At 39.0% G+C, this 60,948-nt stretch overlaps 2 protein-coding genes across 3 annotated transcripts; both read right to left on the bottom strand.

Annotated features, from left to right (window-relative positions):
• Window positions 1–1,192: 1,192 nt before the first annotated feature.
• Window positions 1,193–21,654, bottom strand: DCUN1D1 (defective in cullin neddylation 1 domain containing 1). 2 transcript variants are annotated; one of them, XM_080624366.1, is made up of 8 exons: window positions 21,532–21,654; window positions 12,123–12,339; window positions 10,148–10,316; window positions 9,441–9,571; window positions 4,971–5,053; window positions 4,622–4,718; window positions 3,132–3,197; window positions 1,193–1,738 (listed from the first exon to the last, which is right to left on the bottom strand). In XM_080624366.1, exons 1-8 carry the CDS (start codon window positions 21,532–21,534, stop codon window positions 1,644–1,646), a joined length of 861 nt encoding a protein of 286 aa, XP_080480492.1. In that variant the 5' UTR covers window positions 21,535–21,654; the 3' UTR covers window positions 1,193–1,643. The 2 variants fall into 2 exon arrangements, 1 of the variants encoding a protein (XP_080480492.1); XR_013957470.1 differs by having other exon boundaries at window positions 1,659–1,738; window positions 2,850–3,197.
• A 7,119-nt stretch (window positions 21,655–28,773) lies between these two features.
• Window positions 28,774–50,984, bottom strand: MCCC1 (methylcrotonyl-CoA carboxylase subunit 1). The gene is made up of 17 exons (XM_080624365.1): window positions 50,395–50,984; window positions 49,890–49,985; window positions 49,601–49,722; window positions 47,832–47,979; window positions 47,176–47,297; window positions 46,143–46,254; window positions 45,784–45,865; window positions 44,596–44,723; window positions 42,711–42,894; window positions 42,111–42,220; window positions 40,655–40,871; window positions 39,523–39,609; window positions 38,918–38,967; window positions 36,527–36,664; window positions 34,501–34,608; window positions 33,377–33,448; window positions 28,774–31,821 (listed from the first exon to the last, which is right to left on the bottom strand). The coding sequence occupies exons 1-17, from the start codon at window positions 50,554–50,556 to the stop codon at window positions 31,702–31,704; spliced, it is 2,058 nt and encodes a 685-aa protein (XP_080480491.1). The 5' UTR covers window positions 50,557–50,984; the 3' UTR covers window positions 28,774–31,701.
• Window positions 50,985–60,948: the final 9,964 nt, after the last annotated feature.

The following is a 60,948-nucleotide window of genomic DNA, read 5'->3' as shown; positions in this document are numbered from 1 at the left end:
ATGTACGATAGTCTTCAATCATATTTAAACATATGCACTGTTTGTGGTGTCCTCCTTCACATGCTAGGTGGTCTGTGCAGCATGGTTGGACAAGATCAGCTCCATTTTGTACTTGCGAACATTTAGAATAAGCAGTAGGCAAGGCGTAGCAGTTCTTAGAAACCCTCCCTCTCCCCCCCGCCCCCCCAAAAAAAAACCCGCTTACCAATAATGTGCATTTTATGCAGAAGAGTGCCATGCTGCTTTTCTCCCCTGCTTAAAAGCACATTTTAGAAATGTCTTACAAATAATACACTGAAACAATGCACGAGAAGACTTCACCATGGCAATTTCACTGGAGCTTTATTGCCTCTGTTGGTAATGAGAGGGATTGTAAGAAGTTACATTGGAACTTACAGAGATATGTAAATGATGGTTTTTTTACTAAATATAATCTTGAAATTAAGTGTTTTATATCAGGGCACTTCTAATTTTGTACATATTTAATGTATAAAAACAGGTTACAAACGTGATGTTTGCCTTTTCTTTCCTTGACATTTGGCAAAATTAAATCAATCCATTTAAGGGGAGATCATCAAATTGAAGACATAAGCACTTATGAATTAAAGCAATCCAAGTAAGCAACTGGCTGCATTCTTAAAAAAAAAAAAAAAAAAAAACACCACAAATACAGAAGGAAAAAAAACCCCACATGGCCACATTGAGCACATTTCAATGCAAAATATTCTCTGTAACCAGGCATTTTGTCCTTAGAACAACACCCTGTTAAATCAATGTTTCTTTCAACTTTTGAAAAACTTTTTTTTTGAAAAACTTTTAAGATGCCATCATAGCACAAATAACCCTTTTCTGCAACATAATTAGTCAAAGTTTTATGTATTTCTTTATAATTACACAGTAATTATAAGCGTGTAGTACCAAACTGATGACAACACTATTCTGTTGAAAAGATCTTGCATTCAAAAGGAATATTCTTTAAAACACCACGGCATTATGCCACTACCCAATCTCAGACTTTTTTGAAGGACAAGTCTGTACTGGGACGAAAAGCAAGTCAGTTCTCTCCAAACACAGCATACTTGAACTAGTCAATCTGAAACTGTACCAAAACTCTCAAGACATAAAACAGCACGCATAGATACCTTGTAGAGCTTTTCCACCCTCCCGCCACCCCCCCCTCCACCCCCCGCATAATTTCAAGTCCCCATTTATATTTACACAAAATTGAGAAAGGAAATACTGAAAGCAGCAAAACACACTATTTTTGGCATAGCCAATTCCAGTAGCTGGAGAATGTTTGCAATGTTTTTGTGGAATAGTATTCTTGAAATAAATGCACAACTGGATATTCTTAACAGGGTACTGCTGCAAGGGGAGTTCACCTTATGCTCAGCTTCAGAGAATACGAATATTCTTTTAGCAGTTTAATAGTCTTTTTTTCATCTTTTAACATCTGCATAAATGCATTCTGCTGTTCTGTACAAGTGCCAATTACTCATTTCAAATATAATTCTGGCCTTACCATGGGACTGTTTAGAGCCTGGACTTAAACTTATCTATCCTTACTTGTGATGATAGCCTATCTTCTCCTGGCGCCTGTTCTTTTCCAGCTTGTTTTACATACCAGTATTTCTCAAATATCTTCACAAGTAACTGAGCCGTAAAAGACCATGTTTAGCACAAAAGGAGCTCTCAAGTTCTTGTAATATTAAAAATAAAGAATGGCAGCTGATAAAACCTGTTTTGAAAAAAATGAACTTGATTTAGTTAAATGTGATAAGAAAATAAGAAGTAGGATGATCAGCAAAATAATTTAAGCAAACAAAGCCAGTATAGTATTTTATATCTATCTGATCTGTGCTTGTTTGGGAAAGTTTGCCTCTCAATTTCTATATTTGGCAACCATAGTGATAAGTCAATTTAAAGAAAACTCAACAAAATAAAAAATAAAAAAAAAAAAAAGGATGTCATACATAATGGCAGTACCTCTACGTTATAAAGAGTTAACTTACTTCTCAGGATAATGAATTTGAAACCTAGATTCACATCAAACTCGCCAGCTTCTTGTAACAACAGGGCCATTTGTTTCATCATACCTCAACCATAAAAATTACATGTCTCAATTTAAAATACTGTATTGTGTAGCAAACATTTAAGACACAGATTCAGTATATTCAAGTTTTAAGATTTCCACAGAAATGAAAAACCTTTCTTTGACAGACAGATAAGCATTTCAAAACTGTAATGAAATCTGATTTCTTAGATAATAACCTAGAGAATATTAGATTCTATCAGGACGCTCACAGTTTATCTCAATGACACTCACTGAAGGCTGACTATAACATTAAACACGGGTGCTTTAAGTGCACAGTAGAGTCGTACTTCAACTGTTCTCACAGTCAGCTGATGTACAATCAAACCATTCAGATAGGCACCTAGATACCCCAGTATCAACAACCTTGGGTTTTCTTGGTTATTTCTGTAATTCTTTTTATCAGATACTCAAACTCACTTAGACGATACCTGTACTTTTCCAGAACAGAAAAAAAAGTTATCGGACCCAGTACACTTAAATATATCACTCTTACAGGAAGTGCTATCAATAAGTCTTTGCAACTAGCCCCAAGTGTATATTTAAGGATGCTTTTAAAAATTGTTTTGATGTTGGTCTGTGTAATTCAGATGCCATACAACAGTTGCCTTATGATGACCAGCATTGTGCTTTATGTGAAACCAGAAACCTCAAAATAATTAAAAAGCTTCTAGGATTTATGGGAGATGAAACCAGGGTGGTCCACCAAAAAAAAAAAAAAAACCAACAAAAAAAACCACCATAAAACAAAACCCACCAAAAAAAAAAAAAAAATCCATGATGAAATCCACAATGTTGGAATTTCAATGGGCAAGAGCGGTCCAGACTAGAAGAAAAGCCCAAACCACCAGTAGAAGAATGAAATATGATATGGTCCAAGATGTATCCTTAAAGGTTTGTCTCAACCCTCAGCCATATTGTGAGGATTGATCTTCAGTTCAGTCCAGCCAGCAGAAATTGACTGTGCAATTTTCCATTTCAGGTATTTGTACAGACTATGTACACTCTATAAGGGTCCTTTAGTGCTACACTGTCGTACTTTTTGTCCCAGCAATTTGAGGGCGTGCAAATTCCACAAAGTCATCAATAAGCACTGGCCATGCCCCTAAAAGAAAAAAACACACACACATAAGAACGGGGTTCAACAAGGCATTATTTTTAAAGCTTCAGATCTAAACAAGCTATTTACTTCCCAGTCTTAACTAAGCACAGTTTTCAGAAAAAAAAAAACCCAAACCAACACTGTAATTTGTTTTTCTTGCTTAAAATTTGAGAGCTGGTTAAAGACTTTTACTTCCTTTAGACCCAGTTAATATATATCCCTTTCAATGGTCAAAATTCCTTCATCTTTCTGAAAAAAAACTGACAAAAATTCTAGCTTAAAACTGCCCTGGGTTTAGCACTAGAACTCAAACTTGACCTCCAGGATTGCAGCAGATGCTTGAAAAAAATGTCGAACACTGGATGAAGCAGTCTATGTTGCAAGAAGCAGCACATCATAACATGCATTTCCTGCAGCACAATACAATGTTGCATGAATGCAATGCTCATCTGTTTGAATCGGCATACTTAGCCATACCTGAAAACAGCAAAATGCTCTCCGACAGGCAGCAAGAAAGTATAATGCCCTAGAAGGCTGGTGTTACACTATATACACTTTCATATTTCTTATCAAGAGGCAATTAAAATGTCTATCAATATTTTACATATTACAGGCAGCCAAAGATGTCCCCAGCCATGAGCATGACTGTCATGTGAACATTAAAAACAATTGTGGGTTGGTTTACACTTTCTCAACCATTTATTGTGGACAGCAGCCCATTTGCTCAATGATAAAGGAATGGTAATTGCCTGTATTTATGAAATAGTTGCAGAAGCTTGCTCCCTCTGCTCTGGAAGTGTCAGAAGTTTATAGCTTCTTCCACTCACTGAACTGATCTGCCACCAATGACTGAAGGTAATTACCTGTTCTTGGCTACAGATTGACTGGAAGAGGAAAGATCAATACAAAAATTTACAAGAAACACATATGGTAGGAAATAACAGCTTTAGCAATCCCTGTATGCTGCCACTTTAACTTCTACATTATTATGTTTCTTCACATAAACTGAAGCAATCCAACTTAAAAAATATTCTCAGCTAAGAAATGCGATAGCCAGAAGACCCTACAAGGAAGCATACAGGCCATGAATCAGTTACTTAGTTGAAGATGCCAAGAACTGTGCTGACAGAATATCTGCATTTTCTAAATAAACAATAGCAAGGTTTGCCTCAATAAGAAAGAATTAGTGTCTGAGCTCAGACAGAAGAAAAAAAGAAAATGGATTTAAGAAAGTTTCAGCATTTATTTTTTAAACCTGCAGTAACAAACAGATGGTAACAACATGCATTAAAGTAGCTCTATCCAGACATTACATTACCAGTGATATTTTAATTATGCTGCTATTAGACACGTGTGCCAAAGCAGATACACAGTAATAAACGTAGTATAAAACACAGAAGTTAATGAAAGAAAATGGAAATGTTTACCTTCCTCATCATAGTTAGACATATCATCTGCTATCATTGTACTAAAGTCTAGAAGAAGGTTCCAGGTATCCTTAGGAATTGATCTTTTATGATGTTCCTGTTCGGAGGGGTGGAAAATTCATTTAAAAAAAAAAATAAATAAAAATTTAAGCCCCCTTTTACACACTTGTTTTTACTATCTTGGACACATCCATATTCCCAGAACATATTTTGTTTGTACACACTATGTAAAGTGCAGTATCTGGGATCTGGGTCTCAAAATAGTCTATGTCATGTACTCAGTAATTTAAACATATCTTCCAAGTTTTGAAAATACTGCAATCCAGTTTATGTAAAGACTTAAACTTACCAACAAAAATTTGTTCCACAAGTCTAGAAATTTAAATCTTCCATTAAGTACTAGATTCCAGTAGGCAATGGCCATTTCTAAATCTGTAAGATCAAAATATATTACTTTTAGAGATACACATTTCAAATATATCAACTCCACAGATATCAAACACTAAGATGAACCGTACATTCATAAAGGTGAAAAGATTCATCATGCACATACTTACGGACCCTTTACAAAAAGGCAACCATAAATAAAGCATTATACAAATATCTTCTAGATTTTGATACTATCACTTGAATACAGAAGAACTGAAAATTGCCTATATTAATATCTAACATATCCAAAGCACACAAGAATGTCATATGCCTTTTGATATCTAACAATACTTTACTTAAAATTCAGTGAAATACTGTGCTTTAGAAATGCTGTTGACTTGAAAATTTGTAGTGTTCTGTAGCAAGATCTTTAATCTTTTTTTGATATATAAATTTACATAAAATAATTTTTTTATTTCATTCTTAGAGCAACCTTGTTACAGCCGCTGGTTTTGTATACATGGCTTTTGTCAAGCGTTTATTCAGGCTTCCTTTTAGAAAAAATAAGTACTGTACAAGCAGATGACTGGTTGGTTGGTGGTCTTTTTTTGGTTGTGTTGGGGTTTCTGGAACTGACACAGTTCAGGAACAAGAACAACCTGCTTCTGGGTCAGGCAACTGCATGCTGTTGTCAGCAGTAGGTGCTGTTATAGTGTAGCAGTTAGAAAAAGGGACTGGTTAGTCCAGCATGTAAGGAAAAAATCCCTCACTTCCCTGGTATTTGCCAGAGGCTAAACTGACATGCATTTACTGTTTATTAGTGGCGTACAGCAGCTTGTTAGCCGATAAAAGAAACTTACGTATCTAAGTTCTAAATCTTTACCTAGTGTGATCTCCATTACCAGGCATTAACAAGGACCTCTGACTGTGTAACAAAATGCTGCTGTGATCTTACTGAATTTAGTACCCATCACCAAGTACATACAGTAGCTCCAAAAGGCTACGTAGTCAAGTGACATCTTTTTAAACAAAAGCTCTTATCTATTTTGTAATCTTCCATGAGCAATCCTCTCATGAGAGCAGACAGAAGCACATGATCAACTGCACCTCAGGAAAAAAAGAAAACTAAAAAACCTGACAACCCAAGATGCTGGAACTATTTAAAAAAACAGGGAAGTGGATCTCAGAGATGAAATCAACAGCAAACAAAACAAAGCATGAACTCTGCATTGCTGGAAGGAAAATAGATGGTGATGGAGGGAGTTCCAGAACTTTTTACTATTTTTGATATTAAAAGTTCTTCTCAAACAAAATATTCACATTATAATGCTTCCTGACCAAAGTAAAGAATAAAATTCCTGAATTATTTTCCAGCAGCTAAAAAAGGGTGTGATTTCAGACAAAAGTGTAAGCAATGTACACTAAAAAAATGTAAGTTTCAAGAGCAGAAACAAATTAAACAGAGGTCACTACTCCCCAGGAAATGAGCTATATGTGAAAATGAGAACTTACTAAAAAAAGTGTAAAAACTAGGTATCCCTTTTTAACAGAAGATTCAGATACAAAATATGCACTTCAGCTTTCAACTGAAATGACTGTCTTTCTAAAATTAGATACACACTTCAGATTAAGCTGATCAGTTTCTCAAGGAAACAATTCTAAAACTAAGTTTTATTTAATTGTGATGCATTAATAGCAGGCATATGAAAAAATCCAAAATCCCTGCATATTTACAGTGGTTTCTAAACAAACACTATAAACAAACCGTGCATTTTGACATGCTTATACAATTTTGAGATTATTGTTGCAGCTAAGCAAAGGCCTTTAAAAAACAGATCTCAAGATGCTGCAACCTCAAACTCATTATTGTGAATCCGTAAAATATACGTAAAGCACAAAGACATAATGCCTTAGGACAAACTACATATTTTAAAAGAAATTTTATGAAATCACAAAATTGGAAAGATAAAATTTTACATTTTCAAATGTGAACGACTACTCAGGAAAGTCCTCACAGATCAAATATGAAAGTCTCAAAATATATGCTCCATTTTGAGTTTTATCCAGAGAGATGCAAACAATGTTTGAGACAAGTATTAGCTAAAAGGTATTCTCAACTGATACGCAAAGATCACAAGAACTTTTAAGACAACCCTAGTACTTAAAGGGTAGTAAGCAATTATGCAGAGTAAATGCATTTCCAGAACTATGCCTGAACTACTACACAATGTTTGGAAGATTAGAGACCAATATACATTAAAATCAATTTGCAAGTTCCTACAAGCTGTTATTTAGACACTCCAAAATTAATTGCCTAACAAGAAGCACTTGCTTTTCAGCACTGTACTTGTCCCAATATTCTTTTGCTTCAGGGTTTCCAGAATTATTCTGCCATATTGTTAAATTCATGCCTGAAACTGTGTACTTATTGGCACCAAAAGGGCTGGTAAGCATCCAGATTTTAAGCACAGTTCTACATCACTTCCAAATCCAGATTGGAAAAAAAAAAAACAAAACACCCAACAAAAAAAAGCCACACAACCAAAAAAACCCACCTTGTACTATGTATATGCTATATGGATCTGAGAAAACTGTGCTTGTCTTTGTCACTGTTAGAGCTTAACTTCCATAAAGCTTTAATATGAATGTGAAATAAAGCAAAGGACTTAGTTTTCCTGGTAAATAATTTTTACTGAAGTCTGTTCCATCTGGGATACTCAAAAGAATCATTTCTATACAGGATTATGGGGAAGAAATTCAGAGAAAGAATGCAAGCCTTCCTTATACCTCAGAAACGTGAAGAAGAAAATAAAGAGGTAAGTACAACATCAAACGTTCTGGTATTCTGAAACTTTGAAAATATTAAAAGTGACCATTTAATTATGATATCATTGTAATTTCTCATTTCACTTTTACCACCTTACAAGGCTTTTGAAAAATACTCCTTATGGTGTAAAGCTGTTTAAAAATTAAAACCAACATACAAATGGTAACCATAAAAAAAAAAAAAAAAAAAAAAAAAAAAAAAAAAACAAAAAACAACCCTGCAACTATTCATATTGCAGAACTGATTCTACACTGACACTCTCCAAAACCTAACTTCTGTCTTCTCACAATTCAGTTACTGTCCATATTTTCCTTGTTCTAGCAGCCAAAACAAATTAATACACCTTGTACAAGAAATAAGAATCAGCCCTTTTATTTATTTGCAGGATTCTGATCTGACTACATGCACACACCAAGTATTTTCAAACAGTTTAGCAGCGCTCTTTTAGCTTCTTCAAAGACAATGAAACTCACAATTCAATTGAAAACAAAAACCAGAATACAGAAAGGTGTTAAAAACGACAGAGAGTCAAAACTAAGACATGGCAATTTTGCTTTTTTACTTATTTTTCAACATTCACTTTAGGCCAGAAGTTGGTCTACGTATAGAAAGAAGACAACAAAATGAAAACAGAATGCCTATTTTTTCACAGCACACGAATGCAAACCTTGTCAGTAGCTGTCGGTTTAAGGCTTTTTCATTACTGAAAAAAATTCACAAGCTGCCAAGTAAGAACCTACTAGCCTTTCAGTATTTTATTTCTGCTCAAAAGTAGAACAGTTAAGTTAGCATTTAGAGTCATGACATACTGCTAGTTATGGGTAATATCTGAACTACTCTGTATATAAATTAGTATGCATTCTGGTTGGTTAACATTACTGCTTCAAAGAAATTTTTGTTCCCTCATTTTTGCTCTTTTGAATAGACAGATCTACAGATTGTTCATTCAGTTCCATCAGAACTGCGTTGTGCCTTTATTTTTAGTAAGTGATTCTTTCACTTCACTCATTACACAAATCAAAAGCAAAATCAGTAGAAGAGCCATGAAATAATGGAAAAAAATAATAATAATCAGTGAGCTGAGGAGAAAAAAAAAAAAAAAGGTTGTAAGGCTGTAGGGAGGCACCTATCACCAATGGCACAACAACAGGCATCAACACCAGGATATAGAAATATATTTTGTACTATTCCACCTCTATTTTGCCAAGACATCTGCAAGCATTTTTGGTGATACAAGAGACTGTACAAGTGTACTTGCATGGAAATCAGTTTTACAACTTGAATCTGTCTTAAAAGTGAACATTCAATTAATCTGTTCAGTGCTGCAAATTCTAAGTGGTATGATTATGCCTTTAGTGTAAGGCCACAATCCACTGTGCTTACTGAGAAATGCACATACTCTCTGTGAAAGAATAAACCTTCTCTCATAAAATTTTGTAGAATATGGTAATGATGCAGATATTTCTATCAATTTTAACACCTCAAATTGACATCTATCTTTCACAACAGACAGGTGTATTTTATCCCAAAGGTGGTAATCTTTCAGACTCACTGGATCATGGTAATACTTTCACTTACTGCTTTAATCAGTCATTTCCCATATTTATAATTAAGAATACATACCTAAACCTTTCTGCCCCGGATTCTTTGCAAAGTTGAAAGTAAACTGATAAAAATCCTTAAATCTTCCTGGCTCTTTTAATTCTTGCTCCATTTTAGGAATCTGGGCCTTCAGTTTTTCTATGCTGTCACATCTGCATTTTAAAAAGCATGTTTATTGGTGTATTAATTCATTTTCCCATAAAGTATGAGTGATAACTTAAATAATTGTGGGATACAATATAATTATTAAAAAAATCAGGAAGCCATTAATTAGTCTGCACCTATACAACAATTTCGTTTCTTTATTACACTCCCATTTGCATATACTAGCTAATACACCGAATTCCATAATTCAACTGATTTTTAGAAAAATGTGATAAAGACTATTACATTTTCATAAAGGCAAAGAAAACCCAGATATTCTAGACTGCAGACCGACATCCTTGCTTTAACCTACCTGAGTAGCTCCATGGCAAATAACTGAAATACACAACCAAGGCAAGTAGCACTCAAAACTGCCTCCCCTTTTTCGGTCACTAAGCATCTAGCACAAAGATAGCAGATGCATTTATGCAGAGGCAGACAAGAGATGCTAGACTCCAAAAAGCCTCTGAAGCCTGAAAGGACAATGTGATTGTGAATTCCCAAAACCAGGGCTGTTTCACCGTACATTCCAGTTTCTGACACTGGGTTACACTGTCCATGTGTAATACTTGCTGCACACTTACCCTAGTTCAGCCATTCCATCCATGAATTCCAGCTTTGAAAATTCACACTGTGTTGCAGCTCGGAATTTCCATGCAATGATGAGTACAGTAATGCTGGCTGGGTCAAGAGCTAGATCGTCACAAAACTGCTGTATGCCATCTATACCAATTTTATTTTCATCTTGAGGATCTTTGGGATATAAAAGTAAGTATCAAGAAAAACAGATTTTTGAAAAAGCTAATTTATTCTATAACTGCATTTAAGATTTTCGTGACAATATATTTCAAACATTTTCATTACAATATTTTGGGGATCAGGCCTTATAAGTGAGTATTTTAAAAACAAAATTAAATTAGTATTTTCAATGGTTAAGCTTTAAGAATTGAAGCAGTTACTACAATAAAGCCTCCCATACAATAAAGTTTATGTCATTTTCATTGAGAGACAAAAGCATCACAAACATTTGTTTTCTGCCTAATAATACGCATGATACTGCGACACATTCCATACAGAGAACAGTCGTCCTTTCCCACCAGCACACTTAATTATTGGCATCTTTGGTAAGACTGCTGATCTGTGTAACATTACAAACAATTCTGCAGTGTCCATTTGCAAGCTGTACTGATACTGATTATGGTCAGAATAATCAAATCTGACCATAAACTAAGTTAATCTTAGTTTTATGCATTTTATGGCAACGCCAGCATGCATGAGATTGGACCAATCCAAGAGGAAAGTCACGTTGCCCCATTACTGATTCCGAGTCAGCCAGGCACACTCCTTTTTCCACAAAGGAATCAACATCTGGTCTGGAAGTGAGATGCTCACATTTCAAGTGCACTAACAAAGATCTACTAACTTAAGCCAACAAAGACTTCAGGAAAATGGTATTTGGATTACGCACACATATGAATGTCCTGGGTTCAGCAGTAGCAGTCAGTTTTTCTCCTTCTTAGTAGCTGTTGCAGCACTGTGTTTTTGACTTTCGGCCTCGGAACAGAGCTGATAACACTGATGTTTAGACTGACCAAGGACTTTGTGGGTCTCATGCTCTGCCAGGGAGGAGGAGGGGCTGGGAGGAAGCGGGGACAGGACGCCTGACCCAAACTAGCCAAAGAGGTATTCCATACCACAGCACGTCATGCCCAGGATGTAGAACTGAGAGTTCCCGGAAGGGCTGGATCATGGCAGGGTGGGGGTGAGGTACCGGTTGGTGAGCGGTTGTATTCTCTTGCTTGTTATTTCCTTTATCATTATTACTATTAGTGGTAGCAGTAGTGATTTGTGTTATACCTTAGTTATTAAACTGTTCTTATCTCAACCCGTGGGAGCTGCATTCTTTTGATTCTCCTCCCCGTCCCTCCAGAAGCGGAGGGAAGAAAGGTGGGGGGGGAAGTGGACTTCGTGGTTCTGATTTACGGCGTGGGCTTAAACCACGACAATGAAAAATGACAGAAAACACAGCACTCATTTTTATATTTTTTTGAAGTGCTAAACCGCAGAATTTGTTCTACTGTACTGATTCTACTTTACTATTTGTGGTAGGATATCATCAGTTCAGCACTGGCTAAATAACTTTGTTTTCTTTCCCTGTTTGTAACTATTTGATAATAAGCACAAGGTGAATAAAAATCAAGGCAGAACTCATCCTTGGTATGCAACCTGTGACTTTGTCAGGATCCAGTCCTGAGTGATGTGCTTCTCCCAATCACCTAAAATCCACATTAACCATTACACTTATTCACTGTACACACAATTCCAGTTCCAAGACCCTATCCTGTATAAATGTGTGTATATTTTGAGCACGTAAAGCAATCACACATAATCCTTGTGAAGCAGAAGCCTACATATATTCCCCTTCGAACCCGTATTAGTAATAGGAAAATCAAAGCTGAAATAGTCAAGATTTCAAGCACAAGAGCACAGCTACAATGATAGATTGTAATTAAGCATACGTACAACTATGAAATAAACCTTAAAATTCAGGGTACTCACCTTTGTATCTGTTATATAGCTGTTCTAGCTTCTTTCTGTCCAATGATCCTTTAACACTCTCTCGTATATAAAGTTCAGGATTTTGGAAAAAGTTGTCTGTTGCAACATCTAACTTCCAGTCATTTTGAGACAGACAACTCACCGCTGTCTTTTCACTAGATTGTGTGAAGACCATAAACTGACGCACTTTATCCTTCTGTGATGATTTCAACTTGTTCTAGTAAAAACAGACAACACTGTAACTGTTTTACTGGACACACAAAAAAACCCCAATACCTAAACCCCCAAACCCAAACAAAACCAAAAAATTTTAACTTAGAACAAACACACTTTACCTTCATTCTAGGTACTTCACATTGTATCCAAACTGAGTTAAATCATCACAAAAATCATGCTGGCAAAGCAGAAATAAAAAAATGTATATTCTTACTGCATATTTGGTGAGAGCTGAAAAGCACTGGAAATTCATATGCAGCTGTAGGCTGGGACACCTTTCTATTTAAACCAATTTTCGGGGTTTTTTTAATTAAAAAAACCACCCAAAACATTCTCCTCTTAATAGAAGAATGCTACACCTATCAATAAAGGAGAACTGAGATGCCTAAATAGAATTCATGGCTATCAAACTATTCTACTATGCCTCAACAGATGCAGCAGATCAAGCCATTTAATAGCTTACCATCACTGAATCAAAGGTTGGCATTGTTAGTCCCAGTTGACCAGACTAACAGAAATACCAGCTAGTGCAGGACCAGGGGCAAAACCATACTGCCAGCAACAAGATCTTTTGATGCGTCTCTTGATGGCAGTAAGGAACTAGGCTGGGTCATCCATTTCACGAAGCTACACGCTGAGGAAACTTAAGAGAATAGATATGTTTTGAGGGTTTTTTTACAGGTTTTTCACTTTGAAGGTGCTCAACTCCACCTACGTGATTTGCACAACATTCCTGTGAGGTGGCATTGTCTTGGCTCACAGATGCGACAACTGAAGCTAAAAAAAATTTAAAAAGAGGGCAAGTAATTTTGCCGGGGGGGCGGGGAAATGAGTAGCCAAGGTGAAAGCTCTGGAATTTCAGGCCTTCTGCCCAGACCAAGACACATCCCTCTCTGCTCTAGCGCAAAACTGAATGGAGAACTTGCTGCCAGTCATTTATCAGCATAGAAGGATTCCCAAGGACTTTTTTTTTTATGAGAAGCACACTCACTATTTCAAGGGTATTAGTTACACAAAAGTAACTGCTGATCAGGAGAAAGCCATCATACAGCACTGAATCCAAATTCAGTTCTAAAGTTCACTCGATATATTCAAAGCAAAAAGACTCCTAATGTTACCACTTCGTAAATAAAAGTTCTGACTTTTAAGTTGGAATTAGATTTCTTACATGGCACAAATATTTCATTTGCAGTTTACCTTGCATTCTAACCAAAACTTGTATATTTCCATTAGTGTAATTTCCAAGTGCATGGCTCCTTCTCAGGGATTATGGGGAAAAAGAGGAAAAAAAATTCTAGACATGATAAATTATCCTCAGCTAAGGAACAAATGGTTTAGGAGTAGTATGAGCTCAAGCTCCTCATTCCAAAGGATCATTAGGTTTTCATTAGAAAAAAAGAACTTACGCTTCAGAACACAAATTCATCTGTTCTGAAAGTCAAAATCAGTTTTCTGCTGCTTGATGACAGTGAATGTGAATGCTAGAGAATCACATCTGGCTTAAACTGACACCTCCATAATATACTAGAGACTAAACCCCTTTAATATATGATCCCTTAAATAAAAAAAAAAATTAAAAAAAAAAAAAATTAAAATAAACTCCCCAAACCGAAACAACTCTGTAACTACAATACTTAGCTAAAGCCAAAATGTCAGCACACGCTCCAGACAGTGACATCGGGTTAGGCTATACTACTCAAGTTACGAAGTGTTGCTGCATTATTTCAGTCTCTTGAATAAATTTCTCACATTGGACCTTTTGCTACAAATATGTTTCTGAAACTCAGATTTTCAGAAATGGTTCCAGGTAAAGGTAAAACCATTCGAGCAGGTCCTGAAAAGACCCACTGCTGACTATTTATGCACACTTCGAGTTTCCCAGCAGACATTCAGCACCTTACAATATAGAGCTCAAGCTTCCACAAAAATCACTTATGCTCGCAAAGCCATGTGGAATGACTTCCAGTAATGACTAATGGATTTTTAGCTGCAGTTTTTAAAAATATATTGTAAACTCTGGTACATTGAAACAAACCATTGAATGAAATTCCAAATGAAAATGAAACAATCCCAAGGCTAATCTTCTGTACCGATTACCAGCTTCCTCAAATCAGTTCCACACAACCGGACTGCCACATCACTACAGACACAGACTCAGCTACACTTTCCAAAGCTGGTGCCTTTAATCATTAGGTTTTTGCTTGGGTTTTGGGGTGGTTTTTTACTTTCTTTTGGTTGATTTTTTGATTGGTTGGCTTTGTTTGGGTTTTTGGGTTTTTGTTTGTTTGGTTTTTTTAAACACATACACATAAGTATACACAGCCCTTTTAATAATGAGTATTCTGTAGAACCTCAAGAGGCTTTGTTCTGCCCTACTTCTGTAAGGGTAAACTCTAAAAGCAATGACATACAACAGAAAGTCAATGACATACAACAAAAAGTCAAGGAACAAGTTTAAAATGGCTTCACAGTGGATGCGCAAGACCACAAAAGGTAGCGTGTTTTGAGTACTGTCTCTTAAAAGGAGAATGCAATTTATTAGATAAAAAAATTGCAGTGTAAATAATTTTTATGATAAAATTTAAATCCTATTATGCACAAGAGATCTTCCTGTGTTTAGGACTCCCTAAATGATACTCACAATGTAAAACCTTTTTAAAAAGAACACTGAACTTGCCAGGAGTCAAGCAGTTAATGACACTAATCAGTACAGCATTCACTAATACATGAAGATGCAATATATCACACAGTTCAGCCATAATCTTTCTCTGAAACAACTATATTTTTACTGGTCAAATACAAGTTTATTTTTAGTGAAGAAGTGCCAAAGCCCTTTCTTTATATTTGATAAATGTTTCCGCAGAAGCTTGCCAATGTAGATGAGACACTCCACATCCTAAGTGACTAGACAACTATTTGAAGGCCTACTACAGGACAGCAAGAGAAGAAAATACTGCTGAGTTTTTATTACGCTATTACAGCTCTTCTTTCATCACATTAAAAACCCACACTTCGAGCAGGAACAGGTTCCAAGCCCTCTGCATTTTTAAGGGCTATTTCTAGAAGCCAACCTCTAACAGTCTACTATTGTTTTAAGTGTGCAATAGAGAAGCCAGAGCACTCTATAACCTTTAATCCTGTAGTCATCAGGCAACAAATATCTGACACGGCAATTGTACGTGCTGTATTGCAATGCAATCCATTTAAACTGCCTCAATTTTAACACTAGTAAGGAAGACAGAATTTTGACAGGTATCTACCTTGCTAAAATATAGAAGTGAAACCCAACAGAAAACAAATGCAACAACTTTTCTAGTAAGTCTTACCTCTTGGGATAAGGGGAAAATGAAAAACTCAGATCTGCAAGCCTTTGATCAAGTCTGTGTGATATCCAAGCTACCTCTCATAATGAGGATGTCACAGGAGACAGAAGGTGAACTTACTTTTAAAACACAGAATAACTTCTGCAAATGAACAGCTACATTATGTATTCCTAAAACTACAATAATTGTATCATTCTAATGAATGTCTGATGCTGTAACACTGGTTTTAAAATGAAAATTTGCCTCTTCCCACAAAGTACCAAATTTGACAATTCTAGTTGAACAACCTACCCGTTATCAGATACTTCAGTAAAAGATTAATAACGAAAATTAAAAAAAATAATAGTACTTGTGCATCCCCCATCCCAAGTTGTCACTGGGGTTTTATTTCTGGCCTGACTGAAAGTCCCTTCATCTAGGGGAGGAAGCTTTCCCTGTGTAAGGAAAAAAAAAAGGTACAACTGATCTGTCAACTCTAACTACATGGTTGTTTTTCCTTATCTTCTACATTCAACTTTTAGTCACCTCAGATTCACCAAATGAGACCCCACTTGGAGTACTGTGTGCAGTTATGGTGTCTTCAACGTAAGGACATGGAGCTGTTGGATCAAGTCCAGAGGAGGGCCACAAGGATGATCAGGGGACTGGAGCCATATGAAAACAGGCTGAGAAAGTAGGGGCTGTTCAGCCTGGAGAAGAGAAGGCTGCATGGAGACCTCACAGGAGCCTTCCAGTATCTGAAGGGGAGCTACAAGGATGCCAGAGAGGGACTCTTCATCAGGGACTGTAGTGACAGGACAAGGGGTAATGGGTTTAAACTTCAACAGGGGACTTTCAGATTAGATACAAGGAAGAAATTCTTTACTGTGAGGGTGGTGAGGCACCAGAACAGGTTGCCCAAAGAAGTGGTAAATGCTCCATCCCTGGCAATGTTCAAGGCCAGGTTGGACAGAGCTTTGGGCGACATGGTCTAGGGTGAGGCACTCCTGCCCATGGTGGCAGAATGGAACTAGATGATCTTAAGGTCCTTTCCAGCCCTAACCATTCTATGATTCTATGAACAGCTCTGCACAATGGTCATCAACATTTTCTGGATAGCTAATAGCTGTATGAGAGCTCCACTGTCCTGGATAACATTCATGGGAAACAGTAACAACCTTCATCTCACGCTGCCTGGACTGGAGAGCTGAAGATTCCCACCAAAATCCCATTTGTGGCCTTTGCTCAAAGGTTATATGCAGCCATCAGCTAGACAAACGGTGTATGATCAGTTTGAAGTATCACTGCCCAAAACTCCTCATGGCCCCCAGAGAAGAAGTTACTCCTCAAGGAGTAACTGATTTTCACCTTTCCCTTCCCAGCCACTGCTTAGAGATTATCTGATTCAGGCTAGTTTCACTGCTAACTACAGGAATTTGAATGATGTGATGATACCTGTGCTTTTGTTTCTGGAGTCAAAGAAAGCCTGTTAAGTTCTCATGCATGTGTCAGGTAAAAGCCTATTCTAAAATAGTATCAACCTCCACAAACTCTAGGCTTTTATACTAACTGCATTTATACTCCAGCAAGGTATCTGGCTGCGGGAAGCACACCTGCACTTTTTAAGGACCCCAGTGATGTCAGTTCAAACCCAGAATAACTTCATCTCACACGCAGAATGGGCTTCTGCATGTAATAATAACCTCACAAATAATGACTGACAGTTTTGTGATATCTTTATATGACACCAATGGTCAAGAGAATATTGTTCCTTTACAGTGTCTGAATCATTCCATGTTGGGCTGAAACCATGAAGGGAACATACAAGACACCTGGCAAATAATGTGGTTCACTGCTTGTATTCAACAAATACATAGCTAAAGCTTAAATGGCAAAATCATGAGTGTTTTTATTAGTTTACTAAGAAAACAAAAATTCACAACAGAAGTCTATGAATACACTGAATTACATTTGAATCCATTATCTGTGACGGCATACATGTAGACTACCAAAACCATCATAATATCCAAGGTAAAGACAAAAACAATTCAAGTAAATAGCCATAGTTTCTGTATAATGTAAACAAACATGTCCCTCAGCTACTTTATATTTTCTACAGCAGCTTCTTGAAAAGAGGGCACACAAAGTAAGATAGGTAATTTTTAAGCTTCTGTTTCAAAGTTATGTGAAATCCATTTGTTTGCAGTGGAACGGAACAAAGATTTACAAGGTTTGCTGAGGTATAAAATCTAAGGAAAAAATAACAAGCAACATAAAATCAAAGTTGCTTTTTATGCCCTCTAATGTTCTTTTTAGTGGATGAAACAATTTTAGTACTTGCGTATAAGCAGAAAGTCTTTCTTAGAACATGAATATATAGCTACCTAGAAGAATGCAGTAGTTGCAAGTCTTTTTAGTTCATTCATATTAGCCCAAGAGGTGAAAGAAACACCAAAAATCTGGACTTATTCTATTAAAAAAGGACAAAATAAAGCTGTCAGTTGTTTGGCATTCTTAACTCTGGTCCAGGTCAGAAGCTCTGTTCAGCCATTAGAAACTGCATTCATAGCTTATATTTGCATTGGCACCATAAAACATAAGTAAAATATCAAGAGCTACATAGTAATTTTCACACCTTGTTCTCAAAGTAGTTTATATTCCTGAATAATTTTTTTCATGGCTGTAGTTAAAAGCAATTTTACAGTATAAGTTCAAAGGATTCTCTGGTAAGCTAGAAGAGGAAACAAGATCATGCATCATCTTGCCTAGCACTTTGACTACTCCATCCTAAGCATAACGCCAAGAATCTCAAAGTTTTGCTACAGGATAACCAAAACCAAAAACATTTAATATCAACAAACTGCTACAGACATGAATATTCACCATAAAACCAGCCTTATAGAATAGCTTGTTGAGTGAAACACTGCATAACAATGCCATGAGCTACAATACCATTACAGGAGACAGCGTCAGACATGAAAATCCTGTAACACTAAATTTTTACAATTTCCTGTCACCTGAGGTTTGCAGTAGGAAATTATGTATTTATCAGCATAGAAATATTCTTCAGAGACTATATTGTACAATATAATAGGTAATGTAAACAGAAATAAGGTTAACATTTGGCTCTGGATAAATACATGGATACTCACACACTTGCCTTGACTATCACACATAGTCCTAAATTCATTAAATTATTCAGAATAGTACAGGTAGTGGCTCTTCTCAGAGAGTACAATGGACCAGCTTGCTGCTCTGTCTTGATTCGCAAGCACATTACTTATTCTTGTGATGAGATGAAGCAATAACATACTAAGGTAAGGTGAAGGAAACCACTTCTACAGATGCTGCTCAGCTCAAATGAGAATGTGGGTAAGAGGCAGATTGCTATCAGCAACTCAAGGAACGCTGCCAGGGTGGTGTACCTGAGCACTGGACAGAAAACACTTGTCAAGTTTCCCAAATGGCCAGAGTGAACCTAACAGGCTGCTGTAATGGTGTCCCTCCCACATACTGGACAAAGACAGTTCAAAAGCAGGAAACCTGTGTCCTAAAAACCACTGGATATACAAACACTGGCGAGACTAAGTCAGAGCCAGAACTGCTCTAACTGGCAGTGCTACATGGCAAGTAAGAGCCAGGCCTCAGCTGCAGAAGCCTCTTCTGTAGCATTTACTATGCCAGACAAGCAATTCGGCCCCAGGAACATGCCACAGCCACTGGAAGGACTAGCCAGGGCAGTAGTGCATATGGTCAGAAAAATGGGATGTTGAATCTCAAGTGTCTGGATGGACATCTTCAAATTTCTGAAGAAGTCTCCCTAGTCTTTCCCCTAATTAAATAGAGAATTTTGACATACCACAAGTATAGGTACGGAATCCTACGCCTGGCCACTAGAAACAATTCATGCCTGCATTTACTACTGCTTCAGCTGCAGGCTGTCATTTCATCCCACTTCAGTGTCTATGTCATCCTTTCACCTGGGTGTTGGAGTCAATGAGCACAACCTGGAACATAGTTGTTTGCATAGGGCCTAACAATGATGCCCAGGGCCACGACTAGAGTATTCAGATACTTCCTCCAATCTGATAAATACCAATATATCAGTATAGTATTGTTCCACAGAATTTATCTGCTAGTTTTTCAGTGAAGTATTTCCAAGAAGATTTAAACAGATAGCATTCTGCTGTTTCTCACAAAAAGCTATTCTGAGGATAGCATGCCTCACTATTTCTGTTATCCTGCCACTTGGTCGAGTACTGTACAATTTACATTTGTAATCACATAGCCAGCCAATAATATCTGTCTGTACAAGACATCAACAGTGTGCTTATTCTGCATACCTACACTTAATATATTGCAAGACAGTGCTAGGTGATTTTTATGGAAAAAAGTCTTCATAAAAAATTGTGTAACATGGCTGCATAAGTGCAATTTGAGACAATCCCAGAACTACAGGGTTACAGTAAGACACTTCTATGGTCTGAAATTTATCCAGACTTTAGTTTTAAGCTCCCATTAAAAAAAGAAAAATCAAGTGAAGATCTATATCAAACTACTTAATTAAAAATTATACTAGTAATACAGTGACAAGTTTATTATAGAGGCAACATCTAATACAGCACCACTAATTTAAATTCTGTGTGACCAAATTTTTATGCCAACATAACTCAGCTATAACTCCATCGTTAAAGGTGACATTTTTCTTTTATTTTTTTTTTTTTAATACCCTTTTAACACTGTTGGCCAGAATAATATTAACTACAGGTATAAGATACCTTTACACCACTAAGTATATACCAGTAGATCTTAAAATTCCCTCCTACACCCATCCTAAGACAATACAGGTGCAATAGAAAGTACAACTTTTAACTGTACAGGTGTAGCTAAAGCTGTACAACTCTTGTATACACAGAAGGCCTAGAAGTATGACTATAAATACGCTCCCTCGGGTGCATAAGACACTGTGTAAGTGACCAATAAGGAGCCCCCTTATTTAAAGCTAAGGAATGTCTTTCTCTTTGTTTAGGCAAACAAAAATAGCATATTTTGTTCCAACCACTGCGGTTTCCCTCTGTAAGAGAAAAGGGAGAACGTTTGCCGATTTGAGGATCCATAGCAAATCCTCAGCTGTAAGGATAAAAAATACTATGGAGAAAATACAAGATAGCTCTTCCTTTACAACATTTATATAAATAGGAGTCATACCAAAACCATAAAACAATTATCCAGAAATTCTCCAGCATGAACCCAGTTCAAGAAGCATCAACATGCCCAAGTTTCCCAGTGAACTGACAGCACTTAATGGGACCTGACCTGCTTAAAATCCTGAGAAAAAACTCCAAATAGCCCCTGGTTTCTGGCAGCATCCTGTACTCTATCCAGTGGGATGCTGTTCCCCATCCCACACAGGACACAGACAAGCTGCCCACAAAACATCTCTACTGCCCCTGTCCCGTGCAAAGGCGCCTGGACCCTCATACAAGGTGCAAGCAAGCACCTCGTCGCCGTGAGGAAGACCGACAGATCTCCGTGAGCCAAAGGCCTTCGCGGGATTCCGGCGCCCCCCACTCTAGGCCCCTGCCCAGGGGCTACCTCCTGCCTGCCCGCCCCGCGGCCAGCGGCTCCGACCCATTGCGCAGCCCCTCCCAGACCCCACACGCTCTCCCCGTCCTGCCTAGTAGGAGGACCGAGGAGCCTACGAACTAAAAACATCATGCCCCTTCTGAGGAGTCCCCAGGACCGGCCCTTTCGCCGCTCTCGTCGAGCCGCTCCCGGACACCCCAGCCCGCCACGACTAGGCCCAGCTTCCTCTGCGGCTCCGCCGCAGCTGGCCAACTCCGAGGCGCCGGGCCGGGCAGAACCATGGGGTAACCCGGGGGGACACTCACCATGTTGAGAGCTGTGCAGGCCTCTTCCCTCACGGCTCAGGCGGAGACTGAAGGCAGCGGCGGCAACGGCTTCCTCCGGAGGCGGCAGCTCCCGACTCCTCACGGGCCCTTCCGCCGCCTCCCGATCATGCGCAGTGCTGCGCATCCCCCGCGCCGGGAGCCGTCGCTGCGCGGCAGCGGCGAAACGGGAGGAAGCCCGCATCGCGGGACGGCTCTGCGCGGCAGCCCTGGCTCGCTTCTGGCCCCGTCCGGGTTTCCTGCGGGAGCGGCTGGCGCTAGCAGCGCGACGGTTGTGGCTGCGGCGCGAATGGCGCGCTGGTCGCCGGACGCAGCTGAGGTGGGGGTGCCGCGCTGGGGAAGGAAAGGAGGTCTTTGGCTCGAGGAAGGGAAGGGAGACGAACCCACCTCCAATGTCTCGGGGTTGGGAGCGGGCTCCCCTCGCGCGGCGGGTTTGGGCGAGGAGAGGCCGCAGAGCAGTAGCGGGCAGCTGTGACCGCAGCCAGGCGCGGCGGGGTGCCGCCGCCTTAGGGGCGCGGGCCGCCCAGGTCCCTCACCCCCTCTGCCGCCTCCGATCCCGGGAGCCGCGGCCACCCCAAGTCCCTTTTCTGCCGAGGAAATTGCTTATTTTCTCAGATACCTGAAACCAAAACGTTTTGCGAGGTGTGCACGCGCGTGGTTAACACAGGCGCCGCGCTCGCAGGAGTGTTCCGGGGTTTCTATCGAGGGCGCAGCCCCACCGCATGAACTTCAAAAGACGTGGGATGAAAAAAGCCCGTGGGGTTTTCAGGATGGATTCGGAAAGGGTGCAGAAGACGTTTGCTGAGCAGCCACGGAGACTTGGGGAAGGTGAAGTCACAGGCTAGCAGCTTTAGAGGCATTTTCCTACGGGACCCTCTCCATACTTGTAAGATCCTCCAGCTGGAGGTTGTAATCCCCTTTGGGCAGCTGTTGCTTCCAAGGGGCTGTTGACAGATGCAGTTTTTTCTGCGGTAGCATAGACGTACTAATGAAAGAGGTTGTAAGCATTAAATCGCAGTTTGTACCAATATCCGAGACAGTTGATTTTTCCCAAGAAAGCTTACTTTACCTACTGCAGATTTCTGGCAGCTGAGGAGGTTTGGGGAAGCAGAGTATTTGCTGATAAAACTCTCAGTGGTGGCAAACTGCTAGTTGTGAAGGACAAAGGTTTGAGATCTCGTTTTCTCATCTCCTGCTGAGCTGGGAGCTACTAAAATAAGCTTCTGTATTTGTATTACATGACTGATATGATGGCACACACACGAAAGAAATTAAGACTTTAGAAAACCATTCTTCATGATTGATGCCCAGGGTTTATGTTTTTTAAAGAAAAGGGCCTGAATTGCTCCTCACTTATTTCACTGAAAAGCAGAGCTAAGCTTAGATGTGAGTGTGAGGAATTAAAGTACTATTTGGAGAGGAGAATGAGGCCTGACCTGTGGAGTGTCCAGTTTTGCTGGTGTTCTGAAATGCTAAATTTAAGAGTTGTCTTCATATTAAGTATATGGTAATACGTGTGAATTCAGCTATCCTGAGAGATGCTAGTTGCCTGCATACCTTGAATCCTACTGAAAAGCGTGGTTTTGGAATCGAGGACGGCTGCAAAATGGCCAGCGTAAACAGCCATGAACACTGCACACCAGCCCAGTCCACGTGAACCAGGGTGTGGGAGGCAAAGCCAAACCTGAAAATCTATTTCACTGAGTTTGCTAATTGCCATCACTATAATGTGCTGTGACAGCCCTCCTACAATCTGAAGAAACAATTTAGACCTGGAGAATTACTGTGACATGCAACAATAATCTGAGAGATTACCTGTGATTGCACTGGATTCCTCAGGACAGAGACAGGATTTATAAGTGGCTTGTTTTTCCTTAGTATCTGTGAATCTTCCTGGTTTTCTTTAGTGCAGGGTCTGATGGGGGGTTTTTTTGAGTGTGTGTTTGGGGACACACTGTGCTTACTTACTCTTTTAACAAGTTGTACATAAGGTTATTTTAACTTCAAAGAATGTTAAAAAGGTCTTTCATTTTGCTTCTTTTGGTCACTGAATAATGTACTAAGCATATTTTGAATGTTTTCTTGTTTAGGACCTAATTAAAAAGGTAGACCTGATTTTATGCATTCAACGTATGTTTAAAAACATTCCTTGAAAAATTCACCATTGCTACAACTTTTAGTTCAGTCTATTATTTTCATTGTCAGCCTGGGTTACTAATTAGTAGTATTTAAATTAGCTGCAAGTCTGGTGGAAGTTATTCTCAATACTTTAATGTTCAGAAATTGTTCCTGCTGTACCATCTTTTTTTTCTGGGAGTCAGGATATTTGAAGTCTGCTTCCAACTTTGACTGACTTGTGATTTGATCTTTCCACTTCCTAAATTACTCCACATTATGAATTCCCATTGTATAAAATATAGAAAATCGTATTTAACTGCTTTGCAGGAGTTTCTTATTAGGTAAATATCTTTTTTATTTAGATAAAAGCAGATGATTCAGTAAAATGCAAATCAAATAAAATATGTGAAATGCAGATTAATGCTATTCCTGTTATGCATGCTACTGTTTTGTTGTTGGCTTGGGGTTTGGTTTTTTGTTTGTTCTGTGGTGTTTTTTTGATTTGGGGGTTTGTTTGGTTTGGTGTTTTTTCAATTTGAGTTACAAGATGAAACTGTACACGAGAAAATGAGTGGCTTTCTACTGCCATTTAAGTTGTAAATCTAGTGTTACTGATTTTAGTGGAGCTACAGTATGCTCTTCTGTCTTGTTTATTACAGTGCTTCCATGGGTATGTCTGAATTGCCAAATCAAATGTAAGTTACTGTACCCAGAGCTCTTCACTACCACAGCCAGGCTATCTGGTGCCTCAGCCTGAGCCAGTTTGATTAGACTGTTTGAGTTATCGTCTCCATACATGGCACGCTGCAGTAGGCATATCCTGCACAGCAGATGCTTCACGACACAGTCAGATGGCCCCAATTCCATTCATGTCCATATGCTTACTGGCAGGCTGTACATCTGCAGATGTAGATCTGCAGCTCAATGACATGTGTGCCATCTGAATTTCAGAATTTCTGAGCAGAGGGAGATGCTTTATAAAGGAAGAGGCACCATGAGGCTGCCAGAAAGTGTACGTGTATGTATTCAGAGTAAATTGTCTAAATTGGGCTTTTTAGCTTTTGTACAATTCCATCCAGGATGGCACACCAAGTCAGACCAGTGATAAACAGCTCTGCTATTTGTAAACATGACACAGATTCAGCGATACAGAGTAGGAGGAAATATTATTCATTGTGCAATCTGCATGCAGCATAATCACTGACCACAGTACATAATTACTTGTTTAGTTTATGGTAACACTGACATGCTTGCTTTGCTTTGTTGTGAGATCCAGTGATGTTCTTCTAGGGTTCACATGAGATGATAAAACCAGTCAGTGATTTTTATAAATCCAGGTGTGTCAAATGCATAGTTGTGAATATAAGATTGATCTCTTTTACACTGACTTGAGCTCTCTAGCAGGCAGAGGAGAAAGTCTCAGGTGGAATCAGTGCAGAATCCATTTAGTGTAATCCCCTTGTTGAGAACTTTCAGTTGGAGCAATTTCTGAGGAAGAAGCCCCAAGCTTTATGAAGGATAACAGTATCCTGGAACAGCTTGGCCTAGAAATGTCTGTCTAAACCACATATCTTTTTGTCAGCTACTTTCTACTCTAGAAAGTGAAACCACCAATTCATCTTACACTGATGGAATAGCTGTAAAGTGGTTACAACTATGGCCCTTTGCCTGCAAACGCTGACCCCATGTTTAACTAAAAAAGCAAAGTCCATGAACTGTTCTGCACAAGTTTTATTGCCACTCTAAACTCATGAAGTTCCTTAGCATCCACAGGTACAGACACAATGGTCTGCTCCTATCCACTTGTTCAGCTGATACGGTTGGAACATCTCTATCAGTCTGTATTTTTTTCTGCATTGAAATAAGCACAGAGGAAGTAAACAGTCCAAGAACTCCTGTAGGTATCTGAGCAATTTAACCTCCAAACTGGCACATCACTAATCTCTGAAGATTGTTGTTAATAGATTGCAGGGACGGATGTTCACCTTCTACTAAGTTTTTCATCCTTCATGCATTACACAAAAGGCTAACACGTTACTACACCCAGCCCATGGCAGTGTTCTACATGATATTATCTCTGGGAAGAAGCAGGAGAGGTTTATGTGACAAAGGAAGAAAAGTCAGGTCAGGGAGTCTAAGAAAGTCTGAAAATTCCTCGTGTATATAACTGTAACCCTGGCAGGCCTGAAAAAACTGAGACTGTCCAGGACAACTAATGGGCAACAGTCTGCAAGACCCCTGTTCGTTTTGCTGGTTTGGGTTTTTTGGTTGGTTTGGGTTGGGGTTTTGGTTGGTTAGTTGATTTGCGGTTTTTTGTTGTTTTCTTGGTTTGGTTTGGTTTAGGGGTGGGGTTTGGTTGGTTGGGTGTTTTGGTTTTGGTTTTTTTTTTTTTAAACTCATCAGGAATACTGAGATACAGATACTAAAATTAAGGCATTTTAAGTAATACAAATTAAGAAATCAGAGGGCTAAAAAAATTGAGCTAGCTAGTTGACATTTCCTTAGTTCACAACTTTTGTAAACAAAGTATCATCTTTATAAACAGAATCACTTGAAATTTCCCAAGCTATGAACCAGACAGTCAGACAGTGCCATCATAACTATGACTTCATGATTAAAATCTATACCTTTGAACTATGAGCAGCTTTCCATTCTCACTCCAAAGAATTATAGGCAATTTTAAGAATCCAGGAGACTAAAACACCCTATTTCCCTGTCACGGTGTGTGATAGGGAATTTTCTGTACATGGCATCTTTAATTGCTTAACTTAATAAAAATAAGCTATGCTAATTCAGAGCACATTCTGCTATTAAAATATGAATCAATGATTTAAGTTACATGTATGGGAGTCAGAGCCTTTTGTCTTGAGATAAGCAGTCTGCAAGAGTAATGCAGACATACAAAGCAAGGGTAGTAAGAGGGCTCTTACCTCCTGTCATACCTGTCACACATTTAGCTGTTTCCACTCCTCACAGTGTCATAACAGCAAAATGGTTTTTGGAAACATGTCTACAAAAGCCAGCCAGTATTAATTTTCTGACATCAAAGTGGCAAATTGAAACATCCATGCCCATGGCTAGCTACCAACATCAGTACAGTGGGTAAACTTCAAGGAGAATATGCATTAAGCACATCTGTACATAATAGTTCTGTTTTAAAATTGGTTCATTCTAGTACACACTTGATAACATTTTATAACTATAGAGCAGGAGCTATGTCTTATGTTTCTGGGATGCTCAGTGGAGGACACTGAACACACATGGGGTCCTTGCGGGCAGTTACTGTTCCAGTGTTTATCACTGAGTGCTTCTATGTGTGCCATAGCACGCTGGTGAGTGAGAAAAAAAAAAACAGTACAGCCCAGGGTAAAATGTCTCTTTACAGAAAGGCAAAAGAGGGATGCAGCTCTTGGCAGCAGTTGTTTTCACCAGTCAGTCTTGGGAGCTTTACTGGCTCTAGTGGGTTGAGAAGCAGGGAAAGCCGAAGATGTTAAGTGATTATGGTGGCTGCCATTCACAGAGACCAATTACCATTTCAAAAGCAACTTTTTGGCACCAAACTGTTTATACTGAAAACAGATTGTCCTGGTTTAACCCCAGCCAGCAGTTGCTATCTCACACTCTGCCCAGGTGTGGGGTAGGGAGAAGAATCAGAAAAAAAAAGTAAAAGTAAAACCTGTGGGTTGAGATAGGAACAGTTTAATAATTGAAATAATAACAAAAAGGAGACAGCAAAGGGACAGAAAACCCAAGGAACACAAGTGATACACAGTGCAACTGCTCACCACCTGTTGACCAACGCACAGCCAGTCCCCAAACAGTGATCAGTGCCTCCCAGCCAACTGCCCCCAGTTTCTATAGGGAGCATAGCAACCTATGTACAGAATAGCTATTTGGCTCATTCCGGTCAGCTGCCCCGGCTGTGCATCCTCCTGGCTTCTTGTGTCCCTCCTCGCTGACAGAACATGAGAGACTGAAAAGTCCTTGATCAGGGTAAGCACTATTCAGCAACAACTAAAACATCGCTATGTTATCAACATTATTTTCATTGTAAAGCCAAAACAGAATTGTACCAGTTACTAGGAAGAAAATTAACTCTATCCCAGCTGAAACCAGGACACAGATGAAAGCTAAAATCCAGCTACTGTTAGAATTTCAAAATCCAGTAGGACTCTAGACAGGCATTTTACTTATTACTGCTATGATAAAAATTGTGAGGTATTCAACCATAATATCCATGTTTATTTTAACATGGATTCATCATATAATCAACAGATTTTAAGCTAACATCAAATCATATAATTACATTTACTGCATTACTTTTGAAAGAAGAGAGCCTGTGTTCTAAGAGATCCACATCAGTTTGCATAAAAATAAATGCCAAGGTTTCAACTCTGAATTTCTGCCTTTTTTTTTTTCAATACAACATTCAGTCACGTATATTACTTTCCAAATGGAATTCTTTTCAGAGGGCTATGCCCCAGTATCCTAAAGATACTACGTGGCGTTTACCGGTGAAGCAGTCACAGCAGTTGGAGTATCTGTTGAGAACACACCTTGCGTAAAAGCTGTAGGTTCAGACCTTAACCCATTGCCATTGACTGCTCCATAAACACATTCAGCGCAGCACTGTTGGGCTTTTTACATCCAAAACAGATAAAACAGAGTCAAATAATTCTTGATCTCATTGAACAGAAGAATAATCAACAGAAATTAATGATAACTGTGCTGGTTGATAAGCCCTTTAAAATAGGTACAAGTCTCTTCAATAAAAATAAAATTTAAAAAGAGAGTAGTATGCTCAGATCAACACCCCACCCCCAACTGACTGAGTTTTAAAGGTCGTGCCAAACACTTGAGTATTATTTTCTTAATCCTGAAGACAGAAAGTAGGATTTTCTGGTAACTAGGTAGTATAACCATTACAACAAGGGACTCAATACATATTGGAAACTTTGAGGCTTTATAATTCGTTGGTATATATATTTACTGTATAAAAGGTTAAAAAAATAACAAGTAAAAATAGTCTACACCTGAAACTATAGTTTTACCAACAGGCATGGAAAAATAAGTCACTCTATCCACAAATTTTGCAGTGTTTTGATTAACATCTAAACAGGAGGAAACACAGGCAAATATCTATTAAGTGACTTGTCTGAAGTCAGGGTGAGTCAGTGGCTGAAATAAGAATGCAGACCTGCTTTCCTCTTCCTGTGTCCTATTCACTGATCCAGCATGAATTCAGGCTCCACACCACAGATCTTCACTGGGTATAAGCTATAGTAATTAACAGCAGCTGAAATGTGCAAGAGAGATGGAGATCCCACAGGTGGGTAACTGAAGTTTATGAAGGGCTGTCCTTTTGGTATGATAACATTCACACTACCAAGCAGGATGTCCTGTAACTGGTATAACCGACTGACCAGTAAGCTCACTAAGTGTTACACTCTGACCCCATCTCACAAAAGCCATAATCTGGAACACTAGTGCCCTTGTTCTTTCCTGTAGGCTATCAATTGTGGCTGAACTACACATCCCATGAGTTGGTCCCCTCTCTCTTCCAGCAGCAAGAGTAGGTAACTACAGTTAGAATCAGTTCAGATTCCTTGTTTCTATAAGATTACTCTTGTATCAGAACTACACCACTATTTGAAAAACGTACATTAATAATGAACAACTGGCAGAGATTATCCTTTTAGCTTGAATACTAAAATACTACATTTTAAACAATTACTAATTTTTTTCTTCCTTACTCTAAATGTGCTACAGACAACAGTTTAGTTACAGCTATGTTAGCATCATATTGCTCTTATCAATTCACATTTATAATACAAGGATTTATCTGTAATAAAATTTCTGAATATTCTGTAAATTAAAATCCTGGGTTACAGGAACAACCTACCTTTAATCACTTTGTTATCTCTAAGTTCAGTTAAATCACATTATTGCAAAACATTTGAAGTGTGCAAATTCCAACAGTTAACTTCTGAAAGAGATTTTATGCCAAAATAAACAAAGCCTTCACTGCTTGAAAAATCAATCTCAGTGAAAACTTACAGAGGGGAGGAAAAAAAAAAAACAAAACAACAAAAAACCAAACCAACAACCAAAAAAACCCCTGCTAATTTTCAGAAATGAAGGAAAATTAAAACTGGCAAAATTATTTGTCTCCATTCCTAAGGGAAGACTTTTTGTCACATTCTTGTTTCACTGGCTGACTGGCTGAAGCAGCGAAAACTTCCCTGACAGAGAACCTCATGCTGTGAGTTTTAATGTTTTGCTACAGATTCAGTGTAGCAAAGCAAGTCTAGAAACACAGCAGTGACATGTAGAAATTAAAAAATAAATGCCAAGCTGCAGCATCTCTTCAGGACTGAGTTCACGTTTCTATATGTAGATTCCATTTTTAGATAAAACAAGTCACTAAACTTACCTGCAGCGAAACCCATTACAACTGTCTGAATTACTGCCACCTAAATGCGATCTGCAGATTGTGGTCTATCTATCATCATATGATATCTGAAAAACAGCTCCTTAAAACTCTCTCATGCATAAACATAAGCAACCAAGGAAAGAACAAAATGGAGAAAAATGAAAACAAACCTAAATTCAAAGTTAGGCTTAATTTTTATTTGGCAGTATATAAAAAAAAAAAAAAAAAATCACTGTGACAATATTCTACATGATGATCACTCATTTTTTTTTGTCAGATGGCCATTGGATTACAAGGAAAACTGAAAAGTATTACAGTATGCTTTTAACATGTAGACCATCCAGAGACATTAGTTTTACAATTTTTGTCTGCATTGCAGGCAAGACTACACAGTTACAGCATCAGATCAGAGAACTGCCTATGACATGTATTGATTAAAAAAATGAGATTTCATGCAAGTATAAGGACCCATTTGCACAGATGTAACTACAAGTTTGGGATCACTGTAGCATCTGTCGGTATTCCTTTCTGCAGTATCAATCATACTATTGTCTTAAATTAGTATATCAAAAGTTCATATGACAAGCAGAACTTAACTAAAAAGGTGAAAATATTTTGCAACAATTAAACCACTTTTTCTTTCCCTTTTCCTCTTTCTCTGAGGTGCTTTTCAAAAGAAGTTACATTTATAGCAAATGATCAGAATACTGTGTCTGAGAAATATTTTCTTTGCATATCCTACCAATAACCTACCAGTTTTCCCTGTTGCAACACTGCAGATACAAAATATACTAAGAAATATACTAAAACATAAACAATATGGGAAAAGTAATAAGGATTTTGAAGTCAGTATTTTGGCACCTTAAGTACCCTTTAAGTATTAAAATAAGATTACCATTTTTCTATGCTACTTTATGTTTGAAGATAAAGTGAACATTTGCTTTGCAAAAAATCCCACTGATTAGTGTAGCAAATGCTAATATGTACTTGAAAAATTCTTTGTATCAGATATTTCAAGGTATATTTTTGAAATGAAAATTTGCACTACTCATTGAGGTAAATAGGAAAAAAGATGCCCCAAAAACAACTGAAGGGAGATCCTGGGCTAAGGAACAATCCCAAATTCCCTTTTCAGGCAAAAATGTAAGCCACAAACAAGAATTTTTCTGGAGAAATGGATTCATAAGAAAAAAAAAGTCACCTTTCAGATTTTCTTGAAATCAATGCTGTCACTTCTCAGGCAAAAAAAAGCAGCTGTGAATGAAAAAATAGGCAGAAGACCCTTGCTGTGTGTAACTTACAGTCCTAACTAACCTCTCCCATACTGTATGAGTTCCACATCTTCCAGTGTAATACCTTTTCACAGGCAAACATAACCACTGAACAACAATCACATAGGTCCACAAGTTATATATATGATTACAGTGCAGTGATATCCAAGTTTCAGTAAAGTCACCATAATTTACTGTCAAACTATGCAGGAAGTGGTGAGGAAACCAATTCCCCAATCTACTATACAAAACCGTCTGCTGAAAATATGAAATCTCCTCCTGAGAGAAAATCAGCAAAGTAGAAAAAATAAAATGCAGCTTCCTTGAACTTCATTTTGTTTCTTTCTCTTCATCCATGAATTCAACTAACGGAGCATGTCTGTTGGCCTGGGCACCTTCTTGGAAATTAACCTTTTTTACCACTCCTGCCTTTGGAGCCCTTATGGTGTGCTGCATAGAAACAGATCAGTAGTGAACAAGCAGAGTACTTTGCACCTCACTCCCCAGCAAATGCTAATATTACTCTTTGGTGCAATTAAAGCAGAACACAATTAGTTCATCTGACATGTATATTTACTTTAATTTTTTGTTGTTGTTTGGTTGTGGTTTTTTTAAAAAAAGGTTATCCTAGTCCTTTTTCAAGTTTTATTTTCTCATCAACATTTATTTTGATATTGATACTGAAGATTAAAATACTATATGTTGTTATATTTTGAAGCATGAACAGCTGAATGTTATTTACTTCTCTAGCATTTTTTGTTATTATAATAAATGCCAAGCAGAGGTAATTCAGTTTTAATCCAAAATGTTAATCATACGGCAGATTTGTTCCCTTAAGAGGTATCTACAGATTACTAAAGATATTTTTGTTTGCTGGCCAGGAAAGGTCTTAATTGAACAGATATTTGGCTAAATCCAGATGAAATACAAATACAACTACTAGTGACAGTAATGAAATAGTATGTTTACATACAATTAACAAGTAGACCAATTTGGGGATTGGTATCAGGTTAGTTTTCCACTGAAGTTTTGCTTCTTGGTAGTTCTCTCCATAGGGTTAGTCTAATATTAAATATTAGATATTAAGTCTAATATCAAATATTAAATATTAGATATTCGATATTAAATCCTCATATCTAAGCAAGTATTAATTTAAATAACTGTTTATTCAATTTAACATCTTTTCAATAGCACTGAAAAAAGACAACTCAGATAATGTCTGTCTAAGGTATCATCTGGAGAGGCACAAAAATTTAGCATCCAATTGCAAATAATTTCAGGTGTAATTTTTTTTAGTGCACAGCTATATTTCATGCCATTTTAGTGTCATTTATAAAAGGACATGGTAAGGGAAAGGCAATTTTTCTCAACAACATTAATTCTGCTACCACAAACTGAAATTTAAAATAAACTAATAGATTAACCAAACCAGTACAGGCTGCAAAAACTACAGTTCAGACAATCTGAGCCAGAGTCAAGCAATGGGACAATATACAATGGCCAAAATGCTAGTCCACTGAATGTCACATGGACAATTACGAGGTATCTTCAGTGTACTCTTGGTAAAACTTTATGTAAACAACAATAAAAATATTATTTAAAAAAGTCCTATGCATATTTACAAGGTCACTGTTAGCTAAATTTCTGTATAAAGTAGCTGCAGACATTACATATACTTGTATTGCAAACAGTGAGCAAGAGATACACCTAGATAATTTTCTGCTAGGAAAGTGAAAGGAGGGAAGGGGAGAGAAGGATTGAGAAGGCTAAACAAATGAACATTAAAACATCTGCAGAGTACCATGGATTATATAATCATCATTTGTTAATAACAGCAAATATAATCCTCTAAAATCTAGTCAGACAATGCTTGCTTTACAGCATATGAAGTGATACTGACACCTGAAAGCTAGTGCACCATACTTCAACAATGCAACCAAAAATGACTAAATTATGACCATAATTTTATTTTCTCAGTAATTAGAACCTTTTACATCTCACCTACCTCCATTTTCATAGCTATCATAACCATCAGAGGGTCTCCAGTCTGAACCTTATCCCCTGCTTTCACAAACACCTACAATTCCAGAGAAAATTGGGAAGAAATCATGCATCTCTGTACCATTAAACATCATCAGCTGACTTTGCCTAGCACAGTCTACTGAGTGACTCTGGTTTTGCAAAACAGCCTCCTATCTTTATTACTGTTGAGTTGAGTATCCAAGTTCTGTAGATAATACTCAAGGGAAGTCAGAAGCTATAGATATAGGTTCAGTAACAGCCAACAGGATGACCAGAAAGCAATTTATGTATCAAAGAAAAAAAAAAAAACAAACCACTAAATAAGACAATGTACATTCCAATCTTTTTGGGTTTATGAACTTCTATTTTGAGGGAGAAAGTGCAGAACCTTTTCCTGGAGTCCCTAAAGTCTTGAAAAGAAAATCCATACAGAAGATTGCAGGAGCCACCTAGTTTTTCTACAGTAACTGATTTATATGCAAGAGATCCATGTTCAGTGTACTCCACCCTCTGAAAGGTTTCATGCCTTTTTGTTGTTTGTGCCTTTTTATCACTAGCAGAATTCTTTTAACTGCTAAACTCTCCTGGAAATGTTTTTTTTTCTGTTGAAACTTTGTCAATGTACAGAGAAATACACAAGACAAAGAAATACACAGAAACAGAAGCAGCAAAACACATAGAAATGCCTTTTTTGCTAAGCTATTTCTTTTTTTTTTGCAAGTACATCTAGCATCTCACTCTTTTGGTTAGATATAATGGATCACACTGTAGCACTGTAACTGAACAAGGCCTGTAACACTTCAGGGAACTTTGGCTTAAAAAGAAATCAAGATGAAGAAGAAATAATTTAAGCAGTAGGGTTAGTTAAATATTCAGATTTTCCAGAGCTCTAGGAAAAGAAGACTAGAAGCCTGAAAAACTTGGGTGGCTGCTGAAAACTCAGAGTAAACAGGGCATTTTCCAATTGGAAGAAGTCACATAGCACTGACATTTCTGATCCCAATTCTTTCTTTCCTGGCAGTACAGAAGCAAACACCATTTCTGGAAGAGTAACCTTGTACATACATTGGAGAATTCATGTCCTACCCATATTATTATTATTATTACCTTTTCAACTGTGCCTGTCATGGGTGCTACAGCGCCACTTTGCATTCCCACTGAACTCACTGTAGATAAGTACTTGGGTACAGGAAGGCCAATCTGAGCACTACTTTCCTACAGAAATAAGATCAATGACATATGAGTTAACAACATAAAATAATACTACTACTGCAATATGCTAACATACAGGCAGAAAACAGATCCATCTTTAGGGAAATGAGTCTACTGTTCAGGGTGGAAGAGGTGTGGGGTCAGAGCAGCAAAAGCACTGTCAGTATGCTAACTACTTCACCAGTATCCAAGTCCTCAAAAGCCATGGTGGCAACTGCCAAGGATCAGCAAGGAAGGAACTACCCCTGGGAAAAAAAGGTTCCACATGGACCTATGTACCAAACCCACACCTTCCCTATTCATGCAGCAACAGCACGGAAGGTTTTAAAAAATGTGCAAAGGCAGGTTGGTGCAACAAGAAAGACAGACATTGGCATTGCAGGTCGAAGGAGGTGATCCTACCCCTCTACTCTGCTCTCGTGAGACCTCACTTGGAGTATTGTGTGCAGTTCTGGTGTCCTCAACATAAAAAGGACATGGAACTGTTGGAACAAGTCCAGAGGAGGGCCACGAGGATGATCAAGGGACTGGAGCACCTCCTGTATGGAGACAGGCTGAGAAAGTTGGGGCTGTTGAGCCTGGAGAAGAGAAGGCTGCATGGAGACCTCATAGCAGTCTTCCAGTATCTGAAGGGGGGCTACAGGGATGCTGGGGAGGGACTCTTCATCAGGGACTGTAGTGACAGGACAAGGGGTAATGGGTTCAAACTTAAACAGGGGAAGTTTAGATTGGATATAAGGAGGAATTTCTTTACTGAGAGGGTGGTGAGGCACTGGAATGGGTTGCCCAGGGAGGTTGTGAATGCTCCATCCTTGGTGGTGTTCAAGGCCAGGTTGGATGAGGCCTTGGGTGACGTGGTTTAGTGTGGGGTGTCCCTGCCCATGGCAGGGGGGTTGGAACTTGATGATCTTAAGGTCCTTTCCAACCCTGACTATTCTATGATTCTATGATCTTCATTGACAAGCATTATCAATGAGTGTTTCACAATTTACAATAAAGTGGATTCAGTGCTGAGTTTAGTGAGAAATTCTCACCATTATTCAAAATTCCACAGTTCCTCTCAGACTCACTACCCAGAGTTTCCCAAAGACTCATTCTCCCACACATCCTACCCATACCCTAAAACTCCCGTGATTTCCTCTAGATGCCCCCATCCTAGACTCCACTCTGATACTATAGCAAAACTGAGCTTTGCCATTCCATCATGAATTATTTTGTCCTCATCACTGGAGTAGCAAAGTTCTCAATGCAGTTTGCTGGAAGTCTTAAGGAGCTCAGAGCTAGAGGTTAATTACTGAAATTAATACATAATAATTTACTTATTTAGATTACATTTGTATTGAGTTACTTTAAGGGCCTGTCAGCTTTTTAACTACAAATAAAAAATTACAAGCCTGATAATGCAAATTGGGGCACCTCTTCTTTCAAATGTCATTATTCATGCAATACAGATAAGACTATGGTAACTCGTAATTCAAATTTTTTAATATTATCTGAAGTTACCCTTCCTCAGACCAATATAAATCTTTTTCTTATAATTTTAGAAGTAACTGAAGTATCAGTTACAAGCACATCCAAATAATTATAAATTTGAAGTAACTGCTACTCTTCTTAAATCTAACAAACTTAGAAACTTAAACATTTCGATATTGTGCTTTCCCCTCCCAAACCATTATTTGCAATTCTCATTCAACTAATTACATTTTATCTTTCTAAATGTAATTGATTTTCTTACTCACTGACCATAAGCAACTAACTTCTAACTATAGCTATAAACCCAACATGTATCAAAACATTATGGGCCAACGTAAGAACTTGAAGTTATGATTCTCTTTCATATTTTCTTGCAGTTTATATTGTTCATTTACATGGATAAAGCTCTGAAATTTTATACTTGAAATAATAAAGAAAGGAACTTTACCGGAAAGAAGAGATAAATTGTGTTGTCCAAAATGACCAATTTGGACTTACACACTGTTCCGTTTACTGAAGACCTCAAGTAAACCAAATCATCTTCATTGAAGATCTCTCCAGAAATCAAGAAAGTTTCATCTTGAATCTGAAAGTAAAATACTTTTATAAGGACAAAAGCTAACCCTTCATGAACAATAAACCAAAAGTTAGTCTTTGTAGTATACACTCGTAACGTGATCTCATAGATTTTAAAGATTTGATTTGTTTTTCAAATTCCAGAATTATCTTACATATCCTTTATTTTTCTGTTAACAGTCTGTATTCCATAACCAATGCAATCAGCTCCAAAGATCAGCTAACATGCTCTCCCATGACATTTTTTATCATAAACTATGCAATAGTTCAAATACGAATAGCATTCAAATACAAAGGTATACTATCTCTCAGGAGAAAGAACAACAGCAAAAATCAAAGTGTTTTGTTTATCGATGGTACTAGAACCCAACATTTTTAATTTGTCCTAGCATATTGACTTCTATCAAGCTGAAAAATCCATACAATTCAGCTGATATCATAAGATTACATAATGCTTTCCAAAAGATAGGCAACTTCCTCAGTCTTGGAAGCTTATAATACAGAAACTACAACATATTCAGTAAGCCTACAAAAGGAGTAGTGGAGAGCAGTAATGGAAACTGTCAATTAGAAATCAAACCTGCAAAAGAAATACCAAATGGAAAGGCTATTTATTTGTAGGCAACCTTTTCATCTACATCAATGGAGATTGCACCTCTGCCACAACTTCAGAATACAAAGACAGTAAGAATATGAACTTAAGTGCATTACATTTAACTGATATTTTTATTTCTAACATCACTGAGCAAAGAATCAAGAGACTTGCTGATCTTTCAGGATATTACAAGTTGAGATAAAATTCAGTCTTCATTTTCCACTGAACGAAGACTTTAACATGCATCAAAAGGATACTGTTGATCTGATATTGATCCTGAGGAAAAATAAATAAATTTCTTGATCAGCATCCTGAGCAGGGGTGCAAATCGGGGCAACACTCTGGTCAGCACTGTGAGCTTGTCAGTTCCATAGCCCAGCAACCTGCTCTAGTTGCTTGGTCTCCAGGCAGGTTTTATAGCCCTCCAAAGGCACTGGCCTCCTCATTATCAGCTCCCAATTCTGTTTCTCAGTCCCTTATCTCCAGCTTTTCTCCATTTCCATCTCAACACCCATTCTCCTTTCTTCCCTGCGAGTCTACATTCTCAGCTGTTCCCCTTGTCCCTCTCCCCAAAAGGCCTCACTTCATTTCACTTCCAGCCTCTTTTTACTTTTCACTGACATTACTTACGTAATGTGTGAAAGCTCTCCTGCATTACGTATGTAATCTAAAACACTAAAAATCATGTGGGTATTACTTGAGGGATGTGGGTTATCTCATATCAGTAGAAATAAGTGTTGGAGTTACCCGACACGTGGTTATACACATGAAAGAACAATAATTTTCTCACTACTTTTCTGGTATGCTTTTCTCTATACAGTCTAAGCAGTTCATAAATACTGCCTTATTCTCATAATTCCCCTTTCCTGAATGTTGGAAACAAGAAGCTGAACTACAGAAAGACTGCATTCTTAAGCATACATTCATTCTGGGTGCCAAATATAAGAGAAAACCCATTTACCTCCAGGTAATGCCAGAAGGATATTCCACACTCAGCAAAACACAACCCCCATAAGCCAAACTGGAGACTATCATACATGCATATACACAAATATCTATGTTTAAAGCATCTGAAGTGGTATCCTATAGGATCTCTAATAACATAGAGAAAGAAGCCAATTCTATGCGGCAGCATTCGATCATTTAACCAGATTTACTAGTCTCATTCCTTATCTTGTTTGGTAATTACTTTCCAATTTCCATCTTCAAAATAAAAAAGTTATCTTACAGGTAATACTCTAGAAAGCTTTTATTTATCCCTCAGGAGATCCATTTCATGCACAGAATAAAGCAGTTGTCCCGTGGAAAAAAAGCCTTTTTAAATGCAGATTTAAAATGTAACTCTCAATGTTTTAGAAAGACAAATTTAAGGAAGAAGAAAACAAAGCCTGATCTTTAAACACTGGAAAACCAAATGCTTTTCTTAGCCTTATTTTCAGAAGTATTTTAGTACCTCTTCCATGCCAATCCAGCATCTAGCAAAGATAATTTCAGGCCAAAATAATACAAGTGCAACACCAGCTGCAAGCAAACCAAGAACAGAGTCCTGTATCACTAATTACCAAGGAACTTCAGTAATGGTTAATACCAAGATAATTTTACAAGAAACTTTCTTCTTTTACCTAAGGAAACATTTGGGGAAAAAAAAAATAAAATACGGATTTGTACCTGCATGTTGTATGACCCTTCTTGATTGTAAGTTACAGCTACTTCCACAGCTGTTCAATTAAAAGAAAAAAAAAAGGTGCATGTGAGTAGATTTAATTATAGGATCTAGAGAATAACAACATATACACAATATTTAGTGCATCTTTCTTGATAAAAAGAGAGACCTACCAATACTAAGAACAAGTATTTTCTGATTAGCTTCATACACACTGAATTCTAGACAATTTGTTTTTCAAAGATGAACACCTGAAGTCATGCTCTGAAATCTGTATTAAGTTACCTGGACAGAAAGCAGGTTTTGATGGGAGAAAGTGCTGAGCACTTTCATACCAAAATGAAGTAAAAAAAAAAAAAAGTCAATGGCGCTCATGCCTCCAAAATCTCAACCTTATTCGTTTAAATGATAAACATTAGTTATGTTGTTTTAATTTGGTTTGCATTTCCTCAAGTGGATTAAGCATTAAGTTCTGTGAATTCCCAGCTGAAACTGCTTAAAACTCATACTGCTTCTATTTGCTGTTGGTTAGCCTGAATTCTCAAGCACCAGTTGAAATAATTTTATCCATCAAGTACCTCCTCTCCCTCCACACATTTTATTAACTTACTGTTTTCCCCATCCAGCAGAGACAGTTTTCTAGTATGACATATATTTAGTCTCCTACCAGTGCTGGATGCAAACGGTGAGAATTTATCTAAAACACAAAATACATAGATATGTTACTTTAATTGTACTTTAGCAATTTACACCACAAAAATCACTGTCCTACTATTTCTACCATCTTACTTATATATTTATATTGCACATTAAAGATTGAGGAACCACTGTAATAGTGACAGTCCCTCACTAAAGCTTCAACAATGAATAAACTGATGCTGTGTAACCTACAGAAAATATGACACTAACAGCACTTACTAAGAAGGATATTGACTGCTCTCCATGAAGATATCCTTGAACAGGAAAGCAACATGAGAATTCAACTGCAACACGGCTGGTTCAGATTAACCTTTAGGTGAAGATTCCTACTGTAAGAGCAGTCAAACATGGCAGCAAATTGCCTGGGAAGATGGAGGTGTTTTCAAGGATAGATCAGATATAGAGCTATCAGATATTGCCTGATTAGTTCATCATCTCTTAAAGCAAAGCAATACTGTATGTGAATCTTTCCAATCCCACTCTCCCGTGTTCCCAGGATAGTTAAAGTGGAGAAGAAAACTAACAAGGGTGTCGGCAGCATGCTTAGATTTATATGAAGTCTTTTTTCTACAGCAATCACATGCCCAACTGGTACAGCCATTAACAATGTCAGAACTCAAGAATGTCCAGTTAATTCAGTTAAACCTTATTGCCTCTCCCAGTTCTAGCAAGGTCAATTTTATGTCTGAAGACCTTGGGCCAACTGTAAGAATAACAGTGACAGATACTCACTGTTTATGCTTTTAAAGAACAAAGAGTACACAGTGACACGAATTATGCATACCAAGGTCTTTCAGATAGCGCCTATCTGAAGTGCTGTCGGAAGGAGTCTGTACATTACAGTGCTGATATATTCAATATCTGTCCCTTAACAAGAGTTACAGTTTGCTGTCTGGGTAAATATCTGACAGATGCCAGAATGCAGAATTTTGAGCAGCACAAAGTAAGGCAAAGAAGGAGCACACAAATTAAATATTGCACATGAGCTCACAGCACTGTCTCATCCAGTCACAGGTAAAATAAAACAAAAGAATGATCCTTACCATCTGACTGATCTCTAAAAGCTTCGGTTAGCATTTTCTCCTTCAGTATGAGTCCTAGAGCTGCCTGACACATAACTTCATGTGGGGTTGCCTTTTTGGTTGGAAACAGTTCATGATGGTGTTGAGGAATGAAATTAGTGTGCACATTTCCAGCCTCAAACTGTGGGTGTCCTGACAGACTCAGTAAAAAATCAATATTAGTGCTTAATCCTACAATCTGTAAAGAAAAAGAAACATATTGCCAAATTGAACTGAAGTTATGAATGAGTATATAGATTTCTAGTTAACTTATGAGTAGATGAAAGATTGATATTTCTTCAGATAGCACCAGCAAAATACAAAGTTTATCACCAAAATGTAATGAATTCAACTGGTCTGTTTTATTACCAGTGAAAACATTGTTTTTAAGACGAAAAACTAAAATTAAAAAAAAAAAAACCAATATGAATACTTTCTCAAAATCACTATTTTTAAAATGCTACCTTTGTCCACTGTGAAGTCAAAGAAAGTTTTCCAGCAATGATAATGGGAGGTTATTCAGAGGAGGAAATCTCCCCCCCAAAAAAAAAAAAACCTCACCAAAATCCCACCCTACTTTTTCAGAAAATCATGCTCCGAGTATTTAAAAGAAGATTACTAGTATGAAAAGCACCTCTTACTAAAAATGAGTTATAATGGTTTCAAATATTCCTTATTTGATCTTTAAAGAGTAAGAAATGAGAACAGTGACTTTTATAAATTTACTAGATACTATCCATTTCCTGTACTGCAAAATTACTATCCAACCAACATGAAATTAGAAATATTTTAGAGAAATCAGTGAAACTTGTAGCTGTATTGTGCTGTAATATTTATTGACAGAACCACTAAGAAAATTCAGGAGAGGAGAAACCCACAAAACACCCAGTAGATTTCCCCCCCCATCTCTTTCACTTGCAGTAATCTTTTAGCTAAAACAATAGTGGGCCAAACATTTTCAGTACCTCAACCATGTTTGTTTTTCATTTAAAAGTATGAATTAATTCTGCACAAATAATATTCAGTCTCACCTCAAGTCAAACCTCCCGAATTCCTCTTTTGAAAAGAGATACACACCTGTAGTTTTTACAGGGGAAAAAGGGACCACTTCTTAAAAAGAACTAACAGCATTAAAAATTCTCTGTATTTCTTTACCACATGTGTCGTTTAAATCTTATGGGTTTTTATAACTTAGAAGTTACAAGCAAACATCATCTGACACAAATTCTACCTACAAATTCCTTTAGGTTTCAGAAAGGTCACACTACAATTGAAAATGTTGTTATTCAGCCTTACTCTTCTATAAAGTCCCAGCTGCATCACCCAGCTGAAGATACCACTTTTGGTTTACTATAGTGTTTTATCCATATTTTGTTTGCCTGATATCTTCACAAATTTGGCTCAATATCTGAAATCATACTGGGTTCCTTCTACTTACATTATATTGATGCAAACTGTATCGCAACTTTCTCAGTGCTGCTTGACGATCCTCAGCCCAAACAACTAGCTTTGCAATCATTGGATCATAATGAACAGAAACCTCATCACCTAAAATATATTTAAAATATGCTGTAAGACTAACCCAAGTATTTCTGAAAGTTGGTAATGCATAGTACTGCACACCATATGGCATTAAACTCTGACACAATTGATGGCCACATTTCTGTGTCCTTTAAGAATATTAATCTTTAATGATGTGACCTGGCATTTCAATTCCAAGGACAACTTCAGTACAGACTTTTCAAGAGGTAACATTACTCAAATTCAGTTTTCAGTGTTGCAGTCAGAATGCAGGGTTGATAAATTGTGATGAGTATATAATCAGCATGATCCAATGGACAATAATTTGGATACAGGTAAGTAAGTAAAGAGGTAAATAAAATATTCAGCAACTGCTCAAAAGTTAATGGACAATGACAAGGAAGATTTGTAGAGATTTGTCTTTATAACACCCTGACAGACAAACTTATTTAGGCCAAAGAGGGAAATGCTGACAAAGAAAAGCTTCTGATGCAAAACATTTCTGCCTTTTTTTTACCTTGTCTGACTCCAGTTTCTATCCTGGTGAAACTATCTGGTGGTGGGGTGGATAAGTGCAACAATGGCCCGGCCCCTGGCATAAAGTTATTATTAGGGTCTTCAGCATATATTCTAGCTTCAAATGCATGGCCCCGGAGCAGAATCTCTTCCTGCATTAGGGGAATCTTCTCTCCTGCTGCAACCTGAAAACAATAGGGTTTTTTTCTTCAATGTGGGATCAATATTCTGGAGTGCCAGTGTACAAAACAGAAGTATCTTTCTTCTAAACATGAATACGTAGAAAATACATTCAAAATGCACAAGGATAAAAAAGTGATACATCATAAAAAGTTAGTTCTGAAGTTACCTCTTCCTTTTGCCTGAGAGTCACCAATCAAAGGATTTTGAATTATTATTGTGTAACTTGACCTCCTAATATTTCACAGATCTAAAACACGACAGAAAAATAGTGGGGTTTTTTTCCTACTAGTTATGTCAAAAAAATAATTAAACGTTTTAAGTTAAAGCCTGGTCAACTAAGACAATATTTCATTGGAGAAAAATTGCTCCAAGAGCAGACGATAAAATGGATTACTGGCAGCCAGCATTACTGGCATACACTGTTGATTCTTCTATATACTGTCAGACCTGCACATTTCAGGGAATGTTTCTTTAAAGGGATTACTAACAATTTAAGACCCTTTAATGGGGCAGGAAGCATAATTTTATTACTCAAAGGAATTCACATTACAAATATAAGAATACCAACAAACACTAGCAACACACCTGTTGAAAAAACAGGGCTTTTAGGGACAAAATAATAACAAGAAGTCTGCTGCAATTAAGCACAGAGGAGACTTTACCAGGAAGCTACGCAGTTTTCATCTACATACAAAAATACAATTTCCTATTGAAAAAATAGCAACAATTCATCTTTTAAGTGTCAGGGGTTTTCCATACCCTGCCTTCTGCCACCAAACCATGGATTTCAGCACAGACAGCAGAATATAACTTAGTCTTCAAAGAAAAAGTGGTACTATACAGATTCACAAAAATAATCTCTCCAAGCACTGATAGACATTTTTCGTCTATTGACTCATTAAGCCACATGCCAACAGCACCGTATCTTTCCACCTTATCTCTTTCTTCAAGTATTGTTTGATCCCTGTTCCAACTCAGCACTCAATGCTCAATTTCCATTCCCACATCAGAAAGCCAGAAGTTTTTTTTGCAAAAGCATTTGCCATTTTAGTTTTCTCTCTGGTTACATAGACTCCCTGCCACCTACTTAAGCTCAATGTGTGCTGCTGTCCTCACTTTTTGATTTACCTAACAAAAATTGTTTTTCATTTGCAGTTTCCTAAGGTCCAAAATTTCCTGTTATCATTTCAATGCATGAGTAATCCCTCTGCAAATTGGGTGTGTGAGGAAATAGCCTGCTTCCAGTCCACACAACTATACATTTATTCTAGAATGTGACTATACTGGTATAACACCAGACACATGTTTTTGTGAAGATTTTTTTCTCCTACAGCCTGATCCAAGAATTTTTGGGCCAGAGATACGCTTCAACTAGAGTTTCCAAAAAAATTCAGCATGGCAGGGGAAAGATCAGGACTCTACTTCCTCCCACTTTCTGCATTCTCTATAATCTCTTTAAATATAATTTTTTAAAATGCTTTTTCTTTACACAACTGAAAGAATTTGTTGGAATTCTGAGCATCTATACAATGCTCTACAAATACAGTAATACAAGATGTTTCTTTAGAGCAAAGGAAACTCTACCCTATTAGCTGAATAACAGATGTGGATTTGAAAACCTACCTGGTCTCTCACAGGCAGTATCAAGGAGCACTATTCACCAGATAAGAAGAATTCTACATTTAAAATCAATTAACACTCACCCTAAGCTGCCATTCCACCAAGTCTGTTCCAGTGATCATCTCTGTAACTGGGTGCTCTACTTGCAGTCTGGTATTCATCTCCATGAAATAAAAATTATGTTGGGAGTCCATAATAAATTCCACTGTTCCTGAAGTAATAAAAGGGCACTTTAAACCAAGACTTCTTCAGAATGGATATTTAACACACCTATTTATATCAGGACAAGACTATTATTTCAAAATCAGATACCATGAGTTTAATTAAGTCCTATATAAATTATCTTAAAGGGTCACACAATTGAAATTTGAAAACAGAAGTGTTTTTTCCTTGAACCTTTACACATCCTGTGCTTAGCCGGTTCAAACTTAAACAGGGAAAGTTCAGATTAGACACAAGGAAGAAGTTCTTTACTGTGAGGGTGGTGAGACACTAGAACAGGTTGCCCAAAGCAGTGATAAATGCTCCATCCCTGGCAGTGTTCAAGGCCAGGCTGGATGGAGCCTTGGATGACATGATCTAGGGTAAGGCGCCCCTGCCCATGACAGCGGGGTTGGAACTAGATGATCTTATGGTCCTTTCCAACCCTGACTATTCTATGATTCTCTTCTACAATAAAAGATGCATTTCATTATGAGCTGTAAAAAGTGCATCAAAACTCTTTAAATTATTGTGTTTATGTATAAGACATGCAATTATTGGGAAAAAAAAATAAAATTCCAAGGAAATAAGAGAGAAAAAAGTCACAAATAATTTTAGCAGGTTATTTTTCATTTGGGAAATAGTGTGAACTTCCCAGACAGTGAGCTGTTTTTCTCTTAAAGGCTTTACTGTTTGAATATAAAGTATTTTTCTTTGTTGTTGGAAAGTGAGCATTATGAATGTTAGTAAGTTTGATCAGAGCAAGGGAAAAATAATTTCTCTTTCATCAGACAATCTGGCTGATTAAATTATCTGCTCTGAATTTTTTTCCTTCTATTCTTCAGCTGTCATTAGTCTTGAGCTCAGACCAGGTGCTAAATTTAAATTTGTAACTGCATCAAATTTAACCATGTGATTACTGCCTTAAACCTCAAAAAAAAAAAAAAAAAAAAGGAAAAAAAAAATCAGGCAATGTGTATCATACTCCAAAACAAACAGATGCTATTTGCCTTGAGTCTTTACTAAGTTAAAAGCGTACCTCTGGAGCAGCCATACCTTCACAGACTCACCTGCTCCCACATAATTAACTGCTTTAGCTGCTTTCACAGCAGCTTCTCCAAGTCTCTTTCGAACTTCAGCATTAATTCCTGGCTGTAAATAATAATAATACTACAAAATATTATAAATTATTGTGAATTTTGGCAATATTAAACCTACTATGCATGAACATTTTGCAATATTTAGTAACTACATATTTTTCCCCCAAGAATCATTTTCCTAAAGTAATTTCTTCATTCAGAACATTTTCTGCAGCAAAATTAAAATGGGTACTGAGATTTAGAAATAAATTACTACCTGCTAAATAAATTTCATGAGGGTTAGCAATTATTTTAAAAATATGTAGGTACTGTAAGAACTTTCTGCTCACCCCTGGTGCCTCTTCAATGATCTTCTGATGTCTCCTTTGCACACTGCAGTCTCTTTCAAACAAGTACACTGTGTTGCCATGCTGGTCACCGAATACTTGCACTTCAACATGCCTGTTCCGTAATAATAACTATTTCAGTGAATTTCAGTGAATTTCAGTAAAGCCCCAATCCTGCAACTGACTTCACTCCAACAGACTTTGAACTTGTATATAGTCCTGTATACTTCAGTAGGACTTTATAGGTGTAAGTGTCTGTCCTCAGGTAACCAAAAATGTAGAAATGTGGCTGCTATTATGCAGGATTTCAATTGGTTTAGACTTCCTCAGTGTCCTAAATGAAAGAGAATTCTAAATGCCAGCTACTGCTGCGAAACACCATAGGATAAATAAGCATCCTGGTTTTGGCTGGGATGGAGTTCATTTTCTTCCTACTAGCTGGTACAGTGCTGTGTTTTGTCTGTACTATGAGAATAATGTTGATAACACACTGACTTTTTAGTTGTTGCTAAGCAGTGCTCACCCTAAGTCAAGGACTTTTCAATCTCTTGCCAAAGGGATATTCCACACCATAGATCATCATGCTCAGTATAAAAAATGGGGGGAGTTGGCTGGGAGCCACTAATCACTGCTCAGGGACAGGCTAGACATTGGTGGTGAGCTACTGTATTGTATATCACTTGTGTTTCTTGATTTTATTCCTCTCTCACTCTCTCTGTCATTACTATTGTTATTACTGCTGCTATTATAATAATTTTTATAATATAAAATATATTATTATATATTATATTAAATTATATACATTACATAATATACAATAACATATATTATAACATAGTATATATATTACATAATATATATTATATAATTATTATATATTATTAAATATATCATATTTTGCTTTGTTTCATTTCAATTATTAAACTGTTCTTAGTTCAACCCATGAGTTTTACCTTTTCCTGATTCTCCTCCCCATCCCACAGTGGGGAAAAAGCAGCTGTATTACAGTGTTTATACTAAACCATCTATTTCTCACCTTGGATTATCTACAAATTTCTCAATCAGCATTGCATCATCATTGAAAGACTTCTTTGCTTCCCTCCTAGCTGATTCTAGTTGGTCCAGAAACTCCTTTTCCGCGTGAGCAATTCTCATGCCCTAAAATACAGAAAAAAGCATACCTAAATGTCTAATAATCTGGTACACAATAAAAATCCTTGTTGTACAGAAACAGCAAGAAATTTCAGAGTAAAATCAGCTTTACACACGGAATTCACTATACACGGTGTCTTGACGCCGAATTCTTAAATGGTATTTCTAATCACTTCTTAGGCAACATTTAAAACTGTTAGCAAAAAAAAAAAAAAAAAGTCATAGAAACCATCAAAGTAACAATTTAAAGTCATCTAATTTTACACAAATCCATCAAACAACTTTTCTGCTTATGTGAATTACCAGAGATCCCTTGAAATAAACAAAACTTTTCAAATTCATACCAGCTACTTACCTTGTACCTCACCACACAACAAAAAGAAGTGAGATTTCATAGTACTAGACTGGCTATTAATTATAAATTTTAAGGAAAAGCAGTTTCCTATTTTCTTTGGGTTTAGATTTATTTTAGAATATTCTGTTACAGACACTGAGACATGATAACTTTACACCACGTGATGAACAGATTAGTTTCTTTACCTTTCCTCCACCTCCACGAACAGCTTTAATCATTACTGGATATCCTATTCTTTTGGCATGTTCCTTTAGAGACTCCTCTGATTGATCTTCTCCATGATACCCTTCAACAACAGGAACGCCAGCAGCAGACATTATAGCTTTGGATGTGCTTTGACAAAACAGTTTCATGTTTAGAATGATAATATTCTTTTTTTTTCTTGCTTTAAGCTCCAAACCTATGTTTTCAGTGTTAATTCTCCTCATGTAAGTAGTTCCACTGACCTCAACAGGACTACTTACGCAAGTGGGTTACATACAATTGGACTGTAATTAATAAAATGCTTCAAATGTTTGTTTGGTTGGGGTTTTTCCTGCAAGCCCTCTACATAAAAGCCTAGTCAATTTCAGGCTTATGCTTTTTTCCTATCTTTTGAGCCACATCATATAGGCCAAACCTAGCATTTTCAAATTACAACACTGTATCCTGCCAAAGCTATATTTAAAGTTGTGCAAAGGCAAAACTCTTTTTATGATACAGGCTGGATTCATACCAGACATAAAACACCTCAGCATAACAGCTCTGGCTTCCAATATGCATGCAAAGTTAGTTAAATTACAGAGTTAATTTACTCTCACATTAGGAAGGGATAAAAAAATTAATTATCTAAAATTAGTATTACATAGTTCATGTGTTAGTAATCACCTTATTTCCATATTCTTGAGTTATACTTCATACCCTGGAAACATTTCTTTGATTTAAGTAACTAAGGATAAGATCCTTTGTGATGAACAAAACTTATCACCCCATTTTAAATAAACCACGCTAACCCTGATGATATGGGTGTTTCAGGAAGGCCAATGGCATCCTGGGGTGTATGAGAAGGGGGGTGGTCAAGAGAGGTTCTCCTTCCCCTCTACTCTGCCCTGGTGAGACCACATCTGGAATATTGTGTCCAGTTATGGTCCCCTCAGTTCAAGAAGGACAGGGAACTGCTGGAGAGAGTCCAACGCAGGGCGACAAAGATGATTAAGGGAGTGGAGCATCTCCCTTACGAGGAAAGGCTGAGGGAGCTGGGTCTCTTTAGTTTGGAAAAGAGGAGACTGAGGGGTGACCTCATTAATGTTTATAAATATATAAAGGGTGAGTGTCACGAGGATGGAGCCAGGCTCTTCTCGGTGACAGCCAATGGTAAGACAAGGGGTAGTGGGCTCAAACTGGAACACAAGAAGTTCCACTTAAATTTGAGAAGAAACTTCTTCTCAGTGAAGGTAACAGAACACTGGAACAGGCTGCCCAGGGAGGTTGTGGAGTCTCCTTCTCTGGAGACATTCAAAACCTGCCTGGACGCCTTCCTGTGTAACCTCATCTAGGTGTTCCTGCTCCGGCAGGGGGATTGGACTAGATGATCTTTTGAGGTCCCTTCCAATTCCTAATATTCTGTGATTCTCTTTCACTGTTCTTTTGACCTGTATACAAATATCTGATCTGACTGCTGAACCCTTATCTAGATAACATTGCAATGCCTCAATTCTGGAAAACTAAAATCAGTTATGTATTTAATTACCAAAATTTTAATTACTGAACAATCTTGACTGTTTCTAAGCCTATATGAATCCATAGATCTTACAGATCTATAGATCATCTATAAACCTAGAGCTTATTCCTTTGAAGAAAGCCATAAAAGACAACAAAACCTGACAGAATAAAACAATTATGGAGCAGCTGGTCATTCGTTAACAAAATAAGCTTTGGTAAACTGCATAGCCAAGTAAAAAGCAGAAATAGATACCTCTTAATACCCATATCTCTGATAGCAGATGAAGGTGGACCTATGAAGATGATTCCTTCTCGCTTGCACAACTCTGCAAACTCTGTGTTTTCCGACAGAAAACCATAACCTGGATGAATAGCCTACAACAGAATAATGTTACCAGCCTATTTTTATATGTTTACCTTATAAAACCCTGAAACTTCCACAGAGTTTCACTAAGACAACACAAGATGGAAGCACCACAGGCAAAAATAAAGAACTAAAGAGCATGATAGTAACAGAAGATTTAAGTTCATGATCTACTTGCCTGAGCTGCTGAGGCCTTGGCCACCTGCATTATTTTTTCCGAGGCCAAGTAACTCTGCTGTGAGGGTGCTGGACCAATGCAATATGCTTCATCTGCCTGTTATAGAAAGAATACATTTAATACACGCTGCTTAATAGATAATAAAAAGCAAATTTAGCTCAATTTCTGAGTCAATTACATTGTTTATCAGATTGCTAGCATGCAACAGTTTACATCACTGCCACTCTTCATACTCAACTGGGTGAAATGGTTTCGACTTTTTTCCCAAAACCAGAGTCTGTTCTCTAACTTCCTGGCTACTCCAGCATTAGAAAGCCAAACTTTAATGCACTTCCTGTAAAGCTGTCAAGTGCTGAGACAGAGACTAGACAAAATATTCAATTTGGAAGTCACTCTACAGAGGTGAAAATCAACTGCATTAGCACATGAATCTACTTGCACATTGAACTTATCAATGAGAAATAGTGTTGTTAATGAACATCAATCAAAAATGAATATACTTCACCATTGCTACGTGCATGGAATTTCTGTCTGCTTCACTATAAACTGCTACAGACTTCACACCCATTTTCTTTGCTGTTCGCATCACTCTGCATGCAATTTCTCCCCGGTTTGCGATAAGAATCTTCCCTATGTTGTGACGTCCTGTTTGAAAGGATGAAGCCATTTTAAAATTCAGATTTCTTTTTAATCATTTATAGCATTTATGCATTTCTTCCAATAATGAAAAAACCATGCTTCACCAAAAAGCATTTCCATGCTAGTCTTCAAATTTTATCCTTAGAGTCCTTATGCAGAAGTATGCTTAATTCAACTTTCTTCCCTTTTTTTTTTTTTTTTTTTTTCTTTCTAGAACTAAGAAATGTTTTCTAAACCTAAAACACTGAAACATAAAAGTTGATGCTTATGTTTTTATTGTGTACTTTCTGGACCAACTAGGGAACAATTAACACCTGTCCTCACTGGCTCCTCACCCCCCAGAAGTAATCCACATTTCTTTGATGAGCATAGTCACAGTCACAAACTAGTAACAAGGCATGAAGGCTTTGGGGGTTGGCTTGTTCATTGGTTTTGTTTGGGGAGTTTTTAAGTAGTGACTCACTAGCTTTTATGAAGTCTCATGACAGTTACAACGGTACAGAAATGTGCACAGGCATAACTAAATAGCTTAAAACCAACTAATATAATCAAAACATACCTCTGAATTCTGAAACATATATTTTTAGACAACTTGACAACAGGGTCAGTTTAAACCCCCTTGCTATATACTTCTTACTTTCCTTCATATATTGTTGAAGTACCATTTTATTTAAAAACCCAATTCTCTCACACTTTACAACATTTGTATCAGAAAAGGACTCAGGAAAACACCACAAAAATAAATACTTTTCATTGAGTATACCTAAATATGGCAGACAAAATTATTCAAAATGTTGTTTACACATTAAAGAATATTTCTGTTAGGTCAGCTACAGACTCCTGTTTTCAAAAGCTATACAAATATTTAATATTTATTTTTAAAGTGTACAGTTTTTCAGCAACTAATGGTCTAAATCTCATTGTAAAACCACCCACATTACACAAGCAATTAAACCTAGTGGCTAAAGAAGTTCAACTTCATACCTATCGTTGAGGCACATTTCACAAATCTTTGTACTTGGTTCCATCGCCTGTACAATTACAAACACACAGCAGTGTTAGAAAAGTATATGAAGAACTGGCCACCGCTCTACTTTTATTTTCAGCTAAGAGAAGAACAGAACTATGATACAACTACTTACACAGAACACACTCAAGTTCAAGGAAGGTTTGTGCAAACTTCACTAGATCTCTCCTTACATGCTTGCATTTAGACACAAGAGAAATTATTCCCTTGCTTTTCTACCAGCATTCAAAGTCTTTTTTAGTGGATAGTGGTATTTATTAGAAAATAACTTGAAGTATTTGGGCAAGAAGACATGAACAACCACAACTTAAAAAAGCTTAAATGGGAAATAGGAGTTGTTTGTACAGAGAAAAGCTGTAGAGATAAATAAGGTTAAAGATAACAAGAAATAAGAGCTATGAAGAGCTATTTATATTCTGAAATTGAAAATTAAACCTCAATCAATTAATACTAAAGAAATGAGATTGTAAAAGTTTAAGTGTTTGGGAAAAACTGTAAATTCCTAGAACTGTTTTCATTTCACACATACATCAACTTTGGAATCTTGGATCAGATCCAGCAATTCTTAAACAGTATTAGACAAAAAGACACAAAACGCCCTTGACACCACACAACCAAAGCTCAGTTTCAATAACCAGAAGGGAAGTTACACATTTCCTAAGCCCCTAATAAACCACTGTCCGAGTCACCAATTCCTATTGCACAGGCTTCCAGCTGGCAGAGGGTTGGCAACGACAGTTTTCAAACCCCGAACACCCTAGACAATTTAATGGAACCTGTATAAACTACTAACACTATGCTTGAAACCCTGGGTGGTTTCTTTGCTCTTCCTATCCGCAGAGAATCCCAGGGCACCAGCATCCCACGTACGCACACACCCCCCAGCAGCGGGCAGGCGGCGGCCCAGCTCCCTCGCTCCTCCCAGGGCGCAGAGCCTCTCCTTCCCTCCCTCTGACAACCCAGCCCCAGGCTCAGCTTTGTGAAGCCTTCCCCCGCGCCAGGCCCAGCACCCGCCGCCGGCTCCCTCCCAGGGACAGTCCCTGTCCCTGCCCATCAGCCCCCGTTAACAGCCTCCACAGACCGCGCCGCCCCAGCGGGGAAGGCCACCCCTGGGTAAAGGGCAGAGGAAGCGCCCACCGCCCCAGAGGGGCCTTGCACGCCGCATGCAACGTCCCCCGCGTCGCACTCACTGACACCGCAGAACCCAGAGGCAACAACTCCACCGCTCCCCTGCCAGCAACAGCGCCATTGTACTGAGCGCGAGGGCCGGCGGGATGGGGGTGTGTGCGCCAGGCCTGCCGCTAGTGGCTGCGCGGCAGGGGCGTGATGAGGCGGGGCCCGGCGAGGAGGAGCCGGTGGGCGGGGAGCGGGAAGGGAAAGAGCGCAGGGAGGTGGGATGTGAGGAGGAAAGGAGGTCTGAGGGGTGGTGGTGTCTTCTCTCCCGAGCGACCTGGGAAGGGGGTGTGTGAAATAGCTATCAGGTGGGGGCAGACCAGGGAAGGGCTGCAGGGGTTGTTGCATGACACCGAGAAATACGGCAGTAAAAAGGCAGATCAAGTAGAATTCATATAAATGTGAAATGATGCGCGCTGCAGGACTCCTGGCTTTATTTGTGGATGCCTGGGCCCAGAGCTGACTGTGTTCCCTAGGGAATGACATCCAGAGTGGTAATGGAGCAACAACATGAAACGCGAGGGTGGTTGGGAAGTTCATGGGGATCCTCAGAACTTGTAACATCCTATGCCCAGGCGCAACTTCCCAGCACAGAAGTGTGCCCTCTAAATGGAGGGACACATCCCAGCCTGTGGTGAGCACAAGCCTAGGCTAGGCTAGTCGGAGGAGCACATCCAAGCCTGTGGTGAGCACAAGGCATGCAGGATAGGCTGGGCTGGGCTAGGCTGGGCTAGGCTATGCTAGGCTGGGCTGGACTGTTCTGGGCTGGGCTGAGCAAGGCTGGGCTAAACGAGGCTAGGCTAGCTGAGCTGGGCTGGGCTGGCCAGTGCAGGGCTAGGCTGGGCTAAAATAGGCTGGGCAGGGCTAGGCTGGGCTAAAGTATGCTGGAGTAGGCTGGGCTGGGCTAGGCTAGGTTGAGCTGAGATAGGATAGGATAGGATAGGATAGGATAGGATAGGATAGGATAGGATAGAACAGGCTGGGCTAGGCTGGGCTGGGTAAGGCTGGGCTGAGCTGGACTAGGCTAGGCTGAGCTGGGCTGGGCTAGGATAAAATAGGATAGGCTGGGCTAAACTGGGCTAGGGTGGGCTAAGCTAGGCTGGTCTAGGCTAGGCTGGGCTGGGGTAGGCTGAGCTGGCTAGCTGGGCTTGTCTGCACTGGGCTGTCCTCAGTTGGGCTGGGCTAGGCTAGGTTGGGCTTGACTGGGCTGAGCGGGCTGGGCTAGGCTGGCCTGGGCTTGGCTAGGCTGGCTTGGGCTAAACTAGGCTGGGCTAGGCTAGGTTGGGTGGGCTTGGCTAGGCTGGGCTTGGCTAGGCTGGGCTAAACTAGGCTGGGCTAGGCTGAGCTGGGCTGGGCTTGGCTAAAATGGGCTTGGCTAGGCTAGCCTAGGCTAGAATGGGCGAGGCTGGGCTAGGCTAGGTTTGGCTGGGCTGGGCTAGGCTGGGCTAGGCAAGGCTGGGCTGGGGTAGGCTGGGCTAGGCTAGGCTGAGCTAGGCTAGGCTGAGCTAGGCTAGGCTGAGCTAGGCTGGGCTAGGCAAGCCTGGTTGGGTTGGACAGACTGTGGTGGGCTGGGCTAGGCTGGCCTGGCCTGGGCTAGGCTGGCTTGGAATGGGCTGGGCTGGGTTTGTCTGCACTGGGGTATGCTAGGCTAGGCTGGGATGGCTGGGCTGGGCTTGGCTTGTCTGCACTGGACTAGGCTGGGCTGGGCTAGTCTAGGCTGGGCCAGGCTGGGCTGGGCTAGGCAGAGGTGCATGTCCAGCCCTGTGGTGAGCACAAGGCAAGCAGGATAGTCTAGGGTAGGCTAAGCTAGGCGGATGTCCTGTGTTCATCAGTAGCAGTCATTTTTTCTCCTTCTTACTAGCTGGTGCAGCGCTGTGGTTTTGACTTTTGGCCTGGGAACAGTGCTGATAACACCGATGTTTTTAGTTACTGCTTAAATGTTTAGTCTGACCAAGGACTTTCTGAGTCTCATGCTCTGCCAGGGAGGAGGGGAAGCTGGGAGGAAGCAGAGTCAGGGCACCTGATCCAAACTAGCCAAAGAGGTATTCCACACCTCAGCATGTCATGCCCAGGATGTAGAACTGGGGGCAGTGTACCCAGAAGGGTGAGTTCACTGCCAGGGTCGGGCTGGGTATTATTGGTTGGCGGGTGGTGAGCGGTTATATTCTCTTGTTATTTCCCTTATAATAATTTATAATAATTTATTATTGGTGGTAGCAGTAGTGGTTTTGTGTTATACCTTAGTTTCTAAACTGTTCTTATCTCAACCAGCGGGAGTTACATTCTTTCAATTCTCCACCCCATCCCTCCAGGAGCAGGGGAAGGAAAACGGGGGAGTGACTGTATGATTTACGGCTGAGCTTAAACCATGACAGTGGAGGAGCACGTCCAGCCCTGTGGTGAACACAAGGCAAGCAGGCTAGGCTCAGCTAGAATAGGCTTGGCTCACCTTGGCTAAGCTAGGCTCAGCTCGGTTATGCTAGGCTATGCTCGGCTATGCTTGGCTATGCTCAGCTATGCTCGGCTATGCTCAGCTGGGCTAGGCTAGGCTAGGCGCTAGGCTAGGCTAGGCTAAGCTAAGCTAGGCTCTCGGCTATTCTAGGAGCTAGTGTAGGCCAGGCTAGGCTAGGGCAGGCCAGGGCAGGCTAGGCCAGGCCAGGCAAGGAGGAGGAGCACGTCCCGCCCTGTGCTGAACACAATGTAAGCAGGCTCGGCCAGGCTCTGGGATAGGCTAGGTGCTAGGCTAGGCAAGGCGCGAGGCAAGACTAGGCTAGGCACTAGGCTATGCTAGGCTTTCTAGGCTAGGCTAGGCTAGACTAGGTGGAGGAACATATCCTGCCCTCCGGTGAACACAACGCAAGCAGGCTAGGCTAGGCTATGTGGAGGAGCACATCCTGCCCTATGATGAACACAAGGCAAGCAAGCTAGGCCAGGCTAGGATACGCAGAGGAGCGCGTCCTGCCCTGTGGTGAACACAAGGCAAGCAGGCTAGGCTAGGCTAGGCTAGGCAAGGCTAGGCTCAGCTCCGCTAGCCTTGGCTCGGCTAGGCTAGGCTAGGCTAGGCTAGGCAAGGCTAGGTGCTAGGCTAGCCTAGGCTAGGCCAGGTTACACGGAGCAGCATGTCTCGCCCTGCCATGAACACAAGGCAAGTAGGCTAGGACAGGCTAGGCTAGGCTAGGTTATGCTAGGCTAGGTTACGCTAGGTTATGCGGAGGAGCACATCCCGCTCTGCCGTGAACACAAGGTAAGCAGGCTAGGCTAGCCTATGCTAAGCTAGGCGCTAGGCTATTCTAGGAGCTAGCCAAGGCTATTCTAGGCTAGGCTATTCTAGGCCAGGCCAGACTAGGCCATGCCAGGCCAAGCCACTACATGGAGGAACACATTCCACCCTGTGCTGATCACAAGGCAAGCAGGTTAGGCTAGGCCAGGCCAGGCCAGACCAGATCAGACCAGGCTAGGCTAGGCTTCCACTTTTCCATAATTCGTTCACTTCTTTTTTCTTCAACATAATGTGCTGGCTTTGTAAACGCTACCTTCGTCTTTCAAAATTCGGATTTAAAAGAATATTCAGCTTGTTTAATTCGTCTGTAAACACAAGATGGCAGCATTTTACGTAGTTTGCCGTTGAAAGTCGAGAAGAGCTACAGCTCTTTCACAGTGCGTAAATCAGAGGTCGTGGTAGAGTTTATGCTTTTGACAGTAGAACTAATGGAAGTTCCAAACTCATTTGTATTGAAAATCTGCTCTTGGTGAAAGCATGCTGAAAGCATGGCTTTTAGGGCTTCCAAAGTCAAGTGGGATCACCAGATTATATATACATATTGTTGAAAGTGCAGTGTAATACAACTGGAATGCAGAAAGTAGTAATTTTCTCACTGCCACCAGTAATATGCTTAATGTGCATGTACATAGATAAAGGCACTGTAATGAACCTAATGATGTATTGGATAGGTTCGACTGGCAACATTTAAATTTTATTGTGGAAGCTTGGCATGTCTTGAAAGCTTCTTTAGGTTAATAATTTGAGTACTTTTCTCACTATTATTTTTTCCGTGAGCAGGTTGTGAACATCATAATTTGTTTGAAATATGAATTAGTTTTCCTTGAAGAGATGAAAAAAAGGTCATCCCATGACTAATTAACAAGGTTAAACATTGGCTGGACTTACAAATCATATTCTTCAGAAATTTCTGGGCTATAGGAAAGCCCCAGCAAAGCTGAGGTTCAAACCCAAGATCTGTGTCTCCAATCTGCACAATTTTCCGACTCAAACTGAACACTTCCCTTTTTCTCAACAGCTCTGGTTTTTCTTGTGTGTTTGTTTCTGCATGTGGGAAATGCCACCTGCTCCTTTTTAAATTTTTGAAGGAAGAGTTAAATAAGAAACTGAGCCAATTAAATTACAATTTAATAAAATACTTAGGATCTACCAACTTTTTACGCAACAGGACTTGCAGAAAAAGGAAAATGTGGGGTTTGTGACATTTTGTGGCTAGCTGGGGAAGCCCAGGCGTATGAGCATTGCTGTGGCTGATAAACTTCAGACATACATACCCCTGCATTATTGGCATGCAATGGCTGCAGCCATGGATGTAAAAACGAAAGTCTGGTCTCCAGGTGTCTTGTCACCTTATTAGTGAAGGGTTACCTTCATAGAAATCTTTCTCTCCTCACCCTTGTTATCTTCCTTAAATTAATGCTTTCAAAAATACTCTTTTCTTCTTCTGGACACTCTGATGTGAAAACATTTCTTCTGTGAATTCTCAACTTCTGTGCTTCTGGGACAGTCCATGGTGTGACTTACAGATGTGGCTTTTTGCCTTAAAAGGAGAAATGATTGAGTATTCCTCCATCTGCCATTAAAGCTTGTCAAGCAAGAGAGAATTTTGAGACATCCAGCAGCCTTCTAATGCTTACTTCAGACTCCCAACCCACAGGCAATGAAATGCAGAAGGCCCCATATAAATCCTAGTTCTTCAGCTGAAATACATCTCCCGAGTGTGTATTTACCATCCCAGCTTCAAAAACTAACACGAACAAGCCGGGAACCTTGTCCACTTCAGTGAACCTGGCACCAAATTTAATATTGTGCCAGGCCAAGCAAGCGCAAAAAAGCAAAGCAAACTGACTCTGGTCTCCCAGCAGCCACGCTTTTCTACTGAAGGGGCTTTTGAAGTTTTCACTTTGTGACTTGTAGGCATTAAATTATCCATCATGTAGGGATGTGCACTGACACTAGAAACAGTAGTAGCAAATGAAACATAATTATGGTATGTTATCACTGATATACTTTCTCTCTGCTGCCCTCATTGGCACTTCTCTAGCAAATAAGTTCCTTAACCAGCTGCTGGCAGCAGAGAGGTTTTTCTCCCCCAACTTTACCATGCCTTCTGTTTTCCCTCAATCCTTCTAAGAACCTCTGCTTCTTTAGCCATGAAGAGCATGCCAGGTGAGACTTATTCAGCCATTTTAGAGCCTTGTCACTCTACAGAGAAGATGGTGTTCTGTTTCCCCATCTGCCCACCCCTCTCCTTCCTAGGCAGACAGCTCTCTCATGCCACATGCCAATAGTGGCCTTAAAGGCATCACAGAAGCCTGCACCCAAAACAGGGTCTGACTGCAGTTATTAGCCAAATGTAGATCTAGACAGATCTAGTTTCAAGTTTCTTTGAAAAAGCCTTGAAGATGAAGCTGAAGAATTTTTGAGTGCCCCTCTTTATTGAGAAGTTTGCCTCACACAGCTGTCTCACAGTCTGGATATTTTAAACTGGCCGTTGACATGACAAACAGCAAAATCACAGCAAAGTCATATAGAACCATAGACTGATTTGGGTTGAGAAGAATATTTAGCAATCATTTAGTCCAGCCCCATCCTTTGGGAAATTCCTTTGACCAACTTAGAAGCTGTTGAATTCTTGGGTTTATGTGTGGTATTTCCCAAGCTATTTATTTCCTCTAATTTCCGTAACTGCACACTGAAAGGATGTATTCTCCTCAAAAGACTCCTATCATAATGCCTAAGATTATTATCTGTGAAAGCCATGTAAACATGAAGTAACAAGCATCCATCGTATTTGCTGTGAGTTATGGTGTGTGGGTTTTGGTCCAATAGGAAACAAAAAAATTTGGTTGTATAAAGAAATATAGTGAATTTAGATACTCTGGAAGTTGTGCTGATGAAACAAACATAGAAATGTGAAATGAGCTGTCCGAGCAATGGAAGAAATAATCATCAAAGTTATATTTAGGAGATAGGCATATCTGTGTCTGTGGCTTGTGTCCTGAGCTCATAGGACCCTTCCTGTTTGTTAGATTGAACTTGCATTTTAAAGAGTTTAGGTGAAACAGCACTTCAGAGATAAAATAATTGTGCAGCAATGCACACTTCCATGATTAAGTATGACCTTTATTATAGAAACAACAATAATAGAAAAATATCTTCTGATAGCAAATTATTTTCTAGCAATCACATATTACAGCAAGCTAGAAGTGATCAACCAAACCACCTTCATACACTCAAGGTGCCTATCTACATCTCCCTCTTTCAACCAGAATTAACAGCTTTTTTTTAATTTGTCCACCAGAGAGCAAAAAGAACTGAAAGAAAATAAATCTTGCTTTATAAACTCCTTGGTGATTTGGCTAAGTGTGACATCATCACACTCATGGGATACCCTTGGTCTACCTTGGGTGTGCAAGAGACCACAGTGAATGGTCTGGGGTGAGAGTTGCATCAAAGCATGAGGGAGCTACATGGACGTGCTCACCTCCTAATCTGTGTGCCTCCACTGTTTCCTGACCAGCACATGCTTTCCAGCGAGTTAAGCCTAGCTTCCCTAATGGGGTACATCATATCATCATTCTGGTTCAGGGATGGGTTGATTTGAGCCTGCAGCTGGGGGAAGAAGTGAGCAAGGGGTGCTGAAACCAACACTGCTGGTCACTCTGGGATCCAGCTGCAAGTTTGTCTCCTCCCTGTGCTCTTCTCTCTACTCTCTGGGTACATGGGCTCAAGCTGACTATATGAATGGTTTTGGCATGCAGATTTTTAGGGCAGGTTGGTTGGTAACTCTCTGTTCCAAGCAGTAAGCAGGTTGTGAACAAGCATCTGACTATGGCAAAGAGCAGCCCTGGAAGGGAAGCAATCTGCCAGGCTTAGAAAATAATATTTTCATTTACATCCATATCAATAGGAAGCAAAGAAACTGTATACTGCTCCCCATGATGTAACTATTATGTTTCACCTAGTATACAACTAGTTTATCAGAAGATCCTCTCCTTTGTATGGTGTTTTTTTAGGGATTTTTTGCTCAAAATGTTTCCTCACACAAGATGGTTAAAAGAAGTCTAGCAGGACCAAGACCAATTACACCTATAGTCTTCCCACTGGGAGGAGGACCTTAGAGCAACTCCATTAGATAAAAAAGTGCCAGCCAAATATCTTCCTAAATTCTGGCAGAAAATAGACATCAGCTGTAAAAGCTGCACATGGCAACTCAGGGAGCAGCTGGGCTGTCTAATTCTCATTCAATGTTAAATTCAGAGAGGCAGCAGTCCGTGCTATGCTGTCATGCTGACACAGCTCTGCTACAGGCTGCTTGTGTGTTTTGTGGTCCATGAAGGAGGTGATGGCACGTAGGCTGGCCTCCAGGTGGAAGAAAGGCTGCACTTAGTGGCTGGGATCTCCTGACGCAGTAAAGAATTCTCCAATGGATCCTTTACCGCTGTGAAGCACTAACCCCATTGGATTAATTTCGCTGCATGTTGGCAGCATTTCATGGGAGTATCCAACTGTTTCATCAGTTTATGCCATGTGCACTTCCCCTGTGCTGTTTAAAGCAAGCCCAGAGTACTATTCATCTAGAAAGGACAGTATGCAGCTTCATAAAACCAGCAAATAATAGCAATAAAAAGCATAAAAACAAATCAGGTATACCTGAATCCAAACATTGCTCAACACCGAAGTTTGATTCACTATAGAAAGAAAAAAGTGTGGGGGAAAAAACATTAACCTTGCATTATTGGCAAAAATGCCAGAGGGCATCACAAGATTAAACACACAATTATCAGTCATTAAGAACAGTTTTCACTCCTCATGTTGATATCAAATGTTAAAAGACTGAATATTAGCATAAAGGGATTTTTCAGTACAGAACATCACAAGAAAATGCTATATCCATATCAGTAGAAGTAACAAACTCTGTAGATCATGCAACCCAA

Source organism: Psittacula echo (assembly GCF_963264785.1).
Source record: "Psittacula echo genome assembly, chromosome: 7".
Classification (NCBI taxonomy): Eukaryota; Metazoa; Chordata; class Aves; order Psittaciformes; family Psittacidae; genus Psittacula; species Psittacula echo.
This window is presented reverse-complemented; position numbering and strand designations above follow the sequence as displayed.

Excerpts from the sequence above, each read along its gene's own strand:
- DCUN1D1 (XM_080624366.1), bottom strand. Across the intron at positions 5,054-9,440 it reads TCCGGGGCAGAAAGGTTTAG|ATTTAGAAATGGCCATTGCC; the intron begins GTATGTATTCTT and ends TTGATCTTACAG. Across the intron at positions 1,739-3,131 it reads TCAAATTGCTGGGACAAAAA|GTTTTATCAGCTGCCATTCT; the intron begins GTACGACAGTGT and ends TTTTCAAAACAG.
- MCCC1 (XM_080624365.1), bottom strand. The coding sequence starts at position 50,556 with ATGGCTTCATCCTTTCAAACAGGACGTCACAACATAGGGAAGATTCTT. Across the intron at positions 49,986-50,394 it reads ATTCCATGCACGTAGCAATG|GCAGATGAAGCATATTGCAT; the intron begins GTGAAGTATATT and ends TTTCTATAACAG. Across the intron at positions 45,866-46,142 it reads TCATTGAAGAGGCACCAGGG|CCAGGAATTAATGCTGAAGT; the intron begins GTGAGCAGAAAG and ends TATTATTTACAG.